Below are 58,673 nucleotides of genomic sequence, written 5' to 3'. Positions count from 1 at the left end.
AGACCTGCTGGTCGCAGTGCATGCCTCCATTAATTATCTATCTATCTAAAGCTTACTCACACCAGAGANGGAGACTCCCGTGCACCTGCTTAGCGAATGCGTGGCGGTCGCGAGAAGACGGGAGAGGTACCTGGGCCACTACTGGCCAAGTAACGAAGCAATACAATCGCTAATCCCTGGGGATCTCCTCAAATTTTTGGGCTCTCTAGGATTAGATGAGGTACTGTAAATGGTTGAGGGCACAATAGACCTGCTGGTCGCAGTGCATGCCTCCATTAATTATCTATCTATCTAAAGCTTACTCACACCAGAGATGAAGTTGCAAGTCTTCAGATGCTCTTCCCACTTTTTCCGCTTATGTACGTTCACAAGCTGCCGAATCTCCGCATTCAGATCCTTAATACGGGTGTTTCCGGGATCGGCTTGACGAAGGTTGTTCATCGGCTAGAACAGCCGCTTCAGCAGGGAAGTTTGGACGGGGGTCCGTAATGCATCCTGCCAGTACGAAGCGAGCTGCAGGAGCAGTGACAACCCTGCGGAACTTACGTTCACCAAGGTGGACGTCGGTTGGTGTGGGGAGCGCGAAAGTGCTCTCAGTAAATTCCGCGAAGCCTCTCCAATCAGCTTAAGAAAAGTTGATATAGGTCCGGTGTTTCGCGGAAGCGAAGTCGGTTGGTTTATCGATCGAGGTGACTATGGGCAGATGGTCTGATGCCAAAGTCAGCATAGGTCGCCATGATACGCTGTTTATCAGACCAGCGCTGACTATTGTTATGTCTGGCGAGCTGCAGCAGCTGCCCATAATCCTGGTGGGTGCGTCGTCGTTCATTGTGCAGAATGTCGAATCGTCTATCTGGTCAGCCAAGTCTGTTCCCCTACGATCGTTTGACAGGCTTAAGTGCCAAGATCGTGGTGCGCATTAAAGTCACCTACTACAGTACGGTTTCACCTCTGAGGAGCGCACCTATATCAGAGTGATATCTTGCCGGGCAGCAGGTGACATGGGGTATGTATACGTTAAATGTTTCGAACTCGACATCGCCTGACCGGATAGCAATGGCCTGACATTCTAGGGTGGTATCCCTGAGGTCGATGTCTTCTTCAATAAGACGATACTGCACGGTGTGGTGCATGATGAACGCTACGCCACCACCATTATCTCGCTTGCGATCTCGACGGTGCACTTTGTACCCGGCACAATTCAACAATGTTGAATTGCTGTGCAAATTCCTCTCTTGGACCGCAGCTATCAATATACCATGCCTTCCCATGAAGACGGTTATCTCCTCGATCTTGATCTGTACTTATGCGGGGAGTGAGGGATGTGTATGGCCTTGCCACCATAGGCCGTGTGCGCTGCTGTGGAGGTTGCCGCCCTGTAGTGATAGTGGGTATCGTCGCAGCTGGGGTTTGCGACTGAGCGGCGCAACACGGGCCCTCGAAGTTCCTCGTCCAATCTCGCGTGGTACGCAGACCTGAACATGCCCTAAAGTGGCACCAGCCAAGGCAGGTGTTGCACTTGACTGAGGTCACGTTACGGAATATCCTGGTCTGACATACCGCGCAGATTGTAGGAGGAACCAGCAGTTGGTGGCGGCGGTGTGTGGGTGGTTGTGCGGTTGTGTGGTCCATCGTGCTGTGGTGTGGTCTATTGTGTTGTAGTGCTGTGGTGTTTGTGTAGAGCTGCTCAGGTGGACTGGGGTTCGCCGTGGAGGCTGCTGTTTGAGCAGCAGGGGGCCACAAATGATGTGGTGCAGGTGTAGGTTTCTGGCCCTGGGTTTGACTCGATGCCAGCCCTGGGCAGAAGAATGCGTAGCAAATGTAGCCCTATGGACGAACAAGTTCTGAGGAAGTATTTCCTAAACGAGGTTAGATCGCCGAACCAACAGCCCTTGGTCGGGTAAAACCCGAGTTATTCCTATACTTAGAACCGGCTATCGTGGGAATGGGCAACGTCTACACCTTTTCCAATTGTACTTCGGATATCGTAAATTGTACTTCAGAAACCGTAAAATATACTTCAGATTAGTCAAACGTACTTCAGAAACCGAAAAATGTACTTCAGATTAGTGAATTGTATTTTAGAAACCAAAAAATTTACTTCAGAAACCGAAAAATGTAATTCAGATTAGTGAATTGTATTTTAGAAACCATAAAATGGACTTCAGAAACCGAAAAATGTACTTCAGATTTTTAAATTGTATTACAGAAACCATAAAATGTACTTCAGATTTCTAAATTGTACTTCAGATTTTTAAATTGTATTACAGAAACCATAATATGTACTTCAGATTTTTAAATTGTACTTCAGAACCATATTACATTTTTGCCAAAAAATGCACTTACCACAAATGAGCGCTCAACCATGAATATCAAGTAGATTAGATTATGCAAAGTATGTATGTATGTATGTACATACTACATGTAAATAAATCGCATTAGATATAGCATTATGCTTGCACTATATACATACATACGTACATTCGATTGCGATTTTTTGAAACTACAACAATTATTATGTAGTTTTAATTAATAAAGTGTGTATATTTTGTAAAAAGGAGGTCCAAGATAATTCCGTTTTTTTAGATCAGCATTAAGCGAAAGGCTATATCGACTGCTGAGTGAAAGATCGACCTATCACGGCAGGCAGTTCGAAAATGACGCTATCTCAAAAAACTTTTCAAGAACGCCCTATATACATACATATGTATTTACATAGTTCTCCTTTTGTCGTGCAAACGTCTTTTTCATAAAGTTTGCTCGAGGGCTATATCACCCTCAGAGAAATAATTACTGGTTATATCAATATTCTCAAAAAAGAAGGATTTGGGGTAACGTCCCTACATTGGAAGAAGTGAACTGTAATGTTAAATGGATTGTAGAGCACTACTTTAACACCTGAAGTAAATTTACAAAAGTGGTTTCTGAAGTACATTTCTCGGTTTCTGAAGTAAATTTCTCGGTTTCTGAAGTACAATTTACAAATCGGAAGTACAGTTTATGGTTTCTGATGTACAATTGACTAATCTGAAATCCAATTCTGAAGTACATTTGACTAATCTGAAGTACATTTTATGGGTTCTGAGGTACAATTAATTAATCTGAAGTACATTTTTCGATTTCTGAAGAACAATTGACTAATCTGAAGTACATTTTGCGGTTTCTGAAGTAAAATTAACTAATCTGAAGTCCAATTAACGGTTTCTGAAGTACGCGTGACCAATCTGAAGTACATTTGATGATTTCTGAAATATATTTGACGCTTTCTGAAGTACTATTAGAAAAGGTGCAGTTATCAGTATCTCTGGGTTGTTACTGCTGATATAAACATTTATGTACATAGTAATATTTGTTCACTCGATTTTATGTTTTATTTTTAGTGCTAAGTGAAACTGTTTTGCTTATCAAACTTTACTTCCTCCATGAAATTCAACCATAAATACATGCACCTAATACAAATCACCAAGCATAAACCATATCAAATTTATACCTATGAGGCGTGAAAATTCAATTTAGTAAAATTTAATACTGTCCCATCAACCATAACATATGCATCATTAGCAGTACTAGTAGTTGTCAAGCCAAGGGCTAACCAAAGTAGATATGTATGGCAATAACTAAACTATTAGGTATTAACATGGGTGCCTTTTGGGGTGGGAGAAGACATAAACAAGGACATGCGCAACATTATGCTGTTGCGATTCTCATGAAAAAAAAAACAGAATAAAGCAGGGCATAGAACGACTTAGAAAAAATTGTGTAACAGGAAAAAGCGGATACAGAGGAAAGTTTAGGTAAGCAAAGGTAAAGAGTCGAAAGGATGTATAAGGAGGATATGCCATAACACCAAATTACATGAATCCACATCTCATTTATTCACTATGTGTAAATATTATTATCCGACACTTGCGCGTTCAAAAAAAAAAAAATAATAATAATTACCTTATGACTTGTTATGCGTCCATACGGCTCGAACATTTCACGCAAATGCTGGTCAGTAAAATCTTCGTTCAGATTCTTCACATATAAATTCCTAAACTGTGTAGCTTTCTCCTGCTCCCTATCGCGACGTGGTATAAATTTCACGACATGCACCTTCTGATTGTTGCACAGCATCCCGTTAACCTTTTCAATGGCAGTGCGTGCTGCTTCTTCAGAATCGAAATGCACAAAACCATATCCTCGTGAATTGCCATCCTCATCTTTGGCTACATTGCAATTTAGTATGTTGCCAAAAACCGAGAATGTATCATAGACAGCTTTGTTGTCAATGGAGCGTTCCAAATTTTTAATATAAATTTTACCACTATCTGCAGAGCTAGAACTGCCACCGCTACCATTACCGCTTCCGGGCATGCCGCTGCCATTGTTAGGCATATGAGGCGACATTGAAGTGATGTTTCCACTACCCATTCCCATTGGTGCATGCTGTGCATGACGGCTCATGGCCGAGGCGGCATGATGAATATTGTTATTTGCCGTTCCGGGATGGGTTCCTGGATGCGTACCATGCGCTGCCGATGGATGATGTGCCATCGGTCCGCCAGCTTGTCCTGTGGCGGCATGATGATGCAATTGCGGTTGTTGCGGATGATGTGCTGTGGCCAATGGGTGGCCTGCGTAATGATGGTTGGGAGCGGGATTGCCGCGAAACGTCATCGAATTGACAAACATAATTGGGGGTGGTAGTGGCGGCACTGCGGGCTGCTTGTGGAGCGTTGCTGCGGCGATTGAGCTGTTATAAGCGTTATTGTAGGAATTGCTGCCGTAGCTAAGAATCTTGACTTTTTAGTGGAGCACCGGCACACGTTCAATTGCTGGTGTGTTACACAGTTTCGCTTTGCTTATAATTCGACACGTACTCCAATCCACTGGTTCGCGAAATCAATATGTAATAAAAATCTAGTTCGGAATGAAATGTGAAAAGACAAATGCTAATTGAATATCTACCTATTATATTATGTGCACTGTTCAATGTCAAACTAGCAAATTTTAATTTTTTATAATGTGCTCCTTTTCCGACCACATTAACAATTTTTAACTGATCGAAAACTTGCTCGCTCGCTAGTTCGCTTCGCTTTTCGTCTTCGTTTACTGGCGTGCAAAAAAATCGTTTCTTCGGTCGTTGCTTTGCCCTCTTTCACTTCACTTTCCTTTGTTTGATTATTTTATTTCCTTGTCTGCTCCGTCCGCCTTTCTTTTTATTCCTTTTTATAATTTCGTCACCACTTTTGGGCAACTTATCCTATGCATTTTTTTCTCGGCTAATTTCTATACAAATTGAAAGTTCTGGACTTCCTTTGCTACTTCCCGTTTCTCCACCCTGAAATTAGCGGCATTTGTTCAATTTAATTTAGTTTATTTTACTTATTAGGTATTTTTCTTTTAAATTACAAGCGAAAAAACGAATTGCTGACTGAAGCCACGAACTTTCTTGCGAGCAAAGAAAGTGCTCACTAGAAATGCTGTTTTTAAATCGATTTAATCGATTTATAAAGACTTTCCGATTCCATTTTTTATACTCCGTTTACATTTGACAACACGGTGCTCATTTTCAAGCTTGGCACGATTAAGGGCCATTCACATACAACTTTCCTCGCTTTGCTTGACAGTTCAAACTTTGACAACAAAGCGTGAAACGCAGAAGGTATGCTACAATAAACGCTTTGACAGCCTTTGCGTTCTCCTTTTCCTCCATATTTTTTATCTGTAAAATAGATAACAATATAATAATATGCATTAATAATAGCAATAAAAATTCATATTTACCCTGTTTTGTCATTAAATGCAAATGTAAGCGCACGAGAAAAGATACATGTCGACAGCTGATTGCTAAAGTGGGCAAAAGTTAAGAGTTGCGCAAGATTTTGCTTCGTTTTGCTTTGCTTTACTTCAAACGTTTTTTATGTGAGCATACTCATGCATATGCCTACATCGATCTAACATGTCAAAGCAAAAAGTTATCAAGCAAAGCGAATAAAGTTGTTTGTGAATCAACCTTTACGATAACCGGGGCGCAGAATTTCGAAAAAGGACGTCGATAGAGGTTTTTAAAGCAAGTATAACGGTAGATTCATAATTTTTTATAAATCCAAATATCTTGAAAACAAAAGCATGGATTTCAAAATTTTTGATGGCATTCAGTAGGAATTATGAATGATTTCAATACGATATACAAACGTTATATACAGCTTATAAAGTTTTAGCAAAAATAAAATTTAACTAAAGAAAATTACAAAAAAATTTAGGGTTAAATTCACGGTGCTTAGTTAAATCAGAATTGGCAGTTAACTACAGAATTTCACAACAAAAATATGTAGTTAACTGTCAATTCTGAGTAAACTACGCACTGTGAATTTGGCCCTTAAACAATCACATGATTTTTTAAAACTTTTAAACATACTCAAACATTTCATAATCCAATATGATATAAAACAAGCATTCATTTGATATACAACATCATGTCTTCAGTCCGTACTATACAGAGTATTTAAAAAAAAACCTAGGCGGCCTTAGGGATTATAACCTCCACAAAGTAGTATTCTCATTTCTGTGTTGCGAAAGAAAAGCGGCTGACTTTTCCAGAGAACACCTTTCTCCGTAGGCGGCCTTCGGCCGCACTTAGGGATTATAACCCTCACTAAGTAGAATTCTCCGTTCTATGGGCTGAACACTTTTGCAGAAAACATCTTTCAGAGTATGCGGCCTTCGGCCGCACTTAGGGATTAGAACCCTCACGAAGTAGAATTCTCCTTTCTGCGTTGCCGGAGAAGAGGACACCTTATGTGAATAATCTACAGTAAATGTAAGATTGCCACTTGTTTGTAAACGCATTTAAATTTTTTTATTATCACTGAATTCTGAAGCATCAAAAGCAGATCATATTAAAATATTTATACCAATAAAAGTTATTACTTGTACTTTCTAAGTGAGGTACATTTCTTCAGCATTAATCACACTATTTTTTCAAAAAAGGTAATTTAATAAAAAAACTCTGAAATGTTTTTAGTTTATTAATATTTTTGGCTTTAAGATATGAAAACTAATATAAATGAGATACATGAACTGAAAGATAAATTAATTATCTTTATTTTGATATATTAATTTTTTTAATCGGTTATGTAGTTCATAAGATATTTATGCTTGGCCGTATTTAAAAAATCTAAAAAATTATTTTCAACACAAAATATCTTGAAAACTAGAAGGCCCCGACCCTTAAAGTGGATATATTTGAAAAGCGGAGAAGCCCAGCTTTCCAATGGCAAAGTCAAAACTTGTCGCCCGGTTATCGTAATCTCCCCGCAAGCGTTACAAGCTAATCTGTAATTAAAACAAGTAAGAAAATCTCCCTAATCTGTAATTAAAACAAGTAAGAAAGTCTAAGTTCGAGCGGAGCCGAACATTAAATACCCGGCGCAAGTATCAAATATATGTTTTTCACCTTTCCGAAAGCTACCGCTACATGGTAAGCCGGGAAGTATCAATTTTGAGTAAATTAACGTCCTTAAATTTCGATATATTGAAGTTTCAAGCATTTCTGAATTGTACCATTATATGAAAAGCAGCCTTAATTTTAGTCAGATTTCAATCATTTTAAACTTTTTGCTTTTCTGTGGTNTATTGAAGTTTCAAGCATTTCTGAATTGTACCATTATATGAAAAGCAGCCTTAATTTTAGTCAGATTTCAATCATTTTCAACTTTTTGCTTTTCTGTGGTAAGCACAATAACCATACCGAGTTTGGTACAAATTAGTAGAACGGTTACCGAGACATATGCATATGTGCGATCATCCAAAATTTTATCATAAATATATTTCCTGGTAAAGAAATTTTGCAAGCATCAATTTTGAATACATTAGCTTTAATATTTACTGATTTATCGAAGATTTCGTATTTCTCTAAATTACCGTTATAAGGGATGTGAGCGTGGTTATTGTCCGATTTTAAAAATTTTCGGCCAAGGAAAACAGCTGTGCCAAGTTTTGAAGAAATTGGTGCAGCGGTTACCAAGATATACACATGGACCAACAAGTGGGCATGGCTATGCTAATTTTCCAAAAATTTGTAATATTCTTATTTTTCATTGTAAATATTAATTTTTAGTGAATAATCTTAAGTAGTTACTAAAACATCGCAGTTTTCGTATATATGAAAATTACCGTTTCAATATCATCCGTCCTACACCCGAAAGAAGTACGCATACTAAGCTTCGTTAAGATATCTCAGTTTTAACTCGAGTTATCGTATGCACAGACGGACGCACAGACAGTCACCGCTTAATCGATTTCTCTTTTCATTCTGATCATCTATGTTGTCTATATCTATCTCGATTCGTTTTGCCTGTTACAAACAACCGTTATGTGAACAAAGTTTAAATACCCTTGTGCACAAGTGTGCTCGGTTATAAAAACCAAATTGACCTCACAAATTTCCTCGCTGGTTAAACCGTAGTTAGTCGATGTTCAGACACGAAAGTTTTTGTTGTGGAAACTCCAAGCTTGCTGGGGAGAGCGACGAGGAAAGGGGACGAGTACCGATTCGCCCGTACTCGGGAAACACTCTTTGTGCTCTCCTTCGTCTGAGTAATTCAAGTTAGCGGTTCACAGCTGACAACAACAATTGCGCACAAAAGAGTTTCTGTGTGTGAACGCAAAGGGCAACAACAAAACCAAACACCGTGTTTGAGCGCAGACTTAAGTTCTGAACTCATTGAAACTGATGAGCTACTGGCCACAGCTTCCAATTTGAAACCTTGTTTATCTAAACGCTTTGTCGACGACGACATGATTTTTTTAAACGCGGCAGCGACATCACGAACTTGTATTAGTTTGACATAAAAGAAGAGGAAGAACCTTATTTGTAGCCGGAAAAATAGAAATAGATCTAATCTGGCCACAACCACAGCCGTCGCGCAGCCAGGTCGTCGCCAAAATAATTATCTACATAAGAGTTCATGGTGAAACGAATACATCGGTCTTGATAAGAGTTCGTGTTAAAATAATTTGACAGCTGTGGCCTGCGAGCGTCAGATTGGCAACACTTGTGTCGACGGACCAAAGAACGTCATTTCCCAATACCAGGCGCTTATGCAGCGTTTTTGCTGCATTTAAAATGCAACATTTAGCATTTTCGAACATATGTTTTCGAAGAGCGTTCATGCTATAGCATTTAGCAAATGTACATTTACGCGAGTTCGAAATCGTATGCTTTTGACAAACAGCCGTGTTCCAGTCTCTTATTTAGATGCGTATATATTACGATCAATTCTCACGCAGAAGATAATGTGCAAAAACCCTACTGAAAAGGAAAAAATAAATTTTAAACCAAAAATTCACTACAAAAACTTGAATTGTTTTAACCATAAACGAACATTTGTTTGTGTATATATTTATTTGTCGGTGCATTCAATTAAAATTTCCTCACTTAATTAGGAAACAAACCAAACAGAGTTGATCACAAATTGATCCAGATTTCTATCAGTATCAAATCGATGTTGAATTTGCTTAACTTTTCTTTATCCAAATATGTAATGCAAAATAAAAGAAATCTCGATCGGCGATCACTGAAACGCAGCTAGCAACTGTATACTCGAAAAAGCAATGTTGCCACTTTTTCTCTTTAAACCATGTTCGAATCGTGGAAATTTTGGAAGATCACAGGGTTGCTTTTAGCATTTAGATTCTTAATGCAAAAATGGAGTTGCATTTAGTTGCATTTAGGTGACGAATTTTGTATGGATAAATGTACATTTAGAGTAGCATTTAGAGCTAAATGCGCTAAATGTGCTTTTACGCGTAAGCAAAAACAGCCTATTATACATATGAAGTAGCAAAAATTCTATACGTATAAATTTGCTTGTAGAACTTTAAAATTAATTTTTTTGTAGAAGCCTTTGAACTTTACATAGTAGAATTTTCAAAATTGAAAAATTTATACAAACAATTTTGTACGTAGAAATAGAAAACTTTTTACTTCACATGTATGAGCGCCTGGTATTGGGAAATGAAAACATCGGCCCGTAGTCATAGTCAAAATAAAGTCGACTTTAAAGTTAGTTGCAGCTTTTTGACAGATATCCTATTGAAAATTGAAAAATTTATACAAACAATTTTGTACGTAGAAATAGAAAACTGGTTACTTCATATGTATGAGCGCTTGGTATTGGGAAATGAAAATATCGTTTTTTACAAATAAAAACCGAGCATAAAGGGTGGCCGCGCGGCAATGGACACATATGTATTTTAAAAAAAGGACCTTGTATGTATGTGGATAACCCATGGACTGAATGATAAAAGCCGCTATCATTCGATGCTTGTTATGCTTGATTATATTTCATGTTCTGCATATTTCCCAATCTTTTAAAGAAAAAAATTATAGATACTGATTGTCTTTGAACATTTTGCGCTCAGTTTTTAAACAACCAGAATTGTAAATTTGTAAAATATGTTCATGTGAATGAAGCTGCGTTTCATGCGTGGAGGAGTCCAAGCATAAGCATTCATTCGCAGGCCATGGCTTAGCCCGCGTGGCCGCTGTGCATTGATACGCGACACTATGTCAATATCGTTTTAAAGTTCATACACCTCATTATTCCATCATCTAAACTTATATATTTTTCTTAGTGTATAAAATTTGATTGGAACTGAATTAGAGAATGCACACATAGCAAAGTGTTAATTCATCTGGAAGCTAATTCAGTCTTGAATTCTGTTTACTTCAGCATTCTCAGTTTTTCACTAAGGTATTTACCACCTTGCTGTGGGAAATCAATTTTTTTTTTGAATGATTGTAGATTGAAAAAAATGTAAGCCACACTACCAGACAAAAGGAAAAATAATTAAATCGTACTTGTAAATATTTCATGTTTCAAATTTTAAATGATTTCACAGTTTCACAGCTCTGCTTCATATGCATGAAGCACTTCATCGACGATGACTATCATATTGTTATGCAGAACTGATGCAGATATCTAATAAAAGGATTAGGATTGGCTAAAAGCCCTTTGCTCAAACGCGATGCCGTGCCAACCATTTCTGTGTGCGCTATACCTGCTGCAGAGTCTCAGCCGCATGATTATAATGATGCAATACTACAAGGTGGTATCATTTGTGACAGCTCGATTTGACACTGTCTTAGCTCAGTAGAATAAGAAGAAAAACGGGAAGAAATGAATCCCCATATAAAATTTCTTATTTTCTTCTAAACGAAATTTGTTTTTTTTACAATATATTTATAGTGAAATGAAATAAAATAAGATAAAATACCTTTTTGAGAAAAAAAAATGTGTATACTGAGAAAAAAATAAAAAAAGTACAGCTATATTAGTAGGCAAAGAATTGTTAAAGGAGTAACACTGTTTCACCTAAGGCAGTCAATATGGTGGAATTAGAGCGAGAAGTTGCAAACCGATAACATCTTGTATCCTCCTCGGTCCTCGCGTGTAGCCCGCTGGACACTTTTTAAGTGGACATAGAATACAAAATTTTTAATTTATTTCAATTCGATCCAACTTTACAGCTAACTGGACATCTTAGGTTTACAATTGAATCGGTTTTTTTTGCTTGTGTAGCAACACTGTCGTAATACGATCCCATAAGTGAAAAGATATTTGAAAAAACCGGTGTCGTTTGTGAATGTAATTACGCCACTATACACAAGATTTGACAAGATGAGGAAAAAGAAAAAAGTAATTTTCTGGCTGACGTTTGTAATTTCGGCGCCATGTTATTTTGTATTTTGGAACGAATTTCCGCCATCCCTTGTCAAATTTGGTTTGGAGTAGAGCTCTAGATACCCGGGTATCGAGCAATGCGAGTAGCTCGATACTCGCTCGAAACTCGTTCATTGCTCAACTGCTCAAATGTTTGTTCAAAATTTTCGAGTTTTTGAACAATTTCATAAACAAAAGAAAATTTGTAAATTGTATTTGTCAGCAGCTGCTTTCTATTTAATGTTAAATAAATTATATTATTAAACACCAATGTAACAATCTTTGCATTATATATCAATAATTTGAAAAATTTTAAAAGTTGCTACCAAAAATGTCAATATAATAAAAAAAAGCATTGCTCAAAAAAACTCGAATTGCTCGAGCTCATGCTCGAAAATTTTCGAGTAATAAGCATTGAACTTGTGTGCGAGTACTCGCTGCTCATATACCCGGGCTGTTTGAAAATGTGCGAACAAAATCGAGGGCTCTAGTTTGGAGACAAACCGGTTTCGGCGTTGTGTCATCTTCAGTGTCACTTCTCGTTCTCGTTATTTTCTTTGAAAAGTAAACAAAGAATATAAAGACGAAGCATAAAGCAAAAAATGCAACCAATTTTGCACCACATGTTTGTGCTAATTAATCTATTATTTTGTACGTGTTTTTGCAGCCAACCACCGCGCACTTCATTTTAATTACATTTGCACAAAAAATTTATTGAAAATCGCTTAAAAATCACTGCGATAAACCACCAAAAAAATACACATAAAGAAAGAAGCAAAAAAAATAAAAAATGGCTGCTTCTCAACCGGTTAGATCTGTTCTAATTGGTTCATGCGCCACTAGTGTATGGCGAAATGGGAAAAGTAGGTTTGAAGTATGTTTGACAAGCCACTTGTATGGTGCATTTCGCTCTTAAATTCCCTATTATTTATGAGTTTTATAAATTATTTTTTGCAGTGTAGTTTGAGTCAAACTGTTTGACAGATTGTGGTTTTTTGAAAGAAATATTTGTTTATTTTCTGCTATAGAAAATTATTTCGCGGTTTTACCACAGTAGTTTATGTTGTGGTTTTATTGACCTCCAATGGCTGATGAAAGCATTAAATCCAGTCCGCAAAAATTGAATCGCTCCATACACAGATCGCGCCTTCATCGAAAAACCAAGAGACTCAATGCAACATTCACAAGACCAGCAGAGGCGACATGTAGCGATCAAAAGACTGCTTCGAATATTGATGAAACCATTCAAGATGATCTATCCTGTACACTTTTGGTAATGTATGACTCGGAGGAATGTGAGGAAGATAATACAAAAGCACAATGCCTTCAATATCCCGTTGAAAAACCACGATTCCAAATAGATGCCAATTATGATCCATTTGCAGAGCAACGTTTGCTCCTTCTTGCTGATCGTTTCCGACCGCTTTCGCGAAACTCAACCAGCTTTGTAGCTACGCAGGGCTTCGAACCGTGCAATAATTTGTTGTTTCAACCTCCTAAATTCGCCATAGAAAATAACACTATTTCTAAAAGCAGCACAAAAGACGTATTTGAAATCACTGATTCAGAGCTGTTGCAAGTATGTGAGGAAACCGAAAAAAATACAGAAAAAGCGAAATTTAAGCCAGAAAGAACTGGAGATATTGATGTGCCGGTGACACCAGATTCGAGGCAAAAACCAAAATCTATCGTAGACTTAATATTGGAAGATTTTTGTAGTTCGCCTGCATCGCCAGAGCCCCAGCAGTCGTCGGAAGAAAGTAGTTTTCATTTTAGATTTGCTAATGAACCTCTGCGCACTTATAGCAGACGTCGACAAGACCATAAATTTTCGCGTAAAAATATTGCTGAGCAATATGTCCAATCACCCGATAGAGAGAAGCATTGTGTCATGGATGATGATTTACTGAGCAATGACAGTGATCTATCGGTGCAAGAAGATCACACTCAACTACGGCTAGAAGCAGTTTCCGAAGAAGGCGTCTATTTGCAGCATTCCCAAAAGCTGTGCGAGAACTTACAAAATTTGAGTGCCTACTTTTCGGAATTGTCGGGTGGAGTGGATAGAAAACCAGAGACTTGTGAAGAAATGAAGTCGCTAGAGTTAGTTCAAAATAAAGGCCAAAATGTGGTGCAAGCCGTTGCAGATAAAAGTTCAGAAATATATTACACAGCAATGAAGGCAAATACTAACAATTTTCAGAAAGATGGATCGGAGGAAATAAATAAACAATGTTTGACCAGTCATGGTGGGCATATTTCAGCTGAAGAGGATTTTAAGGGATTTCCAAGTGAGGATGAAGAGACTAGCGACGGTATGAAACCCATATCAGCAGTAAACTGTGATATTGTTCGAAGTCAAGGTATGTTTGGAAATGAAATTAATTATTGATTAAATAATTTTTATATTCTATTTATTTCATAGTACATGTAGTAGATAGTTTGAACGAGGACGACGAATGGAATGATGAGTGTGATTTTTTTGCAAATTTCGATATGGAAGAAGCCTTAGATGCAGTTTCAACGTCAAAATTGTACGAAGGAAACTCCGACGAATTAATGTATAAACTGGAGTTGAATGCAGATTCAGCAACATGCTTTCGTACCGCGTCCAATAAAACAGTTGAAATATCTATGGAAGCAAAAGCTCGTGCAAACGAAATATTGCAAGAGCTGCCCCCGCTACCGACAAACACTAGTTGCACAGATGACTTCACTATGAATGATGAAAGAGAAGAGCCTCAGCTTGCTCTAAATCAAACTATAACAATTTCGAAACACGTAGCAGAAAAAATCGTTGATAAAACTTCAGAATCCTCACAGGATACATCCACGGAGAATCGCACCAACCCTTCCACTAATTTAGATGGTGGATTGACAATAGAAAAAAAGGAAATGCCAAGTTTGGTTGGTTTCTGTACGGCGTCAAATAAGAAAATTACGATTTCAAGCGAAGCAAAACAGCATGCTGCCAAAATCCTTGAACAGCTGCCGCCATTACAGCATGAGCGCACTTCCTTGACCAGGGCAGCAATAGAAAAAGAATCGTTTATAGGATTTACAACTGCTTCAAGCAAAGCAATAAAAATATCTAAGGAAGCACAAGAACGTGCCTTAAAGATATTAGAGCATCTACCGGAATTAAATGTAATTGTAGAAACGAACAATGAAGCTGCAACAAACGCGCCGAACACTTCCATATCATGTGCAGGCTTTCGAACTGCTTCTAGCAAAGCTATACGTATATCTGAAGAAGCACAAAAGCGTGCTGCAGTGATCATGCAAGATGTGCCTTATGAAAATGTTGACCATATCCCCGAAGAGTGCATAGGAAACATGCAATTCAGTGAGTGGCCCATGGAGGGTGAGGAAGCACAAACTGAAGTAAAGGCTAGTACCACAAGTAACGAGGGTCTTCCTGGATTTTCAACGGCATCTAAAAAACCAATTTTGGTGTCAGAATTAGCTAAACAAAAAGCTGCCGCTATTCTTGAGAACTTGCCAAAACTAAGTGACGCGCTACCATCGGCAGCAAGTTTGACAAATTCAGAAAACGCTTCCAAAGCCGAAACGTTGGAAAACGTGGTGTTTTCTGAATGGCCACTACTTGACGCGGATGATGTATCTAAAGTTGAGCAGGAATCACTATTAAATGTTTCGAGCAAAAGAAAACGCGATGACATAGATCTTGTACCAAACGGTGAGGAGCTTTCATCTTCCCCCCAACATACACCAAAACTAATTTGTAAATCTGTTGGCCTTCAACGAAGTCCTCTAGCTCATATACAACAATCAGTTACACGTTCCAGCTTGAGTGAATTGGCTCTAAAAACCCCGCCCGATTACGTAGCTAGTCGTGGTATAATAGCGCGCAAGAATCTACTCTCTTTGAATAAACGGAAAAAATCGAATGCAAAAATTATTCAACGACCTAACGAGGTGAAGGATGAAAGTGTTGGTGTAAAAACTCCAACGAAAATAAGCAATATTGCTGAGCTCAAATCACCACCCAAAACACCAAACCTTCGAGAGTTTTTTGCTTCGGCTTGCGTGAGCACCAGTACGCCACATCCGCCATTACAACAAGAAACACGCATGCGTACACGAGCCAGTAAGCGAGCAGAGTTGGAAGCAGCTTCTCCAACAACAACAACAGAAACAACTACGCCAATAAAGGAAGCATCATTAAAACGCATCGACTGGGATAATGAAACTTTAAATAAAAGCCCATCATCGTTGAACGCTAGTAGATTATCTAATTCATCTTGTAGTAATGTAACTAAAATGGAATCGAAACCTACACCAAGACAGCGTATTGAACGGCTGCGTATGTATGGCAAACCACCCAGTCTTTCGCCTATTTATATGTCGAGCACAAATAATTGTCGCATATCAGGATTAAAGAGACATTCCCACAGTGCTACTAAAGATGAGCAGTAACGTAATGTGGAATCTCTTTGACGAAACCACCAAGTCTGTCGCCTATCTATATGTCTAGCACAAATAATTGTCGCATATCAGGATTAAAGAGACATATTCGCTGTGTTACTAAAGATGAGCAGTAGCGTAATGTGGAATCTGTTTGACGAAAGCACTGATAATTTAAGGCGAAGCATGTATATATGATTTTTTTAGTTTTTTCTTGTAAATACTTGTCTGCAATGTGTATTTATGTATACCGTACACAGCTTTTGAATATGTTCAAACTCGTGTTTAATAACAGGTGTACGTAACCGTTGTAAAGCGATTGTTACCAAAGTTAAAATTATTATTTTTTCAATAAAATATGGTATATGCTCAACAGAAGATTTGTACAAATGTATGTTATAAACCAATTGCTAAACATGTGTGTTATTTATTTTCTATATGAACCTTTTACCTTATCTCAGGGTTCCTCTCGAAGATTAGTTTTCAAGGAAATGCGTATGTTGAACAGTGAAGATGTTTGTAGTAAATAAGTGGTACTCCCAAGCCCGATATAATACCACCATGTGGTGTTTTGAAGAATTGACGCTACCCAACAAACATTTAGGCCAGATAACGATAAGAAAGCGATGCGAATTCTAATGTGTTTCTCTAAGGTAGATGGTTAAAAGATGAGTAGAGAGACTGTTGAGAACTATAGAATCCTCTACAATAATGGGACTTAGTTCTCGATATCTAACGTCGAATTCTAATTGATTTCTAATGTGTACTGGGCTCGAATCGTAACATCCGTTCACGTATCGAAAACGATACGAAAGAAAATTACGTGATACGTCAGGCAGTATAAGCTGAATGGGACAAATAGTACGTTCACGTATGTCATAATCCGAAAAATATGTTTTTACGTGACGAATAGTACGATATCGTATGTGGCGTTTCGAGCCCAGCAGTTTTTCTAATCATTCTTTAATCGAATTCGAATACGACGTTGTATTACGCTACGTAAAAAACATTTTTCGGATTATGACATACGCGAAACGTACTCTTTATTAGAGTCCGACCGATTAATCGGCATCGGCATCGGCTAGTATCGGCACAAAGTTGAGCATCGGCATAGGGGTCGGCTTTTTTTCGCCGATCCTTTGCCGATTATTTGGAATTTGCAGACAGCTTATAAAAATGATTTTTTTTTTGGTTGAAGGTGTTTCACGTTTTTTCCATACAAAAGTATGTTCGACAATTTTCTTTTATTTGGAGGACACAAATAGTAACAATAGTAAGGAACAAAAATTAACGGGATTTTATAGCAGCTTGAAACTTACACTTCATTATACTACATAGAATAGAAATTCTCTACAAAACTGCATACCAAATATCTGATTAAAAAAGGTTTGAAATTTTGGTGAATATAAGCGGTAATTTTTGTACAAAGTTTGAAGTCTGAATGGTGTTTGCTGGTATGCAGCTAGACTTTTATAAAAAAAAATAATAAACATTCAATAAACAAAAGACAAGTGCCAAATGCCAAAACCGGTCAAAATATCGCAATTCTGTTATTATATGGACCACTACATCTTAAAACAAGTAAGAAAGTCTAAGTTCGGGCGGAGTCGAACATTAAATACCCGGCGCAAGTATTAAATATATGTTTTTACGGGCAGCATGATTTATTTTATAAAAAAAAGGTTTTTGATGGTAGGCATATCTTTTGAAAACACGCTTTATTATTTGATTTTAAATATATGTATTTAATGTCCGAATGTTTATGTAGTATGTATGTAGGTATGTATAAATATTAAAATATATATTTGTGATGTTGAAAAAATGCTTTGAATCTACTTGTCCGTAAGGATTACCACAAGTATATAAATACAAATCTATGCAAATGTAAAAGTGTAAATTAGTATTTCATTTAATGATTAAAGTTGGAAATATTTTGTTTTTCGTAATTTCTACTCTACTACATACTACTTGAAACGTTTGGAACATTACTTTCCAATTTACGCCATACCACATTACACATTTCTCGCACCAAAGCCTTCTCGCCGTCATCCATTTGGTCTCTTGAATTTTCAATGAGTCCACTGAGACGATCTCGTTCCAATTGTTCACGTACTTCGAGTACCTGGAGTGCACGTACCACAGCTTCGGGGCGACTCGAAATCGGATCGATGAGCGCATTTTGTGCCGATTGTTGTTGCTGCTGCTGTTGCTGTTGCTGTTGTTGCTGCTGTTGTTGGGGTTGCGATTGCGTTTGCGCCTGAGGTTGGGAATGCTGTGAAACTATGATATTGGCTGTTGGTGTCGTAGTACCCACACGTTCCTCTTCCAATTGTCGTATACGCCGTTCCAACGATCTTACATACTGAACCGTTTGATCACTAAGCGTTGTGCGTAGTGTGGAATCCTAGATGTGTGGAGAAATTGAAAGTAGACACACGTGTTATAGGATTACATTAGATTTTTTGTAGGAAATACACAAATTCAAGGTGGAATCGCTTGTTAAGGTGAATGTTAACCCATTGAATAACTTGCTGTCTCCACAGGCAAAAGTTTTTATCTTGATAAAGTAGTCAGGCAAAATTTTGCTAATGGAGACTCCATATTGCTCTTGGCAAGCAATAGATATCAGAGCTTATGTCTTGATAAATATTGCCAGCAATTTGGTACTTTGAGAGCTACATTTTCATATGCGCGATAACTTCGTGGCGGCAACATTATTAATATTTTAATATAAAAGCAAAAATTGAGCTTTTTTCTATTAAAATATTTGTTATCACGTATTTGGGTGTGAAATAGTATATTTTTACAATTTTTTAAGTGATTAAATCCGGCAAAAATAGCCATCTTGCTTTTATCAAGATAAAAAATGCCTACGCACAAATATTGCCTCTGATAAAATTTATGTCGGGCAATAAAAATGGCAGTTGGTAGGCAAAAACTTTTTCCTGTGGAGACAGGCCCTAAGGCAGAGGAATAAAGAATGCAGGCTAATACCGTTGGTTAAGTGTTGCAAGAAAATCTTGTGAAATTATGATTTTTGCCCAAATCGCGTTTGTGCAGACCAAAAAATAGTGTCCATCACTTACAAACAGAGAGCGCAAAGTGACAGTTTTCCTGAGGGAAGTTGCAAATTCTTGCGGGAAAAACTTTAGCCAGCAAGAATTTGAAATCACGAAAATCATAAGAATGTGGCACATGGTAGCATTTTTGTCTACGATAATTTGAATAAATAAGTTCGTTAAATTTAAAAATGTTTAAACACGAGCGATTTTTTTATGAAAAAAGGAAGTAAATACTTGTTCCAATGATTTGAACTTAACTCGGCTGAAAAAAAATTATATTCGCAATCGGCATGCAATTGCAATCAGAGTCGATTTAAGAAACCCGACAGCTAGTGCGATAAAGAAATTGAAATGTATGTTAAAGAAAGTCAGAACAACAAGAAATATACCTGTATATCCTGTTTCTGTCCATCTGAAAGAATTATAAAAATTCTATAAAAATTTATGTTTGAAATGCAACAAGGACACCAGCTGGCAGGGAAACTTACAAATTCCTGGAAATTTGCGTTCGTGCAGAAATTTGCAAGTTTCTCAACTTGAGGGAGAACTTGAGAGAATTTTTTCTTACTCTCTGATATTTTCAGTGTTGGATAATTATTGCTGGATTTTCGACGAACAAACCTATTGACATGAGGGTGGGTCCAACGAAATACAAATACAAAATATACAAAATATGTATACACATGGTCTATGTCTACGATAGTACAATGTATCAAGGTGCGGGGATCTAACTATCATTTCCTTATGTAGTTTATTTTCGTAAACTAGCCTCCACCCTATCTTTTAATAAAAATATTTTTTTCTGCATTTCCCAGTTTTTAAAAGCAAACATGCATATGTACAATAGTTAAAACACAAATACTAAATACTATATATACTTACGGGCATTTGACGCTCATAATTTCGTAACGCAGAAAGAGTTTCCTCCGCATTTGTGCTGGAACTACTGCCATCACCATCATCGCGTAATGGATTGCGCACTGAGGCACCACAATTGGCGCAAAGTGCATTCGCCGCAATATGTGTACGTTCTTCATCCAAATATAGGCACAATTCCTTCAACTCCAGATTATCGGTAATCAATTCTTGTTGTTTATCGTCGAGTTGACGTAATTTGTGCTTTAGTTGGAGTACAAATAGTATTGTTTTTTTTTTTTATAATTTACTTTGCATCGAACCTACCTGATAGGCTGCCACTTCCTGTCTCATCACACTGGCCGTATATCTTCCGAAGCGTTGCCATTCTCTTGCGAGTTTTCTACCTTTCTGTCGATCGTCGTCAAGAAAGCAGCATAGGTCGCGTAATTCCTGATTGTCATCGAGTAGACGTTGATTTTGTTCCTTCAACACACGCAGCTCATTGATAAGACCCTATGAATTTGATTAAACAAATTTTTTAAATATGTAAATACCTATAAAACTAGGTTTGGGTTCTTATCTTTTAAACACAACGCATACATACTCCCATTGGAGTAAAGACGGTTGTGTGGTTCAAGCTAATTGGAAAAGCGAGAAGGTCGAAATGGTACAATTGTCACCTAATGGTTCAACTCATAACGCAAATTAATTGTACACAGTTCGGTGCAAAACTGGTTCGGTTCTTAGCACACGTTATTTGTTGAGCCTTTGGTCAGGTGTATTTTCCAATGGGAGAAGAAGCTTTACTGCAATTTGCAGGATTTTGTGCAGCCACACAGAAAATGCTAAAGGTGATGAGCTGTCAAGTAGTTAGTTTCACAGCTTGTTTAAACTTTGAATTTTTATAAAGTTGTGCTTTTCTATAAAATATATCGTCACTACACACGAATAAAGGCGCGATAGTGTTTTGACGGAGAAAAAAGGCGCGTAAAAAAATTTTGCGAATTTTTTTGAGGTACCATCTTTCCGATAAAAAAAAAGAATTATTGAAATCGGTTCACGTGGTCCAAAGTTATGCGTTAGCATACTATTCCGACGAATTGATAACCTACCCCTTTTTCGAAGTCGGTTACAAATGTTTGAGTTTTTTGCTAATTTTATGTAAATAAATGCAATTTATGAAACTTCAAAAAGTTTATTTATTTATTACATACTGTACATAAAACTTGCATAAATGTACTTGAGTGATCATTTTATCTGAAGCGAATTTTCAGAAGTATAAACCCCTCCCAAAATATATTCCTGGGTGCGCCCCTGGAGTGAGGTAATTTTGAAAATAAAGTAATTTTTGTCATGTGGAATGTACTCATAAGCACATTTTGAGATGAAATCTTCTGCGATGAAATGCCCAAGTACAAAAATTTCTCTGCGATGAACATTTCGCTTGCGATGAAACTGACAGATCTCCTGCGACGGCTGTACGCTAATAGAGGCAGCAAGTAAGGAATACCGGAAAATTTTATTACAAAAAAATGTAACCACTTCTTGTCACCGCGATTCTAAGTACGTTGGTAATGCAGTGAAAATATTCAGCAACTCAGCTATGAAGATTTGTGGAAATTCCTGTATTGCATATTTCACGAGGCAATATTTTGTTACCAGCTTATGAGATGGTAACCAAATTTACCGGTTACAAGAGAGCACAGAATGCGAAAAAGGTTTAAAAATTGACAGCCACTTTAATTACCGGTTACAAAATTTATGTTACCAGCGCAGAATAGACCTGTTAGTTGCACATCAGCCCAGTGATGATATAGTTGGAACTTGCAACAACTGTGCTGTTTTGGTACAATTTGAAACCAAAAAGTACATTAACACCACATAGACCTTTTTGGTACAATTTGGAAATGCAGAGCTGTGTATATTTTGATTGGTTTTCTATTTAAGTTGGTTAAAAGCTTCTACTTATTTATACAAATACTTTCTTCCTTCTCTACTTCATACAAACTTCGACTAACAGCCTCATTCTATGTACTTGATAAATTAAAAATCTTTATAATTGAAGGGGTTAAGAGCGTGTCAGACGTGGCAATATATTTCGATGCAATAAATTTCGGAAAGGCTGTCAAATTGAGAAATCAGTTGCATGAGCAGTCACACCTTGCATGGAAAGTGACTTTCGAAAGAGGTTTTTATTTCCGAACGGCGAATTGCAGGAAAAATTTCTGAAATCGCTTTTTGGCTGTTCACACAGCGAATGAGTTTCTGGCAATCTTTCTCGATACTAAAATGCAACCATGGGCGGTGGGGTTGTCGTTTGTTTGCTATTTCTCTTGTAAAAGCGAGAAAATATAGGTTATAATTAACATATTTGCCGTGAAAACCAAAATTTTACGATTAAGTATATTAAGCAAAATAATATATTTCAAGCATTTTTGATATTTAATTCAACAATATTTTTTATCATTTTACACAAATTCACGATCAGGGCCACACGGCAACACTTGCAGAAGAAATAAAAATTGCTAGTGCAGCACGAGCAAGTTGAAATATATTTCCGAAATCGATTTTCGCTCTTGCAGTTGCAGTCACACCTTGCAACTTTTATTGCTGAAACTGATTTCTGAAAAGTGACAGAAAGATCTTTCTGGCTGTTCACACATCGAAATAAAATTTCTCTTTCTCAATTTGACAGCGAATTGCGTGCGAAAGACGGAAATATTGCCACGTCTGACAGGCTCTTTAGAATCATAAGGGTCTAAGTGACATTTTTTGATAATATAAGCTATACTCATATTTGTCTAGTTAAATATAGTGTTTATTTGGTGACAAAGAGTAAACATACTTTGAATAAGTTAATTAACCCGCATTCATTTAGGCAAGAATCATTTCAAATGCATTTACCCAGAATTTACAATAGGGGTATTCTCTGAGTCTTGCAAAGCCCTTGCACGGTGCAGAAGCTCATTACACATGATACACAATTGCTTAAATTTATTTATTTACTTATATATATATATACTAGGGATGTCAATTTTTCAGCTTTTTCCGATCCCGGGATTTTCGGGATGTCGTTATTACAATCCCAAGATAAGTCCCGGGATCTAGATATTCATTATTTTCAACAGCTTAAATCGAAAAAATTGCTTCTATATTGTTGAGAAGCTCTCCTACCATAAAATAAATAATAAATAAATGGGTTCGAAACCTACTTTTTTATTTTAAGTGGGGTTTTTATTTTTTCTCTCTGTGGTCAGCATTTATTTTAAAGGACTTTGTAATTTCAAAGATATGATTGATTCCAAAAATTATTCAAAGGATTCAATGCAATGTAGAATAAAATTTTGAGTACCACATGCGAGAGGAAATTTCTTTAGAATTTAGAAAAATTAAATTTTTTTTGGATTCACAAGGACGAGTAGGTAATTTTTTAAGGTGATACAAATAGAAGGACGCAATTCGAACTTTATATAAGTCCTTAATTTATAATTTTTTCATAAACAAATATTGCGAAATTTCAAAGATAAAATTTTAAAAAGACATTTTCAGTACTTACCAGTCCTGCTGCACCAAAAACTTAAATCTTTTTAAATTCTACACGGTTTCTCTTTAATTTGATACCCATACTCTTCTCTAAGCACATTTCTCTGAATTTTTTGAATCATTTTTGAATTACTGACGTCAGAGTGAAAAACTAAAAACGCAATTTTACACTATTTGGCCCATGGTTTCGCGAATATATTGATATTTGTGTTTAAAATTTACTATCGCGTGGTGTTATATGTATACTGAGCTACACATTATAAAAAAATATTAATTATTAAATAAAAAAAAGAAATAAACTGAGGGAAATAATGCATAGTAAAAATGAATACTTTATATTTGATTATCGTTTAAAAATGTTCGTATTTAAAAATAATATTTTCATACAAAATTTATTACGCACGTATTTGACTGTTCACATCTGAGTATGTATATGTAAGTGTACATACCCTATGGGGAAAATCTCTATTTTTGAACTGGTGCGCTTCTAGCACATTTAGAACCACTACTAGTTCGCCATAAATCTCTTTTGCATGCAAACAACTGGCGAATTTAACACAGCGATGTCATAGGAATTGGAAATTGTCCCCCGCTGCATTACCTTTTCTATAGTTTAGAACCAGTCCTAAATTCCACATATGGGATCTAGTTCGCTTTGCACCCCATTTTCTATAGTTTCGCACGAAAAAAGTAACAAGATGTTTTCTTTTTGGGTTACCATTATAGCAATTTTTAATTATTTGCAGAGAAATGTATTTTCAATCTGAAATCAAATTTCTTTGAATGAATGGAAATTAAATTGTGCATTTGAAAACACGTTTACATACCTTTGGCTGTAGCTGAATTTGCAGAGGTGCAGACTGTTATTGGTTATATTCCAGAAGGTCCCAAAATGTTAAGATGTTAACACAAATATTAGTTTTGTATTACCAAACTATGAAAAAGCATCTGCGACGTGCAGACTGAAAGCGTATTTGAACGAAAAACCTGCCAAGCAAAAGTCTATTTAAAGTAAACAAGCCCCCCGCTGCATCCCTTCTTCAGTAGTTTCGAACAAGTTCAAAATTCGCCAGATAAGATCTAGTTCGTTCTGCATCCCTTTTTCTATAGTTTTGAACCAGTTCTAAATTCGTCATTTTAGATATACATTTCTAAAATTGTTTTTTAAAAGTACCACATATCGCTGCTTTTGGACTGGTGGCGATCCAGTTACTATCGGACTGGTTCGTTTTTGGCGATAAAGATCTAGTACGGAACTACAAGTTTGGTTCACCAGTTCGGGGTTTCCCTACAGGGTACGCACCCCAAGCATGCAGAGCGCCGCTCTGAGAGCGGTGACAACACACACATACATACATAGTATAAATCGCGTGCTGTGGTGTTGATGGATATTCAACATTTGAAAGCAAATTTATATGCCTGGGTGTAGCTAAGTGCGCAAAGATGCTTGCCCACAAGTTGTTGATATCCGGAGACGGTCGGGTTCGAATTCCACTGCAGGCAACATGCAAATGAATTTTTTTTTTTAGTTTTTGTCTGATTATTCTTCACGGATGCCTTTTCAGTACGAACGCGGTCATTTTAATATACGCGTAATTGAATTGAATATTTACCATATATGTATCTACAGTACTTTCGTTGATGTTTATAGTAAGATTAATTACGTTTCTATTTGATTTTAACATTTTTTACCCTCAGTGTATATGCAATACTGGTCAAGAAAAGGAGTTTCTATTATTGCCATCCGTGCAAATTATAAATCCCGAAAATACCGGGACTAACATTCCTAGTACATACATATCGTCGTTTAAAGTACAAAACCGCGTATCGTCATTCTGCAAAACCGTGTAACTGACATTGGCTGCCAAAAATTGGATTTGCTAACACAAGCTCTTGGCTAAATCCTTATCCATTCGTCCTGAAATATACTAGCCAGAAATGCGATTGCTTAATAAAAAAGAGAACCATTTTGAAATATGAGTGTTTTTACGCTCTAGAAAATAATTTTTACAACTTCACATACGCGGTTCTGCATTTTGCTGATACGCGGTTTTGCATTTTGTTGATACGCGGTTTTGCTCTTTAAACGACGATATGTATGTATGTATGTATTAGGGCTGATGATACCCGGGTACCCGGTTAGCCGGGTATTACCCGGGTGCCCAGGTACCCGATTACCCGGGTGTTACCCGGGGCTTTTATTACCCGATTTGCCCGGGTACCCGGGTAATATACATATGTAGGTTCCGGTTAACGAAAAACACCCGGGTAATGCGACATAAAGCTTCTTGTATAATCTTTTTGGTGAGGATAAATATTTTTTCTGTGAGAAAATTTTTTTTTTATAATTATTTTTTTATGTCTAGAATGTACGCGACTATGTACACCTAACCGCTTGCCTGAGTAGACGGAGACAAGAAAAGTAAATTAAAACATTAGTTTCTGTACTTAAATTCAAACTTCTAATTTTTGTAAATGCATATACATACATGCATGTGTACTTATGTGTGTATGTATGTATATTTTAAAGAATATTAAATATTAATAATTTAAAACAGGGACCGAGAACAAAATGTATGATCGAAACTAAATGTCATTGTGGTAGTTTTGTTCCCAAGAACGCGTCAAAACCAAAACCAAAATGAGAACAAAACTGACGAGAACGTTCTCATTGGGAATTATATAAGAACTAAACCCTGTGGAACGTTCCCAGAGAGAACAAAATGCGAACAATACTTTCGGGAACATTTCTAAGAAACAAAATGCTAACAAATTTCTCCTGAACGTTTTGGCAAAGAAAAAAAACGGGAACAAAATTCTGAGGAACTTACTCTCGAAGAACAATTTGGGAGCGAAAGTCCCAGGAACTTTGTTATAGAGAACGAAAAAGGAATACATCTTCTCTGAACTATCTCATAGCGTTCCATTACTTTGAAATGTTTGAATATTAATGTTAATAAAAAAAGAACTGAAAGATAATTATGTATGCAAATAAAGTTAACGACAGACTTAAGACACGAACTTGTTTTTTTTTTTTTTTTTTTTTCCTGGAAGTTGAAATGGTCCAGCTTTCCTCTGGCTTAGAATTAACATCCGTGGATCTCACTGAAACAACTTTTCCTCCGAACACGAAAGACTCTTCTCTCGGCAGGAAATATTGCATCGTGTTTGGCCCCCGATTCGGTTAACTTGCTAGTCTTTTTGCATCAAAATAAAAACTTGTTGTAATGATAATGTAATTATTTTATATACATAATTATTAAAACTTGTTATGATAGTAACAACAAAAAAGATCGTGTTATCACTGAGTCAATCTGATGATTTCTTCCCTGACAAATGAAATTTTGAGGTCTTGGTGAGTGGCATAGTTGGTGAAATACCAAGGAGCATTAACAATACTTCTTTGGGCCTTCTTTTGATACCGCTGTAGTATTTCTGTTTGAGTTACTCGCAGTACCCCATAGTTACATAGCGTATGTCCAAACCGGCTTCAGCATAACTTTGTGCAGAAGGATTTTGTTTTCTAAACTCAGCTCAGATTTTGCAGCAAGCACCCAGTACATTCTTAATGTTTTAATGCAAGTTGACTTTTTTCGCTTTAATATGCAATTTCCACGAAAACCTGAGTTCAAGATGGATTCCCAAATAATTGACTTGATTGATAAATAAGGTTGCAAACGGTCAAATGAAAATGCGTCATGATACAAATAGTTATGCCTATGATTTCATTAATAGTACATACATACATGGCGTATGAGTAACATTCTTACCTAGTCATATTTTATAAAAAACGAAATTATCTGTTATTATTATTATTTTTTTAGCTCCCTACAGTTTAATACTTCTACAATCGTAAAATTATTGCTAATACCTTTAGATACGAATATATATTATAATATTTCCCCATATGGTATGGAAGATTCTTATAGATGTTCCCTATGTACGTTCGTTTGCGGTATATAATCGTAAATGCGTTTAATTTTTACCTCTCCACATTTTTTCGGGTGCCCGGGTACCCGGTCTACCCGGGTAGTAATTCAATACCCGGGTAGGGCTTCACCCGCTACCCGGGTACCCGGGTAGCTCATTACCCGGGTGAAATCATCAGCCCTAGTATGTACATACATTCAAATTTCGTTGTTTCGACAGAAATATATTTCTTTGGTTCGAGTGAAAATAAAAACAAACAAATGAAATGACGGCGAGAGAAATTTTCAAAAATGCTAGCAAACGTCAAAATTCCTAAAGTTGGCTCTCAGCGATTTTACCTTATAAATATTTTTATCATGGTTACAATCAAAATGTATTCAACAAAGTGTGATTGAATTTGACATTGCTCTCAGAAGAACCATCTTATAAAGTCAAATTGAAACAATTTTGTATGAATTTTCAATCGATTGTTTATATTTTTTGGCATAATAGTACCTTAAAAGAGAGCCTACTTGAGTTGTCAGTCACACCTTGTTTAATACACCTTGGTTACAATTGAAAAGATTCTTTCATAATCTGCGCTTGAATTGGTTATAGGGAGAAAAATTTCAAAATTGTAGTTACAATTTTTAATACTTATACATAATTTTACTCAACGTAACATTTTCAGAACGACTAATTACGTAAGTGTCATTAGTCGGCCGCTGTGGTGTAGTGGTAAGCAGTACGCGCTTTCACTCACCAGCACCTGGGTTCAAGCCCTGGTCAAAGCAACATAGCAAAAAATTTAGAGCGGTCATCCCTCGACAGGCAATGCCAAACCTCCGAGTGTATTTATGCCATGAGAAACAGCTTCTCATAAAAATACAATCGCCGTTCGGAGGTGGCGTAAAACTGTAGGTCCCTCCGCTTTGTGTGACAATATCAAGGCGCACGCCACAAGTTGAAGGAGAAGCTCGGCCAAACACTAACATATGTGTAAGTGCCAATCCATTATTCATTATTAATTGCATTAAATGAAAATCCTTTTTTTATTTTATGTGTCCCTTTTTTCCCTTTTAATAATTTTTGCTGCAAAATATCCCTTAAATAGGGGAATTACCCACAACCTGGCATCACTGGCTTTCCATTTGGCCTCAGTTGACACAGAAGAGAAACAACTGACGCGCTTTGTTGACCTCGGCCAAAAACCGCTTAGGCGATTACAGCGCCGTATAAGAAGAATAAGTGAAATGCCTAGAAGAAGGTTGAAGAGTCTTTTTCCTACCCCTATTTACGGCATTATTTCGATTTCTACTAAAGCTAAGAGTTTAGGTGTGCAGTAAAATTTTATGGAAGTCTACTTGAGACTTCGAAAGCCTTGACAGCATTCTGGTAATATGAACAGATCTTCATTAACAGAGGAATCCTATGGATTTGTGCGGTGGTGTAGCGATCACGCAATCAATAGCTTGGGCAATTTACTTACCAAACTTCAAAGAACGATTGCCATGTGCTGTATGTGAGCTTTCACTAGAACACCTGGGACTTCTCTGGTGGCACTGCTAAAGCTACTGTCTTCATCCACGGGGTGACCTTTAAGGCCAAGTGTAGACTTGAAAGAAATAGGTGCTAATTTGGTGCGGTACTGTAGACAGAGATCTAGACGTTAATGTCTTTTTGATGCCACAGAAAGTAAGCCATCACTGCTTTCGCGGAAGAGATACTATTGCAAAATTTTAAGTGCCGGCTTAACCTCTAGGCCCGGGCTTACATATTGTTTCAGTTTCAGGATGTGGAGTCTATATTCAACAGTATGCCATGGAATATGTGGCTGAATATTGGTGAAGAGGTAGGAGTTTAAGTGTCTGTAGTGACAGCCAAGCTGCACTTAGGATATTGGCTGACTAACTAAGTACTTCCAAGCCTGGGCGGAAATTTTGGGAGCGCTTTGATTTTTGTCAATTTCGACAAAAAATTACTAAATCTACTTATGAAAAGATAAACATTTACATACCTGTAATTGTCTATTTTGTTCGGCCGTGAGCCGAGTGCCGCCCGTTGGCACGGCTGCTGCACTCGAGGTAATCGAAGCATTTGGCGATGGATGATCCTGATCAGTTTTTCGCACAAACTTAAGCATATCTTGTTGATGCTGCTGCTGTTGCTGCTCCACCTGTTGCTGGCGATACTGCTGTTGTTGTTGTTGATGTGAGTTGTAAAAGTATTGCGGATTCGCGACACTGCCTGTTAGTCGTGTGGGTTGCCGCTGCGAAAGCGTTTGATGCGTTTGCAAGTAGCGACCGCTGCCACCAGGTAATTTCAGTGAATCTGGTATATAGACAGGCGACAGTTGCGGTATATCCGGTGGATATTTAAGATTGAAGTGCGTTGTATCGAAATTTGACGTGGTGTGATGCTTATTGCCAACTGCGGACGGACGTTGGCCAAGCAGGGTTTCCACACTTTCAGCACCGCCGCCGCTGCTACGCAAATTACTTATGTGCTTCAATATGCCAGCCTGGTTACCAGCTGGTTGGGGTGGCGGCTGATACCGCGGCGGTATGGAGTGAGCTGGTGCCTTCAAATGATTGGCGGCCTTAAGCGCCTGCAGATTGTATGCGTTGCGCTGTTGCTGTAAGGTGACGGAATTAGTGGACAAAGGTGCGCTGGTAATTGTGCCGTCACTTTCGCTACTCAAATGCTTCGATGTCGCCGGCTGATGGTGGTGATGATGATCCTTCACGTTATTCGAGGATGTGGGATGGTGCTGCTGTGGTTGTGCGGCTTTTGTAGTACCACTGGGAGCGATAGTTGCCTCCGTCGCGTGCTGTTGCGAGTGATGATGGTGTACGGTGGCAATGGTTTGAAGTTGGTGTGAAGGCAATGTGGCGCTGCTTGAGTATTTCGTAATTGTGTTGGCTGATGGCAAAACCGAGGAATTCGTCGTCACGCTTTGCTGTTGCTGTTGCTGCTGCTGATGATGATGTTGCTGTTGGAGTGAGCGTTGCGTTGTGCTAGGAGCTGGGAGCGAGCGACGTGATTGTGGGGCTTGTAATTTGCTTGAAATCGCAGCAGAAAATTGCTGTTGTGTTATTTTGTCGCAGTCGTTGCTATGTGATTTCGGGTTATTAAGGGAGATGGCGTTGTTATTGTTGGTTGTGGTGGTGTTGGCACCAGCTGGCAGAGTAGACACTTCTATGTTTTTTGTTGTATTTGTACTTAAAAACTTTTCACTCAGTTTGTTTATGGTATTGTTATTTGTATTGATGTTGTTGTTGTTGTTGTTGTTGTTAGTAATACCAGACATTTTCTTAGATGTCTTAGTCATTGCTTTCAAAGCAATCGTCGTTTGTTTACGTTGTGGATGGGTATTCTTGACCCCAATGCCTACCAATAGTCCTCCACTGGTTTAGACATTTTTAAGTAATTCTGATAAAAGGAGAGAAAAATTAGATTTAGCAACATTACCACATATTAAATCCGTACTAATTTTATAACTGTGGAAATCCGAGAAATAGTCAACCAAAAATAGAAAAATGCATGCAATTCAAATTCTCGCAATTTTGTATCAAAAATGGCATAGTACCATATATATCAACTTCGTATTTCACACTTATTTTAGAAACCTGATTTGCCCCTCTTACTTTTTGCTTCAGTAACGCCCGGACACAAATTTCGAATACAAATACACCACCATTATTTCAAATTAAAATTTCCATTATTTTGCTCTCACACGTCTTTAAACTTCTCATTTTCGCTGTTGGTGTTTCCGACAGGGTAGGAGTGTGATGTTACGCCGAAATCGGTTTGTCTCCAAACTAAATTTGACAAGGGATGACGGAAAATCGTTCCACATTACATCACTTCTTTAAACCTTCTAACACAACAATTTTTTAACTTATCATTTTTGCCGATAATAAATTAAAAGTACCTTCCGAACGTAACTTCCACAAAGCTAGGATTTGCCCAAATGTGAAAGTTAGTTCGTTTGTTCGTTACGCTTTAACTACTCAAGCGAGCATCGTGAAATTTTGCACACTGGTGTCACTTAGCCTGCCGTATATTATAGGACAGCCTTTATCTCGATTAGACAAGGGGACGTGTCACATCCCATACAAATGGGAGTTTTCATACTGCATATCTCTGGAGGTATTCGTGGTACCATAGATGCGCATGGATAAAAATGGACGTTAGCGGAGAGAGCAGCGTGGCACCTCACATACAAACTAAATGTAAAAAATAAAATTCAACTTGAATTAAAGGAATTAAGTATTTGAAATATTTTATTACAATGTGGGTGTCAGACGAAAGATGTAAAGAAATCTTATGTTTGAACATTTAAAATATTTTTTAGGGATTTAGAGAGGGTTCCCACCCATTAAAATATTAAACTCAATTCAAATTATTTATTAAGTTATGTCAACTATTAAAATATGGCTATCAATCAAAATGGTTTAGAAAGGCCAAATAACATTTGAGAGGGTTGCCAACTGTTTAAAAAAACGAATTCAACTTGAATTAAGGAAATTAGGTAATTAAAATATATATATCAATATGGGTGCCATATGTAAGAGTTATAAGAAGGTTGTAGTTTGAAAATATTTGGAGAAGTGCTGCCACCTGTTTTAAAAGTCAAATTTATTCAAATTATACACAAGTTGAAATATACTAGAATAAGCGTGCCAAACGAAATAGCGTTAAAAAATGTTCAGTTTGAACATTTAGTACATTTTTGAGCTGTTTGAAGACGGTTGCCATCTACTTAGAAATTCCTATTTAAATTATTTAATAAGTTAAATGAATTATTACAATATGGGCATCAATAGAAATGGTTTAAAAAGCAAAATTTAATTTGAATTAAGGGCATCGGGTAATTGAAATATGTATCAAATGTTAGGCGCAAGACATTTAAGAAGTTTTATTGAAATAACTTACACCTAACGCTACACGTAGAAATTACATACCTAGGTAAAGCGGGTGAGGGAAACTAGGAAAAAATAAAAATTTGGAAATTAAACTTTTGTTAAGTGTTTGGCCGAGGTTCTACTCCAATTTGTGTTGTTCATATTGATATTTTTACATAAATGAAAGGATGTGCGATTTTGCGCCACCTCCGAGGGTGAGCGCGACTTTGTACAGTAGGAAATTTTCCACTAATTTTGTGCAAACATGGCTGGAAGAGTACATTTTTTCCGAATTAAATAAGTTTTTTTAAGTACTTGCAACGGATTTTACAAAACATTGTCTAACCCCAAATTAAAAAATAATAATTTTTATCGTAGAAAAAACATCGGAGTTGAAGTAATATTTTTCTTAGTGACAAATTCCAAATTGAATCGGTGTTCTATCATGAGAATTTAATTCAACGACCTCAACCACATTTTTAACACCTTTAAAATCTGAAATTTGTCATCAAGAAAAATATTACTTTTAGATAGATGGTTTTTTTAAAAAATGTCCCAATTTTCACCATATGCTTATAAAAATATATGGCGTAGATTCATAGCCGAAATAAAGTCGTCTCTAAAGTTAGTTGCAACGTTTTTGACAGATATTCCATTGAAAATTATGTCAGAAAGCTGTAAATTACTTAATGGTGACTTATATTTCACCATGAATATGCCCATATATATATATATATTTTTTTTTTTTATCAGGATTATGCAATCTTTTCTAAAATCTGTCCCAAGTGCTGGAAAAAGTCGTTTTTGAACTACATTTGTCGCTAATTCCTCACTGTGTAGTGGGTTCAATCTTCTTACAGGCTTACGCTTTTTTTGTTCAAACCAATACAAATGCTAAATTCTGTTGATCTGATGAGGTTACCATAGACCATAGCCGAGAGCTTCGTCTATTTGAGAATCATCATTAACAATAGAAAATCCGTTTTTGCCAACAAGTAAGCAATTGGGCAGTAAAGTCTAGCCTTGATGGACGAAAATTACACTTTATATATAAATCTTTCATTATTTAGATTTATGGGGAATCGCTGGTTTTATTTTACTTTAAAAAATTAACATTGTATCCTTTATAAATACTCTAAAAACGTGTTGGTATCTAAACAAGTAAGTTTATGATATTTATTAAAATACTACATTAAAGATGATGTTTCTTTTAGTAGAAAATTTTTAAATTGTTGAGCTACAAAAAAAGGTACCACTTTGGACTTGCCATTGAACTATTCGTAGTTGAGCCTTTAGCATAAATTAAAAAATTTAGCTGCGGGTATCTGCGCGTTTACTTTTATTTTAAACCAATACCCCTTATATATAGCTTAGTTTTCGTTTTTGAAATCACCGTTACGGGGGTGGAGCACGTGGTTTTCGTCCGATTTCAAAAATTTTCAACAATGGTGCTTAACGAAGCTAAGCGCAATGTTTGCACTAAATTTGGTCTATATTAATGAAGTAGTTTTTGAGATATATACCACGCCCATTTTCCTAATATTCTATGAAAAACCAAATTTTCGCTAAAGAGCAATTGTATATATCAATTTTGAGTAAATATTGACTGCTAAAAACTTCTGAACGTCAGGTACATACACACATATGAATTTAAAGCCGTATTTCTACTGAAATTGTTTAGCTTCGATGATTTTTATCCTATGTCATTAAGTAACCCCCCAAGTTTTAATTTTTGTTGAGATTAAATGATATTTTGAGTATTCAGTCCGTCATATTGGATACGCTAATTCGAGTTTTTAAAATCTGGCATCAAATTTGTAATTAGTTTCAACTTGGTCTTGATTTTTGGCCAGTTTTTTTTTGCTATATGGGACCCTTGTGCGACATTAGGGAAATGTATCTTCGAACTGTTCAGGTTCGTCAAGTACTTGAACTTATAAGTAGTCTATAAATATGTACTTACATATGTATATATTTCACTGTGACCTCCTCAACCAACACCTGAATTTAGACTAGAGTTATTTTTTTTTTCAACATTTTATTTCCTAAATTTATTTTAATGTACATAAGTATGTATAATGCCATTTCATTCACTGTAAATATATGTGTGTAAGAATGTAAATTAATGGCCATGTAAGTTTGCTAAAGTTAAATTTTATAAAAATTGTATGTGCTTCACGCTTTGCAATTGAAATAACTATCAAAATAAACATTTAGTACCAATTTCAAACACATAAAGCACGAATGAATGCAAACAAATTAAGAAATAAATTTGGAATGTCGCAACGAAAATTAGTACAACATTGGCGTAAATGCAAATTTCAAACCTCGCCTCAAGCGTCACTTCAGTATGATTTTATTGTATTTTTTAAAGGTAGAGAGCGAGTAAAATAGAAAAACATATTAACTACTCACCATCTTGCGAAAGCGAAGAGTCAGTAGGTAAGATGGCTTTTATGACCCAATTAGGGAAAAACAGGTCTAAGTAAGTAGTCAGAAAGAGGGGAATCTTCGAAAATTTGGTAACTATTACATACACATTTTCAAGATACGCCATAGCAAACTTAAAATATCTGTCTTCTTCCCTTATTGATTGGCACAGCAGAAGGTTAAGCGATTTTGGCCGAATCCAGTAAAGAATGCTATCTTTTTACCTTCTAAGGCAATTGACATCTATTGCACTTTTTTCAGTATAAGCAACAACATTTAAAAAAAATCCACACCAGTTTTTGTAAATTTCACTTCTTATATATACAAGTAATTTTTACGCAAAGAACATAACCGACTTCAATTCTCATATGAAAAAAAAAAGATTCAATGATCGGATCTAAACCAGATTAATACGGGATCACCTCTGAGACACTACCTTTCCGATCCGAAGAATTATCGAAATCGGTTGACGTGGTTCAAAGTTATGCAGTAACATACATCAAAAAAAAAATATTCCGATTAACTGATAACCTCCTCCTTTTTTGGAAGTCGGTTAAAACAGCCCCGAACCAGTCTAAAAAAAAAATGTCAAAAATCAACGCGAATTTTTAGCCGGTTGAAACTTGAACATACAAAATGCAGACAAAATGTTCAAAAGATTCAGATTAAAAAGTTGAAATTTTGGCGAAAATTTTTTAAATTTTCCTAAACTTTGTATAAAGTTTGAAACTGTGATTTTTATGGTTTTGGTTAATAAATTTGGGGAATAAAGGGGAAGCTAAGGGAGAATGAGGACACTTATGACTTTTTGTAGGACTAATGTCCATTCCCGAGAGCTCTCGCGAGTGCGAAAATAGTTCGACCCAAGGTGCTTAAACCTTAGGCTCGCAAAGGCAGAGCAGCAGGTGTGGAGATGATTCCACCTCATCATCCTCCAAGCAGCTGGTGCAGTAAGGGTTATCAATGACGTTCAGCCTTCGGCATGATTACCAATCACACAGTGACCAGTAAGTCCTCCCACCAATCGTGAGACAAGCGGTCTACCCGTGGCCAGAAGGATTTTGCTACCTTGCATTCCAGGGTCTTCGCCCAGCGCTCTTTGAGCTGACTAAACGCTCATCTGTTCCGAAGCAGACCACCCGAGGTCAGGGGAACATCCAGACCTTCCCTATCCGGAAGTAATTCCTCGAGTGTTTCTTGTCTTACGAGCTCGTCGGCCATGTAGCTGCCAGTGATTTCGCTGAGACCTGAAACCCAAATAAGCTTCATAACGAAGTAATCAGATGCGGTCGATAGGGAAGTCAAACACTCCTTCACCTTTCTCGAATGCGCCGTCAGGAAGCCAAGAGCCCTGATAGCTACTTGGCTAAATATTCACCTCCTTAAAATGTGTTACACTAAAGAGCAACCAATCCGAAGCCTCTTTTGTCGCGGCCACCTCAGCCTGGAAAACGTTTCAGTGATCAGGTTGATGGAGAGTTCTGCGCAGAAGACACATCCACCAACCTTCTCATTAAGCGTGTTAGTGTGTTCCACCCGATGAGCACCCTATATAATAAAATTGGCTTTGCCAATGGCCCCTCTACAACAGTATTGAGGCGTTCTTGACTCTTTCCTCTACGAAAGCTTCCGGGAAAGCTGTCAAAGACCAAGCCCAAGTACTTCGCCCTGTAAGAGAACCTTAGAAAAAGACCACCCGTTGAGGGAAGACGGCAATTCGGTATTATATACCTCCTAGTAAAAAAACAAGCTCCATTTTACCGGGATTTACACCCGCCCGCAACTATAAGTCCAGTTCTCAACTAAGCTCAGGTAACCCTGCATAAGTTGAAAGTTTCCGGAAACTTTCCATTTGTTATCAATACTACATCATCAGCATAGGCAACCACCCGACAGCCACTTCTTTCCAAAGCCACTAACAGATCATTGATGGCAACGACCCAAAGCAACGGCGACAGAACTCCTCCGGGGTACATCTCCGCTCACTAGGGATGCAAATTTTGCGGAGTAACATCGATACATCGATGTCTCGATGCATCGGAAAAATTAACATCGATGCTAAAAAACATCGCCAGAAAAACATCGATATATCGATGGTTTCCGATGTTTCAAAATTTGTTAGCTTGTAGTCACATTAAAAAAAAAATTAATACTTTTCAATTCCAACTCTCTGTAATTCTATTATTCCCTTTATTTATTTACCATTCCTTTACCCTTCCTATAAATAAAATAGAAATGCATGCCGTCGTAAGTTCACTGAGCCTAGAGTTCCAAGTACCAATTTCGTTGAAATTTCAACGGGAACCCGGTCCAAATGTTGCCTTCTCATCGCCCTCTTCTTAGTGTTTATGCGTAGCGGGCACTGAGAAGGCAACATTTTTCGGTAGAAAAGAAAACGCCATAAGTAAGCATTTTTAATATCGAAAGATAAGAGTAAACTCGGAATTTCTGAATGTTCCTCAAAAAAATAAGTATTAAAATTCATGGCCAGCCAAAAAATTTTAGGAGCATAAGTTGATGTTAAAACATCTCGGAAACTGGCATCGATGTATCGTCAATTTAGCGATTTTAGGAAATTGTAAACATCGATGGCAAACATCGAAATTTGAACCGATATTATCGATGATTCAAAAATATCGATGCATCGTTTGCATCCCTACCGTTCACACATTTTTGGATTGAAGTGCTGCCCCACTCTGCCGCGACAGTTCTGTTGCAAAGCAGGCGGTAAATAAACCAGACAAGGCCGGCTCCGACCTCTAGCTTATTTAGGGCGTTAACTACAGCCTCTGGCAAAACATTATTAAAAGCCCCCCTCGATATCAAAATTCTCTCCCTTCCAGTAGCATGCCCTTGCAGTAAGCATGCTGATCCAAGGAAAGGCGATCTCTGAGGATCCCGATCATTAAGTGCAGTTCGATCAGCCTCTCCAGCGTCTTCAAAAAAACGAAGACAGACTAGTTGGCCTGAAGTCCCTGGACAATACATGAGAAGTTTTACCCGCCTTGGGAATGAACACCACTCTGACTACCCTCCAAAGCTCCGGAACATGACTCTTAGCCAAACAGCCCTTGAAAATAGACATCAAACAGCTGCACGACACTTACGGAGACTTCTGCAGTTGGGTTGGTATTATGTCGTCTAGGCCCGGGGCCTTAAAGGAAAAATAATAAAAAATAATTTAGCCTGACATTACGAATGTAAAAAAAAATCAAGTGGTCATTTGTTTGAGTCACTGTACAGCAAAAAGTTGCGGTTTTTCCACCTGAACTATAAAATTGAATATACATATATTAAGAGATTCGCCAAAACATTTCGGTAGAGTACTAAGGTTTATGCGAGCTGGAACGATTTGAAAATACATAAATAAAAAAATCTCATTATTTTGATTCTGTTGTAAAAATTTAAAAAATTTGTATGCAGGCCTTTTCAGCTTAAACTCTTCTATAATTTGAGGAGATTTTTTGGAAAAATATTTTTAAAACAAAATTTTTTTGAAGGTATTTCTTATTGCTTTTCCGAAATATTTCAGCGGAAGCGCAGATCAATCTTTGAAAAAAGTTAAAAAAACAGCATCAAAAATCTCATTATATCGATTCCGTAAAAATTTTTTTATATTTTTTTTTTATATATTTTTATGCAATTTTTTAAGCTTAAGCCGTTTTGTCATTTGAGGGGATTTTTAACATATTTAAGAAATTAATTTAATTCATAAAAAAACTCAATTTTTAGAGGTATTTTCAAATCTTAATATTGTTGTGAAATATTTTGGTGAAAGTCTTAAAATACAATAGATTTTATAATTCCAATGGACAGTACCGATTTTTTGTTTGTTTGGGGAGTGATGTTATCTAATGTACATATATACACATGTCAGTATGTATAGTAGCTACATACATATATATATATATATATATATATATGAGTCTTCGTAAATTATACATACTTATGTACCTACATATTACTATCAAAAGGAAAAGTGTTACACTTCAGTGAACGTCTACTAAAGTTGTCGTGCAACTTTAAGGCGGCATGTACATATGTACTTACATATGTATATACTTTTACATCGTATATGAAATGTCATTAGATTTTCGTCGCCGATAAAAGCATTTCAGCTTTCAGATTTACCGCCAAGTTGGTGCAGTAACATACATATGTACATTAGGGTAGTCCATAAAAATCAAGTAAACGATTTTGCTCCGGTTTCACCCCTCAATTGGTAATACCACTGTCCCAGATATCAAATATAAATTTTGGTCCCGATTGGGGACGGTTAAGGCGTGTCGCACAGGGGGTAAAGTACAGATTCCCCCATAGAGACTCAAAAAATTTAAGTTATTTTTATTCATCTAATACCAAAAATCGATACTACCATAGTCGAAGATATCACTTATAAATTTTGGTCCCGATTGGAGTTGGTTAAGGCGTGTCGTAAAGATTACTCTATGGGGACTTGACTATAGTAGCATCGACGTAGTAGTTGAGGCTTAGGAAATCTGATGTAAAGATTTGCTTCCTACTTTTAAGAACCACCCTAATGTACATATGTACGTGTATAAAAACCTATACAACGACGTATGCGGCTACACGCTCAAAGCCAGTAACAAAATATTAGAAATCTTGTCAATGGATCTAATTTCGTATAACACGCATTAAAAAAGAAGCACTGATAATATATTTTCTCTGCCGATTGCAGCGGCTTCTTCGATGTGAGAGCACTAACAATTTAAGGTGATTTGGAAAGTAGCATTGAGTTTTCGTTTGTTTTATTAAACTTTTTTTAAAATGACACACATTCATACGTATTAAACTTCTTTTCGTTAGTTGCACTGTACATTTTTATTAACATTTACATATGTTGAATCTGGTTAAAATTTGAATGAAAGATCTGATAAACTTGTTTTGTTTTAGGCATACATATGTTTGTATGTAAGTAGATATGTACATATTTATACACGCTATGAGCCGTTTGAAGGGCAGTTAATTTTTAAAACCTAATTGAGAAAATGGCACTATGACAATTTGCACCTTATCTAAACTTGGTATGTTTCGTTGGGCAATTGACATTTATATGTACATACATATATATGTACAAATGTTGGTGTACTCATATATATCTTGCTATTGTATGTATGCTTTTTTGCAACATCACAATTGNAAACTTGGTATGTTTCGTTGGGCAATTGACATTTATATGTACATACATATGTATGTACAAATGTTGGTGTACTCATATATATCTTGCTATTGTATGTATGCTTTTTTGCAACATCACAATTGTTTTTTTTTTTTTTTTGAAAATCCTTTAGTTTACATCAGCATGCATTTAGAAACTACATAGTATGTTAGAAATGATTACTTTCCACTGTCACCAATAGCTATTACTATCTACTTTTTCACTTCACTTGCTTTTAGTTACACAAAATACAAATTTTCTTTGGCAGATGCTTGACATCGTTTACCTACTAAATACATCCATAAGTGCTGTACTATCTACATTTTACTTACATGTACATACATTTGTAGTAATGAAGTATCTGCCACATAGAACGCACTAACATAGGCGTAGAGTTTCCAGATCTCTCTCTCTCTCTCTCTGGTTCCAACTCACGCACGATCGGCGACTTTGCAACTAAGAAATTTGTATTGTGACAATTTAATTTCCCACACTCACAGATGCACGCATACGCATACACTAGCGACTTAGTGAAATGTAAAATACATACGAAGATGTTTTTATTTTTTATTTATTTATTTTTTTCCGCTCTCACTCTCTCAATTTTAATATTGCTTCCGGTTTTGGTTTTCTGCTATGTCTACGCAAACAAACAAAGCCATTCGTTGGTATATCAAAATATGTCTTTAATCCTTCCATAAACTGAATCTATTATGCAAACTAATTTCTTAATGTTAAGTAAAATATATTTTTTTAGTATTTTACTATTAAATTTTCACTTTACACTTAAAGTTTTCACTGAAAATATCTGCAAAGATCAATCACTTGAGCGCTCAGAGCAAGCCAACAAATTGAATGCGAGCAAATACATTTTTACCGTGCCATGCTGCCAGCTTGTTTGTAAATACGAGTCGAGTACTTTTTCTCACCTCTTTTAAGCACAAAAGGAAATATTTTAAAATTATCAAGAAAAAGCTTACTCTTATAGAGAGCGTCTTCTATGTATGGCTTTAAATAATTTTTATTTTTTTCCCCTGGCAATATATTCTCGCCCACACTTTAGTTAATCCTATAGTACAGAGTATCTATGTACTTTAATATTTAGTTATCTCAGCGACACACCACACTGGAAAGCAAATCGACATACGTTTCAGATACATTCCTATGTGGAGTGTGACCAGATATATGAATAAATTAATGTTTTCATTTGAGAAAAAATAAGCTCTACATTTGATATCAACGATATACTTTTTATGTACCATAAGAATCAGAGGGTTTCGATCTTTATTAAAAGATTTCGACCTATTTTAGCCTTATTGCATTTTCGAAACTTTTGTGGACTTAGCAAATTTCACTTTCATTGAATATAAACGAGTAAACATAAAAAAGGACTTTTACGTTTTTCAAATCGACTCATTCTTAATTTCTCTAGCCTCCTGTGTTAAAATACATGAGTTTTCACTCTAAGCTAGCGATATGTTAATACGGGAATATTCACACGCAAATTAATTAGAGATTGAAGTAGGAGTTATCAATATGTACATTGGAGTGGTCCAAGTTTTGTATAGGGGAAAAAATGTCATCGTAGAAAATGCCAAAGCTCTCCCCTAGTTGTTTCCTTTAGGCATTTGTAATGTTTTTTTCTTTTTAGGTTCGGTTGTTTAACGTCTAATTATCACTACCTCCCAGTTAAACATCGTTATCGACGATTTCAACATCATGCATATAACATGTGATCGATAAAGCAGTCGTTGTATTTAACCGGAGCTTCTACCTCCGATTTGTGTTAACCGGATATTGAACAGGGTGCCCAATGAACTAAAATGCCTAGTCAATAGCTTTGAAACTAACAAATATTGGTGATTTTTTTTACGAAAAGCTACTGTTGCCATGATAACTGCTAATTTAAATTTGAAATTCTCTTAGATTGCTTAACCAATTGTTTGGCTAATATATGTATGTACAAAATACTTCTAAAATATGAATATTTGATGAGCATCGTCTAAATTTGTGCTTAGAAATGTAAAGTTTGGTGCCAGAACCTCTTTCGTGAAGAAGAAATATTTTTGAAGTGGTCGCAAACCCTAGTGCCAAGGCATTTGTGTGAAACTGTAGTTTACTAAATTTGTGTAAAAACATCCGGTCGCACACCAGAAATTGCGCGGAAGACTACTAAACGTTTTACTTGTAAAAAAAAAATCGTGGAGATGCTCTTAACCTCGTCAGCCATTATTCTAGGACCTTCTTCCTGGAAAAACAAAGCCACATATTTTACGATTGACAGACAGTTATAACTTCAAAGCTGTAAAGGACTTTGTGTACATACTTTAAACCAACAAAAACTATACCCATAACAATGAAGATCAAACGATCAAGCAACATTTGCTTTTTAGGTATCAGGCACCGGCGAACATTTTCCAATGAATGAATTATTCTATGAGTTATCTTATGTTCTGTTCGAGTTAACTACTACACCTTTTTCAGTTTTAGTTCAGAAAGTTGCAATTTAAATTCAGAAAGTTACAATTCAAGTTCAGAATTTCCATTTCAAATTCAGAATTTTCATATCAAATTCAGAAAGTTGCAATTCAAATTCAGAATTTCCATTTTAAATTAAGAAAGCTGCAATTCAAATTCAGAATTTCCATTTTAAATTCAGAAAGTTGCAGCTCGAATTCAGAATTTCCATTTTGAATTCATAATGTTGCAATTAAAATTCACAAAATTAAATTTCAAATTCAGAATTTCCATTTCAAATTCAGAAACTTTCATTTCAAATTTAGAAAGTTACAATTTATATTCAGAAAATTTAATATATACATATGTATTTTTCCATTGAATGCAAGGTATAAAAAGTTTTCTGAACTTAATTTGAAATTGCCTGAACTTAAATTGTAACTTTCTGAATTTAAAATGAAAATTCTGGATTTGAATTGTAACTTTTTGAATTTGAACTGAAAATCCTGAATTTGAAATGGAAATTCTGAACTTGAATTGTAACTATCTGAATTTGAAATGGAATTTCTGAATATGAATTGCAACTTTCTGTACTAAAACTGAAAAGGTGTAGTATAAAATTATTAAAATAGTAATGGTAATATTGGTAATGGTAATGGTACCTACTGGGTGCAATGGGGTATAGTCGCTCTTCTGGTTATGCAATAACAACGCCGGTACAAAAAGAAAGTGGGCGGTGTATTTAACCAGATCCACCTATCGACATGTATTTCGATCCGCGGAATCTGAGGTCCGTTTGACTCCTGCCAAATTTCGAGTAACTTTCGAATTTTTTGTAATTTGTATCGTTTTTCGTTTCGCATCATCGAAGCCCTGAAGTCTCTAAAAAGAAGTCTGATGAGGAGCTGTGGTGATCTCCGAAGCGGCAGCTATAACTTCTACCGCTTAGACTTTGTTGTCTTTTCCATTTTTTATAAAAAATAAATCGTGCTACAAAGCTCGATAACGCTATTGAAATATACATGAATATGCCGCAATAAAACTTACAAATAATTTGTTTAATTAATGCTTAAAGAGCAGGGGAAAATTACAAGACATACCAAGAAATTTTCATCAAAAATTTTCAATTTTGAGTATGCAGTTTTGTAGCCCATTCAATTTTAGTATGATAAAGTGCAAGTTTCAAGTCGAAAAATTTATTGCTGATTTTTGAGAATTTTGTTTGCCCAGGCTGTTGCGCATTTTCTTTCATATAACGCATGAACACAAACAAAATCATCAAAATGTCAGGGAAAGCAAATTTAGTTATTCCGCAAAAAAATAAAAAATTCTAGTTCGTTGCTTAAGTCTTTTGTTTTTGCTCAGCGTGTGTAAAATCGGAAAAAATTGCGATGAAAATTTCTTACGTTTTCTCCGAGTTCTGTATAAAAAAAGGAATTGTGGTTTTTGCAGTGAGATGAACTATACCGTCAATGTTTTTGCAAAACCGCCATCGCCCAATTGCAAAACCGCCTATCTTACGGCACTCGAATTATACAGGAGAGCGAAAAAAAGATTTTTCTTTGAAGACATTGCCTTGAAAGGCGGTATTTTCTCTAGCTATTATTTTACAAATCTGTTGTGTTAATCACGATTTGACAATGCATAAATATCGATGCGGAGTTTAGGGTTACCAAATCTCACTTTTGCCACAACGGCGATGTAGGCGGTTTTGCAACTGGTCGATGGACGGTTTTGCAAAAACATCGACGATAATTAAAAAAAAAGATATAATCTCGTCAAAACATCAGGGTATGCATATGTAGCTGCAGCTGTAGCTGAGCGGTTACGGGTACGCATTACGATTCCGTAGGACCTGGTTCGAAAGGTTTCTTCTAACATCAGCGTACTGCCATAGTTGTTGAAACCGAAACTCTTTCTGTTGCAAGAAAAAAGCAGTGGTGTCAACAATGTTGCCAGATCTCAAACAGTTTTAACTGTAAAATACAGCTTTTTAGGAAACAGTTTCTTAAAATACATTCTATTAAAAATTACAGTTTTTTTCGAAATTTAAATTTGAATAAATAAAATAAAAGTTTTATTACGGTTTTGTTTGGAAGTAATTTTTAAGATAAATAATAAAATTATAGTTTAAAAAAAAACTAAAACCTCGCTATTATAATTTCCATTCGTACTGTCATCAGGTATGTAACTTGAGAATATAAATCGCTGCATATTTTAGGTGCAACAATAATACGTACTTACATCCCGAGCTAATAAAAGGGGGGTAAAATAGGGCATGAAGGAGCGGCATTTATTCTCTTGAACCATATGGTGCCAGCTGTCCTTTTTAATCGACACAACGAATGCGTAAAGAATATTTTGCTGAATCAATTTAAATAAAATAAGAAGTAAACTAGAAATTCCTGTAATCTCTGATATTGTAAGAACTAAAGATTTCTTAAAAAAAAAAAATGTTTTTGGTTGTACTAAATTTAAGGACAAATTATGAACCTGAAATGTAATTTAAATATTTCAGCTGTTTATATTCTTTTATTTTAAATGTATTAAAAGTTATTGTTTTTCTTATCTATACATATAATAAAATTGTAACAGGTCGATGTCTGTACATTATAGATATTAAAGAAAAATTAATGTGGGGGGTCTTTTTTAAAGCACCAGAAGCCAAATCAACCATTTTTAGAATTTTTGTCTGTCTGTCTGTCTGTCTGTCTGTCTGTCTGTCTGTCTGTCTGTCTGTATGTTTGTTCGCGCATCACTCGAAAACGAATGCATGGATTTGAATGCAGTTTTCACCGATGCATTGCTAGAGGTCTAACTTAATGTTTAATAAAATTATAACCGTTAATTTTTTAAAAGCTCTCGTTTTTGAATGTTACAGTTTTTTCAACAGATTAAAAGGATTTCCTTTTTGGTTGTTGTTGTTTCCGACTGGGTGGGTGTATGATGTATTATGGAACGAATTTGGCTCGTTTTTGACGGCAGGTAGAAGTCCGTGATTTTTACCCCCTTTGTTTTTGCAGTCGGTGTATTCCCTTCCATATCTGTCCTTAATATTTTCTTGTTGTCATTCTTCTTCTTGTACAGTAGTTTTAGAGGTTCAAACAGTACGTCCGATGCAGTATTTATTTGCTCATTTATTATTTGTCCTTTGAAGGTCTTCTGTTTATATATTTCCATATTTTCTAATATATTCAATCTTTGTCCTTTATGTTGTACACGGAGAAGTTCTGTTGTTTGTCCAATCTTCATTGGTGTGCATTTATTTTTGATCATGTGATTCGCGAAGTTCGATTCTATTGCAGCCTCTGGTTTTCGTTTTTTCTTATTATAATCCCTTATGTGTTCTCGATACCTTGTTCTTATATTTCGCCCCGTTTGTCCTATGTAACTGTGTCGGCACTCACAGGTTAACTTGTAAACACCCTGTTTATCTAGCGGGTCTTCCTCGCTTATTTATTTAAAAGGACCTTATAAAAAAGTGAGCTGACGTCATAAGTCTAAGTTAAACCTAAAGCTCACTTTTCATACTAATTATCCAAATCAGTCTATTCAAACAATGAATGATTAAAAAATAAAATCATGTATAAATATTTCATGCAGTTATATTTACCAAATTCAGATTGGGGTTAAGCTCCTTTTTATGTTAATATAATTGTTATTTTACTTATATATACATACATATACATATATGCATACATAAATACGTATGTATGTGCTTATAATCTTGGTTAATTTTTATTAAAGATCTGCTCATATTCCTCCATACATATGCATACGTATAGTATAATAAGCTATCAATTAGCCAAGAGCAAATATGTAAGTGTTTTGCTCAATCGTTATTAAGATGAACTTGGAATTTTTTTACTAATTAATTCTTGGATAGAAATGAAAAAATTTACTGAACTTCTCTTGTGTAAACGGTTAATTTGCGCAATTAATAATTGGAATTCAACTTTGCAACAAATTCATCAGCTATAAATTTAAATAAAAATTCGAGATTATTGGTATGCAAAGAGATAAATAAGATTCGTGTGTGTGGGTGTGAAGGCGTGCACTACAGTTTTATATAATAATTGATTATAAATAAAAGATTTATTTATAAATGAATCGCATATGTATAAACCTACACATGTATGTATATATATTCATGTATGTGCGTGCGAGTATGTACATGTACGAATACACTGGTGATCATTAGAATCGCTCTAGTCGCTTTGAGTTCGACGTTCTTCCACTAAGCGATTGTTATGTCAAGTGTAAATTATCCCTAAAAAATGTATGTGACCGATTTTTAAGAAATTTTGAGTTACTGAAATGACGTCAAAATTTTCAAAATTTTTTTGGTTTGTCTTTTTTAATTTTTACGATTTTGAAGTTTTTTATCTTTATATATTTTTTATATATTTGCCATATTTACTAGTATTTTGGACGCTAAATAGCCTAGTGACACAAATACCAGAAGTGATCGAAAATTGTCGCTACTTGTTACAAATTTAAATTTAAGTTGCACATAGATTCGTACATCCACGGCCTGAAGCGGTCAATTGCACAAGTTCGCCATCTTGTTTGCAAGAGTGTGTGTCATAAATCATACCATGTTAAAAATATAGTAAGGTAGAACCGCTGAGAGTCACTTTTAAAATTCTTGACGTTTCCAAACAATTTAATTTTTAAATTTACTCACAAACTCACACACACATTTTCATTTTCAATCTCAAGCAACAACAATTTCGTACAATTTCAATTTTTTATTTTCACTTTTATATGATTTTAAAATGTTGACAAACTTCAAAAAAAAAATCATGGCCGACAAATTGAGAGAACGGTTATACCTTGCTATGTTTTTATCATGAATCATACGACACGACCAAGTCATCGGACCCGGCATCTCTTTAAGCGCTGGTTATACTTACATTATGCTGCAGCGCATAACATGAGTACTGTCACATAACGAATCTGTTTAATGAGTTTTGCATACAAGCGATTATCAGACGCAACGCATTCTTCAGTTATGTCTGCCTAACTATATCCTGGAGTACTGGAGCATACTAACTGATTACACTGAACAGCTGATTCTGGCAGATTATGCGCTCTACTATGCGGAGCTTGTCTACACCCTGCACTTGCAATGTAAGTATAACCAGCCTTAGGGCCGGTTGCTCAAAGCCTGATTGACACTAATCACCGATTAACATCGTTATCGACGTTTTCGGCTCCATGCAAATAACATGGTGTCGGTAACGTCGATAACGATGTTTAACCGGGGATTAGTGTCAACCAGGCTTTGAGCAACCTGCCCTTAGTGTTTTTGAGGACATCAACTAGTCGACAGGAGATTCTTTCCCATAAAGGGTATTGAAATTCCAAGAGCATACTATCAAATCATAAACAAAGATTTCATTCCATGTTTCGTTAAAATATTGCTAGCGATAATTTGTGGTTTATGGTATGTCCAAAGATTACTCATTAAACAAAAGCTCTTAAATTTGGTGCGTAACTGCCTGGCGAATATTCGTAACATCTTATAGAAAACGACCTGGAAAAATTGCTCTAGAATTTAAGGTTGGGGTTTTTGCTATAATTGAAAAGGAATGAAATCTTTTCTGTTTTAGCCAGGGTCCGTAACGGTTGTGATCTTTTTAATAAAAATCAGAATTTAGTCGTTAAAATAGGATTGCTTATTTTCCGATGAATAACTCGGTGAGAGGGGAGACCAGTATGTTTGCACTTAGCTACATATCGTCACTAGACACGACTAAAGACGTGTCATTCTTTTGACGGCGAAAAATGACGCATTGACGAAAAAATACCCGTAAACCTAGTTGAAGGCGAATAAAGACGCGTAAATATAGATTTATACCTAGGCCAGGATGGCAACTTCAGCATTATTCCCCAAAAAGTATTTGGGGAATGTACATACTATTACCTCGCGAACCGCAAAAATAAATTTAAGTGATTTAGGATTTTTTTCCAATTAGGTAGCAAGTTACACGCAGTCGTATACAGCCCTAGTACCTAACTTATTTAATTACAATTAGTATTTTTGCACTTTTTTCCATATAAACATGAGTTTCTTTGGGGAAAAAAATGTGCAAGACCGTTCACAAAAACAAAATATCAAAAAAAGGGAACACCAGTTTTTATAAATTGCAATTTTTATATTAAAAACAAACCGAAAAAGAGCGAGGTAAAAAACGATAAAAAAACAACGCGAATTCATAGCTACTTCAAACATCCACTTTGTTATATTAAAATTTCACGGGTTTTAAAACTGCTTACCCAAATTTTTTTGGAAAATTTCACATACGTGCATATCGTGCCCTAGCCACCAGAAAAACGCAAGCGAATTTTTTTTATTCTATTTGATGCAGAATGGCATCTAGAATCCAGATTATAGGAGCATTTTTCCACCAAAAAAAAGTTTTCAAAAATATTTTACATGGATGGTACGATGTTAATGACCGAGAGTGTAGGAATGAATACATACGTGTGCACACGTTTGTGTACGGGGCGCATGCAAATTTAATAAGGAATTAATAAAGTTTCCGGTGGTCATTTAAATAATTTGCAAAAACTTAAAGGGGGCACTCATTCAATAATCATTTGACATGCTTAGCGTTAACGTTCCAAGATTCTTAATTTTTCTCTATTGCGAGTTTTATTTTTATTAACTAAGATATATGTATATTATCTTTATATTAAGATCGACGTCCTTTCTTCACATGCCACAGCAGATTATTTTTCACTTGAAATAGCAGTCAATACCCCGCAGGAAATGAATCTAACTATAAGCTAACTTTTAGTTGATTAGGAAGGAGCTAAAAGTCACTTATTATCTGTATATTTTCTTTGACGAAAGCTAACTATATTTCTATGGCGATGGCCGCGAAATAGTCAAGGGTGGTTACCTTTGCATTAGATGTAGTCAAGGGTGTTTACCTCTGCATTTGATGTAACTAACTTGTAATTAACTGCTTTTGGCCATAAAATATCAATAGGAAAAAAAAAATATTTTGTATATTGTTTTTTTTTATATTAATTTTTCTTTACTTTATCTATTTTATTACATTTCATATTTGTTTTCATATTCTGCTGCAGGTGGTCCCATATTCAACTCCGTCAGACATAACTTGAAAATGATAATATGAAACTTCGATCTTCCTTTTATTTGTCCTCAATTCGAAAAAGTATTTGCGAAGTGCAGGATATTTAAATAGAAACGCGTTTAAAGAAAATAATCTCCTTCATTACACCTGCGTTACTTGTCCACTTGTTTCAAGTTAGCTTTTTGTAGCAAACTACAAGTAGGTTATTTTGTATCAATTGATGGTAGGGAGACCATATAGACATAGTACATACCGGGGATTGGAATGTACTACTTTCCGCCCTTTGAATGCTATAGGGCTTTTAGATCCAATCACCAATTTTTCGGGTCTTTATAATTTAGACAAGACTTCTATACCTGTTTTTATTGCAAAATGCAATTTTTACGGACAGTTATATAAATACATAGCGTCGTTATGCAAGGTGCAATAATAAGAGGTGATATATGTAGGTATGTACGTAGTGACAGCTCGTTTCGACGCTCCCTTAGTTCAAGCTACTTTGCCTAAAAATATCTATCACAATTAGCAATAAGAAAAAATTTATTAATTGGTATACACTTCGCTTATAGTTAGACGGTACATATTTTTAAGCGTATTTTTTAGGATAAAAATCCGAGCTCTAGTGGTTAATAAGAAAGGCCTTAATTGCCCATTTTTTGGATGAATGATTTTACATTTTTCACACAAAATTTATTAAATAGTTATACCGTGTGATGGGTAAAGCTGCAACGAATATGAAAATTCGAGCATATGCACCCAAAAAAAAAACTTCTCTTAATTGAAGAAAAACAGCAATCAAAATGAAGAAAAATGGGAACGAAACAGCGCTAAAGAAGTTTTATCCTCTTTTCATGCCCAACATTTCTTCAAAATGATCCACGGTTCCATATATTACGTCAGACAAACTTAACCCCATTCTTCATTTAGACATCTGAAAACTAAATTCGTATAACTTAAACATAGGGCCAAAGCAGACCAACCACACGGGGTTTCAATACATTTCGGCTGCAGCGCCATCCATTGGGTCCATTTTCCGGACTTAATCCTGATCAACTGCAGTTAATTCCCGAGTTCATCCGGATGAACGCTGCCGTCTGTTTATTCTTTAAGATAACCTCCGACAATCTGACGGAACTCTATTCAGTTGTTTTTGAGTTTAGTCCGAACATCCGATGTGGATAGGACAGTCTATAGCGTAAAATCAAAGCTGCATTCTTTGTGAAAAATTTAAAAAAAACTTCAGAATTTTCTCATAAATTTTACCTTTTACTTAAAATCAAAAACAAAGTTACAGTAGTTCAATGAGATTTAGAAATCTAGGAAAAAATGGTTCCCAATCGAAAGATACTTGCGCGTCTTCGTAAATGTACATATGTACATCGATCCAGCCTTTCCCATAATTACCAGTTTTCGCCATAAGTACGGTGTTGCCAGCATATGTAACTGTGCAAAGTTTCAAAAAGTTAACGCGCGCGTTTCCAGAGATAAATGAAATGAGAAGCATGGAGCAGCCACGCCCCCTTTTCCATTTCTTACCACTTTTCGCCATAAGTACGGTATTGACAACATATGTAGCTATGTGGAATTTCAGGACGTTAGCGTAAGCGGTTCCGGAGATAAGCTATGTGAGAAGTTCAGTTTGTATGGAAGGTGCCACGCCCCTTTTTCCAATGCTTTTGCAATACTTATATGCATCGGTGTTGAGTTANATAGGGCCAAAGCAGACCAACCACACGGGGTTTCTATACATTTCGGCTGCAGCGCCATCCATTGGGTCCATTTTCCGGACTTAATCCTGATCAACTGCAGTTAATTCCCGAGTTCATCCGGATCAACGCTGCCGTCTGTTTATTCTTTAAGATAACCTCCGAAAATCCATTTCTTACCACTTTTCGCCACAAGTACGGTATTGACAACATATGTAGCTATGTCGAATTTCAGGACGTTAGCGTAAGCGGTTCCGGAGATAAGCTATGTGAGAAGTTCAGTTTGTATGGAACGTGCCACGCCCCTTTTTCCAATGCTTTTGCAATACTTATATGCATCGGTGTTGAGTTACAGTTCGCCAGCGTAATTGGTTTTAGAGATATATTGGTTTTTTACGTTTTAGTCTGTATAAGAATTTTAGGAATATCCCGAGTAAATTTTTGGTCGGAATATTTCAAGGTGCTGGCATATGTTCCAAATATGAACCAAATCGGTGCAGCTGTTTAAATAGTAGTTTAGTGAAATATATTGTACAGAGAACTGTGTGAAATTGTAAAGCGTGACGTCTCAGATTTCTAAATTTTTTGGCAGCAAAAACAAAAAGTTTTGATTTTTTAGCGAAAAAACTTCCATACAGGCAGTCCGTTGCTAACTCTAAATATAAACAAATAATACATTCAAATACCTAGGAATAATGATCGACGATAAACTAAAACAAAAAAAAAAATTTATTCTATATTTTAAGCTGACCAACCGACCTCCTTTGAGTTGGATTGTCCTTCTTAAACGTGATTTGTCCTCCTCAAATATATTGCCCTTCTCTGTCCCCCTTTTGAGCAAAAAATGTCATCCTTGTCCTCCTTTTCAAGTTTCATAGCAGTGATGACATTCTCAAAAATTTCTTTCAGAATATTATTATGGTCCAATCGTTCACAATCATTGTATTTAAAAGTAGTTTACATTTTCCAACTTTCAGTTAAATGATGTAAACTCTTGATTCAACTAACCGCCTGTGAGAGTTGAATAGTGTAAACGCCTTTTAGCCTTATTTAATACGGCTTTCTAACGGCACCCCAATTACGTAGTTTGCTCTCTCATTCGTAATTCGCACGAATTACGTAATTCGCCATACTACATTTTGAGAGCGAATTACCTCATTTGTTGGTAATTCAGATCCAATTACCTTGAGAATTACGAACAAATCGCTGCCGTCTCTAATTTTCAATCGAAAATTCGGAAATTTATCGACACCAGTTCACAAATCAAAACTGGCACTTTTTCTGAATACGAAAAGTAAAGTTTATACATGTGTACATCACCAGTTTAATACGGAAACTTATAGATTTTTAACAATTTGTAGCGAAGAGAACTGTCAAATCGAATTAAGAATGTGAACGTGGGAAAGGGGTAAANTTGTAGCGAAGAGAACTGTCAAATCGAATTAAGAATGTGAACGTGGGAAAAGGGTAAAACTATGTCCCCACGAGCACTGCCAATTACGTAGTTCGCTTCTGAATTACTTTGGTGAATTACCCCGTTAAGACGACTCATTCCTAATTCGATTTGACAATTCATTGTGTTTTTCTTTCATTCCCCCCTTTCTTTGTTTTGATTTTTCTTATTCTCTATACTTATTCTTATGACTATAAGCGTGTTATTCTTGTATATATATATTGGGGTGATCTAAAATAGCTAACCTGGCGAATTTATGGCCTTAAAATTACCTGTTTACTGAGAAGGAAGTTCTCCCATTTGGACAAATTTTTTTTTCAATTTTAAAAGGTGCCGGTGGGCATTTGAAATTTTCTATGTAAAAAACATGTAAAATAATTTGATTTCTTAAATATGTTATAACTTTTGACCCGTTATATATATTTTTCTAGGGCATTAAATTCTCTAAAAAACTACCCTGAAATTGGTTGTCTTAGGGACAGTTAAAAGCATTAAATATGCTGAACGAGGTACAGCATTGGCACAAAATTATAATCGAACTTTGACGAAAGACGAATAATGAAAGTAATTTCTTTTGCAAGTAATTCAATTACCATTAAATGATTTAACAAGTAATTCTTAGGCAAAAAACACAACCGACTTCAATTCTCATATAAAAATTTAGGACTACGGTAAATTTTTTCAAGATCCAATGATCGGATCTAAACCAAATCAGTATGCGACCGCCTTAAGCGGAACATACAAGAAAAAATATTACGACGAATTGATACCCTTCTACTTTTTTTGAAGTTGGTTAAAAAAAAATAGTCAAAACTTGTTAATATGTGGCGATCTTATAATAATGCAACGCAGTGTACTATTAACTTGTTTGACTTGTGTTTAAAGATATTTTGAATTGTAAATTTATGTGTTATTCATGTGTTAAAATAGATATAAAAAAAATGTCTGTGTTTTCAATGTGGAGAATTTGTCCTCCTGGAATGTTAAAAAATTTAGGTCACCTTTTATATTTTTAATTAGAGCTCTAGCCATATGCACATTAGTTTTTGCGTGATGCGCTTACAAACATACCGACAGACAGACCAAAATTATAAAAATTTTATATTTGGCCTCTGTTGATCTAATATACCCCCTATTCATTTTTCCTTAACATCTATTATGTACAGATATCGGCCTGTTGCAATTTTAATTTTCTCAACTACTTTCGTTTGATACCCATGTGGCAACAGACAGTCAAAAATTCTAAAAATAGTTGATTTGGCTTCTGGTGCTCTAATAAAGACTCCCCACATAAATTTTTCTTAAATATCTATAATATACAGACAACGGCCTGCTACAATTTTATTATATGTATAGATTTTTAAATTTTGACCCCTTATAACCACTTTAAAATTTATTTATTGATATACATATTACAGGTTAATTTAACTTTATTTGAAATCGCGATTTTACGCGTTTTTCGAGTAAGATTGCTTTTGTAGGGCGCTAGCGTAAAAAAGGGTAATTGGTTTGAAGTTTGTTAGTAAAAACAAGAGAAACTAAATTAAATGCAGTTTTCAAACAGGCACATGACTTAAGTAATAAATATGATTATGTTTGTATTACAGATCAATAAAAATTTTTGGTCGTGTATGGGTTAATTTATGAGAGTCAGTCCCCTTTACGCTGTTCTTAAGGTTTTTGGTCCTGTAGCATGATTTTGAATAATTTTCTAAAAACTTTCAATGCGGGCTGGCGCGTTCTCCTTTGTATGCGTGTGCAGCGAATTGCATGTATTATTTGCCCTCAAAATCGTATGTAGGCAACAGTGAACCGTACTTCTGCACCCTCTCCGGCAAAAATTCTTGGAGAGCAAATAAAAAGTCGTCCGGACACGAACGGTGAGCCCGCCTTTATTCAAAATATATTTTCCTGCTTTTCCAAAAAAATCTAAAATGGGGAAAACCCCTTTCAATATTCGGCCCTTTCATCTGTATTTCGTTCGATATTTTACCCGATAACAGACCAATGTTGAAATTTCAAATTTCATTCCTAAGTACACGTAACATACATATATCACCCATCTACGCCGGCTTTTCCCGTTTTGAGGGTGGCCTTTATAAAATAAAATGCTTGCTTAATCCAAAGTAGCCCTTGCTGTCCGTAATAATATGTATGTTTAAATGATTAGACACTTCTAAAACTGATTAGCTGATAAAACAATACAATCGGTATTACATAGAAGTCTGTTGAACTTTGAATTCCGCGCTATATAATGTGTCAATCATTGCTGCCGCGTCAGAGTTTGTTTTGACGTTATACGTACTCGTGCTGATATTGATGTAATCTTTCATATTCGCTGCTTAGGTGCTGAATATATACAATTTAGAAAAATTAGGTTCATAAATTTTAAATTAATCGTATTACATGAAAGTAAGCATCAAAAAACGTAACATTTCATGCGCAAAAACTTGTAATAAAGTACGTAAAATAAATTTTTAGTTAAAAGGTTTCATTGTAAATATAAATAGTATTTATGCAGATAATTTACTGAAAGCTAAAACGTAATTAGGTAGGCCCCAGGTAGGCCCCTTTTCCTTGTCAATCTAGAGCATTGATCATACTAATGATCCACAGTTAACCACTCACAGCATTATAAATGCTTTCTCAATTGCAAAATGCATATAAAATTAAATCCAACATTATCATGGCGGGACATCACTGAACGATTATTTACATACAATAGTATTTACCTACTAGGATTACGCTATGCCCCAAGATTTTATTTCAGTATGATCAATGTGAGGGCACTGGGGTAATGCCTAGTACTTATTTTATATTTATTTACATACAATAAAACCTTTAATTTAAGTTTTTTACTTTTTTATTTTCGAGTGTTTAGTTTCTTATTTAACTACTTAATTATCCACTCCAATGCCTAAGCTTTAACCTTTTACCTTAACTCTGGGATGAAGCATGGGGTTATCACTAACGGCCTATTATTTTAGCCACCCTAACAACATGAGTCCTCGACACGACCTTGACTTGGTGGGGAATTGATGCTTGAATTACGATTCGAAGTTAACAAGTCCTTTGTTTTGATTAGATATCTAGATTTTAGTTTTAATGTATGTTTTGGCTGCCTAAATTCAGTGATCCGTATTTTAACAGGGACGCCATTTTCGATAAGGATTTTTTCTAAGTTGCACTGTGTTCCAATCATTAAACCCTTTCATTCGATATCCATGTTTAGGGGATTGAAAAAATATGTAATCTTTCAGTTTCTGGTGACGGCCATCATGGATTTGGAATGTGCTTATGGGGTACTGTATTCTACTAGTCAAATCCCTTCATTTGATACCCATATTGAGGGGATTGAAAACACAAAATGTAATCTGCCATTTTGTGGTGGGGGCCATCTTGGATTTGGAACTTGGTGCACTGTCTCCTACTATTCAAGCCCTTTCATTTGATACCCATATTGTAAGCATTGTAAAAAAATTGTAATCCGATTGTATTGCCATCAGAACTTAAGGTGTATAACAAATCAATAGGTCATCAGGAAGGGGGTAAAATTTCAATTACTAGATTTGACCAGGGTTCGTACTTGCAGTGGTAGTCTGATGGTGCAAGGACGGGTGGGTTAGGATTTCCCATACAACGAAGATAAATTTTGACCACTTGTGTGACATGCGGCCGAGTATAATCATGGTGGAAAATCAATGACTCATGTCTGATTGCCCATTCCGGCCATTTTTCCACAATCGCTATTTAAAATCTCATAAGTTGATGTCTGTAGTGTGCCCCGTCGATCGTATGACCACTTTTCGAAAGCTCATTATAAAGGATTCCCTTTTGGCTCGAGCAAACGCAGAGCATGCCTTATAATTTTATCTCTTACTGGCTAATGCCCATATGCTTCGAGGCGCCTGTAAGGAAAGAATTCTTAGTTACGTTGAAATAACTCCTCACACATAGGGAAAGAATAGTAGCGCAGTGATACCATATGTAATACTAATCCCTTTCGAAGTCGTGCGCTTTACCGTAATATTCAACTACATCATTGGTGCGATGCGTTAACCCCTAGTCAAGTCATGTAAGTCAGTAAAAGTCCTTATAAGAAAGCTGACGAGCACAGACCATTCAAATGAAGCCAAATATCTACCTACCGGGTACTTTCTTCGAAGAATGCAATTCGATATCTTGATATATTTTGATCGGAGATGTTCACCATATAGTAAGGGAATTCCCATTGTCTATAAGTGAGAATGAAGCCATGAGGGCCACGGAAGAAAAATACTTGTTTTTTCTCTATAGGAATTTCGTGCTTATTCTAGTGATGCTAATCCCTGGATACCGGGAAAAGAAAGAAAACATTGTTCTTTATCGAAAGAAATATACCACCGTTTTTTATTTATTTCGAAATCAAAAAATATTTAGAGGTTACTCAATGCACTCAAAGTTTTCCATGTATTTCATATGGGGGAAAAATAAATTTTCGTATAAACAATATAAAATTCTTGAGAATCAATATTTTTCGACCGAAAAACTCTATTTCCCTTCAGGAGGCATCCAATATTAATATCGAACTGTTTGTTTAACAATTTTTAATATTAACTATTTTTGTATAGGTCTCCCAGAAAAGAAATTGAAATAAACAATTTCGTACTATAATTTGAAGTTTCCTGAGGAGGAACTAAAAATATCGAAAAATATTTATTGTCTTCAATTCTACATTTTTTACAAAATGTTGTAAAATACATGGACAATTTGAGGGCTTTAAGCAACCTCTAAATATTTATTTTGAGTCCTAAATAAAGAAACAGGGGCATATTTTTTCAATATAGAACAAAAATTGGGGGTGAGGGCATTAAAATTCGGACTTTATCCCCCCCCACACACGCATTTTTGTACCACCCTAACGCATATACAGACATAAGTGTCACCGAAAAAGTAAACAGGAGGCCGATAAGTTCGGTCAACGAAATTTTTTTTTCGAAAAAATGCTTTAGACTTAGGGGTAGAGTCCGACCGTTTCCAATTTTTTTTTCAAGTACAGATGCCGATACCGATTAATCGGCTTATGGGGAAAGAATCGGCCGATGCCGATGCCGATTACAAAATAAATAACAAATAAATGTATTAATTCATAAAATCAGTTAATTTAACGGAGTTAACAAAACAAAAGAAAAAATAATAATTGAATTGGCTTATTATGCAGCTTTACATACACATGTATGTACATACATATGTATGTGTAAAAATATATGTACATGTATCACATTTATGTACATTAGAGTGGTCCAAAAAAGTTATGTTAAGTTCCAAGTTATGGTTTGGGGCACCATCCAAAATATTTCCTCTTGCCAAAAAAGGGGCTGGTTCCAAACCTTACGTTTCTAAGTATAATTTTCGAGGATCCTCATGATGCTCATATTTTACTCTAGAAGTATGGCGTACATATATTAATCAAACAATTGGTTAAGTAACCTAAGAACATTTCAAATTTAAATATTCTAAAAAAATACCATAAGCTTCAGTTGTTATGGCAACAGTACCACTTTATTAAAATCACCAATATTTTTGCCAGTTTCACAGCGAACCAGTAGAGCAAGCTGTTATAAAATCCCGTTAATTTTTGGAATTTTTTTGCTGGCAGTGTCCTCCACATAAAAGAAAATTGTCGAACATACTTTTATATGGAAAAAACGTGAAACACCTTTATCCAAAATAAATTAATTTTTGGGAGCTGTCTGCAAATGTTTATTGTTGCTGGCAGTTGTCTGTCGCTTCACCTGAATATATGACAAGTAATCTTTAAGCAAAAAACAAAACCGACTTTATTTCTCATGATCCAATGATCGGATTTAAACCAAAATTCTCTTTCCTTAAAAAAAAGAGAATTATAGAAATCGGTTAACGTGGCCCAAAGTTATGCGGTA

General features: G+C 35.9%; 3 protein-coding genes across 9 annotated transcripts in view; 1 reads left to right on the top strand and 2 right to left on the bottom strand.

The window, feature by feature from the left end:
- Window positions 1-5,504, bottom strand: part of LOC108367744 (polyadenylate-binding protein) — a 12,566-nt gene extending 7,062 nt beyond the window's left edge. Inside the window, exons 1-3 of one of the 3 annotated variants that reach the window (XM_017622437.1) lie at window positions 5,395-5,504; window positions 4,951-5,323; window positions 3,943-4,902 (exon numbers count right to left, since the gene is read on the bottom strand). In XM_017622437.1, coding sequence (XP_017477926.1) covers window positions 3,943-4,674 — 732 coding nt within the window. In that variant the 5' untranslated portion in view covers window positions 4,675-4,902; window positions 4,951-5,323; window positions 5,395-5,504. Of the gene's footprint in view, window positions 1-3,942; window positions 4,903-4,950 lie in introns of all 3 variants that reach the window. The other 2 variants (XM_017622435.1, XM_017622436.1) reach the window with 2 other exon arrangements.
- A 7,132-nt stretch (window positions 5,505-12,636) lies between these two features.
- Brca2 (BRCA2, DNA repair associated) lies at window positions 12,637-16,517 on the top strand. The gene is made up of 2 exons (XM_017622434.1): window positions 12,637-14,074; window positions 14,137-16,517. The coding sequence occupies exons 1-2, from the start codon at window positions 12,796-12,798 to the stop codon at window positions 16,149-16,151; spliced, it is 3,294 nt and encodes a 1,097-aa protein (XP_017477923.1). The 5' UTR covers window positions 12,637-12,795; the 3' UTR covers window positions 16,152-16,517.
- Window positions 16,518-17,915: 1,398 nt separating this feature from the next.
- Window positions 17,916-40,906, bottom strand: Ccdc85 (coiled-coil domain-containing protein 85). Of its 5 annotated transcripts, XM_017622430.1 has the most exons (6): window positions 40,578-40,906; window positions 40,360-40,483; window positions 29,529-30,943; window positions 20,384-20,572; window positions 20,084-20,320; window positions 17,916-18,543 (listed from the first exon to the last, which is right to left on the bottom strand). In XM_017622430.1, exons 3-6 carry the CDS (start codon window positions 30,840-30,842, stop codon window positions 18,097-18,099), a joined length of 2,187 nt encoding a protein of 728 aa, XP_017477919.1. In that variant the 5' UTR covers window positions 30,843-30,943; window positions 40,360-40,483; window positions 40,578-40,906; the 3' UTR covers window positions 17,916-18,096. The 5 variants fall into 5 exon arrangements, with proteins under 5 accessions (XP_017477919.1, XP_017477917.1, XP_017477918.1 ...); XM_017622428.1 differs by having other exon boundaries at window positions 40,360-40,906; XM_017622429.1 differs by having other exon boundaries at window positions 40,370-40,906.
- Window positions 40,907-58,673: the final 17,767 nt, after the last annotated feature.

Source organism: Rhagoletis zephyria, unplaced genomic scaffold (genome assembly GCF_001687245.7).
Source record: "Rhagoletis zephyria isolate East Lansing unplaced genomic scaffold, Rhagoletis_zephyria_1.1 Rzeph_scaffold_02799, whole genome shotgun sequence".
Classification (NCBI taxonomy): domain Eukaryota; kingdom Metazoa; phylum Arthropoda; class Insecta; order Diptera; family Tephritidae; genus Rhagoletis; species Rhagoletis zephyria.
Note: the sequence above shows the minus strand (reverse complement) of the source record. Positions and strands in the feature narration are given on the sequence as shown.

Bases quoted from the DNA above. Each gene is read 5' to 3' on its own strand.
- Ccdc85 (XM_017622428.1), bottom strand. From the start codon at position 30,842: ATGACTAAGACATCTAAGAAAATGTCTGGTATTACTAACAACAACAAC. The intron at 20,573-29,528 runs GTATGTAAATGT...TCAAATTCATAG, and splicing joins AACAAAATAGACAATTACAG to GGTCTTATCAATGAGCTGCG. The intron at 18,544-20,083 runs GTAAGTATATAT...CCACACATCTAG, and splicing joins ATTATGAGCGTCAAATGCCC to GATTCCACACTACGCACAAC.
- Brca2 (XM_017622434.1), top strand. From the start codon at position 12,796: ATGGCTGATGAAAGCATTAAATCCAGTCCGCAAAAATTGAATCGCTCC. The intron at 14,075-14,136 runs GTATGTTTGGAA...TTTATTTCATAG, and splicing joins TGATATTGTTCGAAGTCAAG to TACATGTAGTAGATAGTTTG.